This window comes from Dioscorea cayenensis, chromosome 17, assembly GCF_009730915.1.
Source record: "Dioscorea cayenensis subsp. rotundata cultivar TDr96_F1 chromosome 17, TDr96_F1_v2_PseudoChromosome.rev07_lg8_w22 25.fasta, whole genome shotgun sequence".
NCBI classification, from domain to species: domain Eukaryota; kingdom Viridiplantae; phylum Streptophyta; class Magnoliopsida; order Dioscoreales; family Dioscoreaceae; genus Dioscorea; species Dioscorea cayenensis.
Window position 1 is genome coordinate 2,643,013 of NC_052487.1, and position 70,660 is coordinate 2,713,672.

The 70,660-nt window shown below is 32.9% G+C and overlaps 8 protein-coding genes across 14 annotated transcripts; 5 read left to right on the forward strand and 3 right to left on the reverse strand.

Moving 5' to 3' along the window:
* The first annotated feature begins 3,756 nt into the window (after positions 1–3,756).
* On the forward strand, positions 3,757–8,968 carry LOC120280908. Its single transcript, XM_039287881.1, has 10 exons — positions 3,757–4,255; positions 4,350–4,481; positions 5,723–5,911; positions 7,097–7,234; positions 7,321–7,442; positions 7,525–7,657; positions 7,730–7,859; positions 7,979–8,058; positions 8,141–8,275; positions 8,364–8,968. The coding sequence occupies exons 1-10, from the start codon at positions 3,800–3,802 to the stop codon at positions 8,595–8,597; spliced, it is 1,749 nt and encodes a 582-aa protein (XP_039143815.1). The 5' UTR covers positions 3,757–3,799; the 3' UTR covers positions 8,598–8,968.
* A 572-nt stretch (positions 8,969–9,540) lies between these two features.
* On the forward strand, positions 9,541–11,812 carry LOC120280912 (protein MAO HUZI 4, chloroplastic). Its single transcript, XM_039287884.1, has 6 exons — positions 9,541–9,694; positions 10,606–10,834; positions 10,927–11,027; positions 11,122–11,250; positions 11,320–11,408; positions 11,515–11,812. Exons 1-6 carry the CDS (start codon positions 9,647–9,649, stop codon positions 11,651–11,653), a joined length of 735 nt encoding a protein of 244 aa, XP_039143818.1. The 5' UTR covers positions 9,541–9,646; the 3' UTR covers positions 11,654–11,812.
* Positions 11,813–12,277: 465 nt separating this feature from the next.
* Positions 12,278–13,893, forward strand: LOC120280910 (endonuclease 2). Its single transcript, XM_039287882.1, has 8 exons — positions 12,278–12,412; positions 12,507–12,681; positions 12,757–12,917; positions 13,028–13,111; positions 13,196–13,288; positions 13,377–13,444; positions 13,519–13,592; positions 13,694–13,893. The coding sequence occupies exons 1-8, from the start codon at positions 12,302–12,304 to the stop codon at positions 13,789–13,791; spliced, it is 864 nt and encodes a 287-aa protein (XP_039143816.1). The 5' UTR covers positions 12,278–12,301; the 3' UTR covers positions 13,792–13,893.
* A 168-nt stretch (positions 13,894–14,061) lies between these two features.
* Positions 14,062–15,374, reverse strand: LOC120280913 (transcription factor BEE 1-like). The gene is made up of 6 exons (XM_039287885.1): positions 15,126–15,374; positions 14,909–15,028; positions 14,748–14,813; positions 14,606–14,674; positions 14,449–14,526; positions 14,062–14,351 (listed from the first exon to the last, which is right to left on the reverse strand). Exons 1-6 carry the CDS (start codon positions 15,369–15,371, stop codon positions 14,271–14,273), a joined length of 660 nt encoding a protein of 219 aa, XP_039143819.1. The 5' UTR covers positions 15,372–15,374; the 3' UTR covers positions 14,062–14,270.
* Positions 15,375–22,648: 7,274 nt separating this feature from the next.
* Positions 22,649–24,177, forward strand: LOC120280911 (transcription factor MYB62-like). The gene is made up of 2 exons (XM_039287883.1): positions 22,649–22,984; positions 23,135–24,177. The coding sequence occupies exons 1-2, from the start codon at positions 22,855–22,857 to the stop codon at positions 23,797–23,799; spliced, it is 795 nt and encodes a 264-aa protein (XP_039143817.1). The 5' UTR covers positions 22,649–22,854; the 3' UTR covers positions 23,800–24,177.
* Positions 24,178–24,692: 515 nt separating this feature from the next.
* Positions 24,693–29,451, reverse strand: LOC120280867 (mannose-6-phosphate isomerase 2-like). 3 transcript variants are annotated; one of them, XM_039287824.1, is made up of 7 exons: positions 29,036–29,451; positions 28,789–28,956; positions 27,734–27,946; positions 26,371–26,637; positions 25,423–25,762; positions 24,995–25,185; positions 24,693–24,833 (listed from the first exon to the last, which is right to left on the reverse strand). In XM_039287824.1, exons 1-6 carry the CDS (start codon positions 29,336–29,338, stop codon positions 25,139–25,141), a joined length of 1,338 nt encoding a protein of 445 aa, XP_039143758.1. In that variant the 5' UTR covers positions 29,339–29,451; the 3' UTR covers positions 24,693–24,833; positions 24,995–25,138. The 3 variants fall into 3 exon arrangements, with proteins under 3 accessions (XP_039143758.1, XP_039143760.1, XP_039143759.1); XM_039287826.1 differs by having other exon boundaries at positions 24,817–25,132; XM_039287825.1 differs by lacking the exons at positions 24,693–24,833; positions 24,995–25,185 and having other exon boundaries at positions 25,191–25,762.
* A 1,955-nt stretch (positions 29,452–31,406) lies between these two features.
* LOC120279947 (V-type proton ATPase subunit G) lies at positions 31,407–34,289 on the reverse strand. Of its 2 annotated transcripts, none has more exons than XM_039286631.1 (4): positions 34,160–34,289; positions 33,213–33,314; positions 31,836–31,936; positions 31,407–31,744 (listed from the first exon to the last, which is right to left on the reverse strand). In XM_039286631.1, exons 2-4 carry the CDS (start codon positions 33,298–33,300, stop codon positions 31,601–31,603), a joined length of 333 nt encoding a protein of 110 aa, XP_039142565.1. In that variant the 5' UTR covers positions 33,301–33,314; positions 34,160–34,289; the 3' UTR covers positions 31,407–31,600. The 2 variants fall into 2 exon arrangements, with proteins under 2 accessions (XP_039142565.1, XP_039142566.1); XM_039286632.1 differs by having other exon boundaries at positions 33,213–33,307; positions 34,160–34,258.
* Positions 34,290–46,701: 12,412 nt separating this feature from the next.
* Positions 46,702–51,094, forward strand: LOC120280251 (eukaryotic peptide chain release factor GTP-binding subunit-like). 4 transcript variants are annotated; one of them, XR_005542279.1, is made up of 6 exons: positions 46,702–46,767; positions 47,524–48,631; positions 50,113–50,177; positions 50,329–50,490; positions 50,585–50,657; positions 50,724–51,094. XR_005542279.1 is itself a non-coding variant. In XM_039287028.1 (6 exons), the coding sequence occupies exons 3-6, from the start codon at positions 50,169–50,171 to the stop codon at positions 50,819–50,821; spliced, it is 342 nt and encodes a 113-aa protein (XP_039142962.1). In that variant the 5' UTR covers positions 46,702–46,767; positions 47,519–48,631; positions 50,113–50,168; the 3' UTR covers positions 50,822–51,094. The 4 variants fall into 4 exon arrangements, 3 of the variants coding, with proteins under 3 accessions (XP_039142962.1, XP_039142960.1, XP_039142961.1); XM_039287028.1 differs by having other exon boundaries at positions 47,519–48,631; XM_039287027.1 differs by lacking the exons at positions 46,702–46,767; positions 47,524–48,631 and adding an exon at positions 49,009–49,078.
* The last annotated feature ends 19,566 nt before the right edge of the window (positions 51,095–70,660 follow it).

Below are 70,660 nucleotides of genomic sequence, written 5' to 3' on the forward strand. Positions count from 1 at the left end.
AACTTTGATGACCAAAATGATATAACAACAAAGTTAAGTGACTACCTGAAAAATTTTGCCAGTAATGTAGAGATATTTTAGTATTATAAAAAATATAAAAAATATTAAAATAATTAAAAAAGGAATGAAAAAGTATGAGTAAATATTATAGCAAATGTCTAGATATTGATCAGTTTTGTGCAAATAAAATATGATTTTATAAAACATGACCCAACCACCTTTAATTATATATCTCAGCATTGTGAATACTGCAACTTAATTTATTTCCTATCCTTATAGAATATATATATATATAGAGGATGATTCCATTGTGAATACTGCAACTTAATTTATTTCCTATCCTTATAGAATATATATATATATATATATATATATAGAGGATGAATCATCTAAGAGCTCGTTCGTAGATTTGAAATCTACAAACATTGCTATAAACTGTTGAATTTCAATCCAATGATTCAACACTATTTTATGAACAATATTAATGTACTTATGAATAGTAACACAGTGGAAAGTTGGATGCACAGTGATTTGATGTAAACCGTTCAATCTCACTGTAGCATCATATTTGGCATTGTACTTACCTACGAATGTTCGCAGCAGATGTTTTCCCATATATACATATATATATTTAAAATAAAAATAAAAATACCAATAAATTTCATGTAATCATAAACAAAAATAAGAAAAATATTTATCTTCGGCCTTACTCTTCATGTTTGTGTTGGGCTTTTATTTGTATGCCCACGATAAAAATAACTATTTACTTTTTAGACCATAACAAAAATAGCCCTCTATTATTTATTTATTTTTATAAATAAATCACGTCAATGTGATGAGAAATTAATACCTTAATTTATTTGGACCTTCATCCCTCATCCTGTGTGGATGAGATTTGAACTCGTTACCCAACTATTATTATTTTCAATTTTAAAAAAATTTATTAAAAAAAACCCTATGTAATAAAAAATTTAATCATGAATTACAATTTTTTAATGATAGGCATAAAAAAAACTAAATTTTAGATGGTATACAGATAAAAATTTATTATAACATTTTAGTAAAAATTTAGAAACGTAAATAATCCGTTGAAATGGATAAATCTCAAAAGGCAGAATTTATGTTGTATTAAAATTAGGGGTTGTTTGGATTGACTTTTAAAAAAAGTGTTTTTTTTTTTTAATTTTGTAGAAGCACTTTTAAAAAAAAAATACTTTTAGAATAAGTTAAGTGCTTATGCATATTTTTTCGTTTGGATGTATTAGTTTCAGAAACACTTCTGTAGTTGTGAAAATGTTTGTATGTTTATTTAAAAATTACTTTTACAACAAATAATTACTAAAATACCTTTTTATTAGATTGACTGAGGGCATTTTAGTAAATGCACTTAACCAAATAAACTTTATCAAAAACAAACTTTATTTCATAAACCCAATGTTTGGCGAACTTTATAAAATAATCTGTATTTGAGCTTATTCAGAAAAGCCCATCCAAACATAATATAAAACCTCATAAGCACTTAACTTATAAAATAAGTGCTTTTGGGTCAGCTATAAGCTGATCCAAACAACACCTTAAAGATAACATTAATAATATTTTGTCCCACAGAACAATCATTTCCGCATGAAAATTTCACAGTAAAAAAGTTTATCGGGTTTGTCGGATCCGATAAGAGAAAGCGGATGGCAATCGTGTCAGTACTCGGGATCCAATAAGCATCATGCACACTTGGCCATCTACCCTTACAAATGCCCAAGAAACTCCTCTTATTTACATAAAAGCCATTACACCAACCCTACCTCCTAGAAGTCTTAAAAGTCAACCAATATCGTTGACGAATCTTCTTTATTTTTAAATGTAATAAATTTTATTTATTTTTTTAAAATATTTCAATTTCGTTAATTTTCTACCACGCCCAATAACATACAATTAAAATTAAAAATTACTAATATTAGTATAAAAATATTTTTAAAAGGCCATATTTTTTTTAAAGTTTGTTTTTTTTAAAGTTTAATAAAACATAAATCAAAATTTATTTGAATAATTAGATAAATCATTCAATTCGGGTCAACCTCAAACATTAATGACTGAGACTTTTGCTTAAGGTCTCATAATTTTTTACGACTTTTTTTTTAAATTAAAATTTATATTTATAGTGTTATTTTATAATTATTTTATTTATATAACTATATTATTAAAAAATTTTGACATTTTTTTAAAATATAAAAATTATCTTATTTAATTAATTTATAATAATATAAATTGTATAAAATTTATCTTATAATCCAGACAAAGGCCCATACTTTCTTGGGCCCACCACAATCATATTTTTTTAAATAAATTATATTTAAAATTTTTATTTATTATAATTATTTTATTCACATAATCATAATGAAAATCTTGATTTTTCCCCTAAAACATAAAGCTTATCCTTTCTTAATTGATTTATAATAATATTAAAATATATTAATTTTATCTAATCATCTAATTTATGGTCTATAATTTATTATTATTTAATAATTTTAATAAAAATGATTGAAATAAATAAATTTTCTTAAGGTTCATTTTCGCTCACACTGGTCTTACCTCAGTTATATGGAGTAAATTTTTTTAATAAAAAATTCTAATATTAGGGTCTGTTTGGATTGCGGAATAGGAATGAGAAGAGGGGGAATGAGAAGAAGGGAGGAGTGTGAATGAGAATAGGGGAAAAGGGGAGGATAATGATAAAGGTGTTTGGTTGGAGGATTGAGAGTTAGGAATAAAAAAAAGTAGGAGAGAGAAATATTGTATAATTACACCTATGCCCTTTTATACAAATGAGATGATATTTTACAAAACAATGTTTATATTTAATAGTAAATAATTATTATAATTATCATTAAATATTTCTAATATATTTAACTATTTTAATTTATTGTTATTAAATATTTCATCTAATTAATATAACTTAAAATAAATTGTTATTTTAAATAATAAATAATTAGCATGATTTATAATTATTAAGTATTTATAATATATTTAATTATTTATTTTAATTAATTAAAATGAAATATTATAAGTAATTAATATAATGTAACAAATGTTTGTTATATTAATTAATAAATATATAACATGTTTTATTGTTATTTAATATTTTTAATATGTTATTTATTTGTTTAATTGTAATTAACTATTTCAACTAATTAATATAATTTAACAATTATTTATTTATTAAATAAATAAATAAATAACTAATATAAATTTATTATTATATATGAGGGGTATAAAAGTCATTTCATTATCAAGGAGTCAAAATCCACCCAATTTTGGGAGGATTGGAAATGCCCCACATGCATGCTTCTTATTCCCATGCCAACCCACTATTCACTCCTTTCCTTGTTGCCAAACATGGGTTTAAATATCATGAGTGTATGTCATTCCCACTCCCTAGGCATGAATCCATGAACCAAACGTCCCCTTAGTGATTCCAATCCCCACCACATATTCCTTTTGTATTACCAAATCAAGCTATTTTATTTATTTATTTTTAAAAATCCCAAAACTTAAAAAAAAAACCCAAAAACTCAATTAATTTAAAATAAAAAAAAAACAAATGGCGAGATAGTAATTATGTTAATGTGCGAGGGCAAAATGAACAAATAATCAGCCAAGAGAAAAAAAAAACCCCAAATGTTTCCTCAATTTACAGGAATGCCCTTCTCCATTTGCAAACCGTCCAATATTAATATCCTCCATCTTCAAGAACCCTTCTCTCTCTCTCTCTCTCTCTCTCTCTCTCTCCGTCAAACCCTCCGCCATGGATCCCTTCTCCGATCCCTTCATCAGCGGCGCCGGTGACTCCTCATCGTCGGCCACCTCGTCGGCGGACCACGGCTGGCAGAAGGTCTCATACGCGAAGCGCCAGCGTCGCCCGAACCCAGCCCCTGCCGCCGCCGATCACCGACCCAATGGAGTCTCTTCCAATGTCTTCGCCTCCGTTGAGCGATCCGCCTTTGAACGCCGTAAAGCAATCGAGGCGGCTGCGGAGGAATACGATGCCGCACCATCCAGATCGCGCCCTGGACCCGTTGCTGCTGCTGTGGATTCTGATGAGGATGATGATAGTGCTGGGGAGGGTGGGAAGGAGAATAGAGCTGTGGAGGATGAGAAGAAGATCAAGCAGAAGAAGCCGAAGAAACCTAAGGTCTCTGTTGCGGAAGCCGCGTCCAAAATCGATGCTACGAATCTTGCCGTATTCCTTGCTGATGTCTCGGTGAGGCTTTGGTGTTTTGATCTTGATCATGTGGTTCTCTCTTTTGCTTTTTGGTTTTTGTGGAATTTTTAATGGTCGATTGTTTTCGAGGCAGGCTTCGTATGAATCGCAGACGGATATCCAGCTGATGAGATTTGCTGATTATTTTGCGCGAGCATTTGCATCTGTGAGCGCATCAATGTTTCCCACCAAGATGTTCAAGGAATCACCTGTTTCGAAGATCGATGTGAGTATAGATCGAACCCCGATTTATTTGAGTGGATTGATTTGTTATTTTTTTCAAATTTGATTTTGTTCAGCTGCTTTATCAGCTGGATATTTATGCCTTTGGATGTCACTATTGAATTTCAACGAATATGCTGGAATAGTGAAGGACTGGATAGGGGTTGTTATTTTTTATCAAAAGGACTTTATTAACAACTTTGCTCTTATATATATATATATATATATTAAAATGGAAACATATGATTGATAGTGATGATGATGGTGCCCAACTTTGCAAATTGTTCACTAGCAGTTTTGGGAATGATTAATTTCATTATCATCTGTAATCTTTCTTTCAGAATGCATTTATTTTTGTTTATGTTTTGGTCATGGATTTTGCATGTTTGGCTTGATTTGGATGAGGATTGCGATAATTAGCGGTATATCAGATCTGTGCCCAGAGACTTCTCCTTTTTATCTCAATTTGAAAAACACCTGTAGGCTGGTTAGCATTTTGAAACCCCCATTATAAATGTTATCAATGTATATTCATGTCTTTTCATTATAGAATTGTAATTCTTGGATCTAAAACTTGTACTTTTTTAAAATTTCAAAGTTGCTCTGAATCTTTCCAGATGTCTTGTTCAAGTCAAACTCTAGCTAATGTTGATTGCTACATACTGATCTGGAAAAAGGTTATCTTTTCAATAATCTTTACACTGAGAAATCAAACGCAGCTTGATGAACACTTGAGCTTACTCCTTTCCTTGTCTTTTGATGATCATAAAGCACATTTATGCTGGGGCTTTTGATGGCTATAATGGTAAGAAAGAATTGAGGTGAAATGGGTTGTTGTTTTATGTATAATCCTTGTAGACAAGTTGATGTCCTACGACAAACTTTGCATGATAAGTTCTTTCGGAATACCTAGCATTTAACCGGCAACATTTTCCTTTCATGTTTCTTTTCGGTTAATCTCATGTCCACATTGTGATTTTCACTACTGACTTATAAGCTAATGGTGAAAGAAGTATCCTTTTGCATGCCAAGGTTTTTCAGGAATTGCTTCATATAAAACTAAAGCTGCTTTGCTTTTTCATTTTTTACGTACTACTTCTATATTCTTAATTTTTATGTGAAAAATAACATTGGGCATGAAAGTTCCTTCTACCTATAAACTTGTCTTTCAAGTGATTGAGATGACCTAGAAGCATGATTCATTTTATGCTTTGTAAGCTAACCTGTTTTGAATATTTGGAGCAGATTCCCCTGTCCCATATACCTGATGCAGTTTATAAAACCTCGGTGGATTGGATTGCTCAAAAGCCTGTTGAAGCTCTTGGTGGTTTTGTTTTGTGGTGCCTGGATGTCATCTATGCTGATCTGGCAAGTCAATCAGTACCTGCTAAGGGCTCAAAAAAATCTGCGGCACAGCTGCCTTCAAAGGCTCAGGTAACATTTAGCCAGTGTTATTGATTTCATTTTTTCTTGATGACTAGTGGAGTCAAATAGATTAATCTGAACCCTGACTATGTATCACAATCTGATCACTCATGGTTGTTCATTGATGTGCAATAATTCGTTGCTGCTTCTTTCTGATACTCAAAATTTAATTCAGTTGAAGGTACAAATAGTTAATTGGCTTCAAGAAATGTATGAAATGAAAATTCAAATGATGTGAAGGTGGGACATGCCTTTATAACTGCCGAATTAAAACTATTCAAACTCTTTCCTCATTATTTGGTTTTCACTTGCATTTTTTTAGATTATCTATGATAAATCCTCCTACTTTTGGAGATTTTGGCCTTGGCTTTTTCCATCAAAGCATAATGCATATGGAGGTGATTAGTCTGAGGTCTTTAAAAGATCTTTCACTTGCATGTATTACATTTGTTTCCATATGTACCATCCTTCCAAAATATCTAATGTTCATTTTACTTGGATCTGCAGATCTTCCTGATTAATATCATTCTGTGCTTAGATTTGTAACAACCTCTCTTCCCAAAAGTTTTCGGTTTGCTATTTTTGCTAGCACTTCAGGTTAAGGTATCAGACATGCTAACTTATGGTTAGTTTTTTTAAACAATGATGGTATTGGGAAATTGAGGTTCAGGGATGTAAATAGCCATAATTCTGAGACTAGAAAATTTTGTTATAGGTGGCAGGATCTGCAGCTTCTATATCAGTCCCAGATACTGCTCACACTAACAGAGTACTTATATCCAGTCTTGGGCAGTGTTTTGCAAATTTTCTAGTTAATTATAGAAGATTCTTGTGATCTCTGAACGTTTGATCACCTGAAAGATTTTTGATGGCATATAAATGTCGTGTAATATGTATATTGGCTAAAAGTTTAATTGCTTCTGTATGAAGTGTGAGATAGTTGATTTATAATCTGGCAACATTTGTGAAGATATTGACACTTGGCATGAATGCCTTGTAATATTAAAATTGGATCTTAGGCACAGAAAATTGTAACTAAGGCACCGATACATATCATTTAGCTAAACATGAGGTGCGGTGACTGATTTTCATGAGCATTTATGACTTTAATTATTGCAGGGGGAATGCTAATGTTTTCCCTCATTTGCTGAATTTTCTTTTTCTTAATGCTGAAAAGGTATTTACAACTTACAGGTTGCAATTTTTGCGGGACTTGCAATGATAATAAGGAGGAAACCTGATGTACTTGTGAGCATTACTCCAAAATTAAGAGAGAGCACAAAGTATCAAGGACAAGACATGGTTCCTATCATTATATGGAGCGTAGGTCAAGTGAGTGGTTTGCCTTTTTTTCATATCATGCGCAGCTTAACAGAGTATATAGTGACATCCAAACTGATAATGAGTCTTTAATGTAGGCTTCTCAGGGAGATCTTGTTATTGGAATGTATTTGTGTTCACATTTTCTGCTTCCTTCAATATGTGGAAAGTCAAATGTTAATCCACAATTTCGTGACTGGGTTTTGCAATTGGTTGAGAGGTTAGCTCCGGATTGTATTGGTGCCATTGCATTCCTCGTTCTGCAACTCTTATTGCCACTTTCTTATTTGTTTCCTTTATAGGATCCTGTCTGGGCCAAAGGCTAGATCTATCTTACTGAATGGTGCTGTGAGAAAGGGAGAGCGCCTGGTTCCACCTTCCGCGCTTGATTTGCTGATGCAATCTGCATTTCCTGCTCCTTCTGCAAGAGTCAAGGTTGGTTCAATCATGAATGCTCCATTGGAAATTTATTTGTGTTCTTTGCTCTAACATATATTTATTTTGCAGGCTACTGATAGGTTTACTGCTGTTTATCCCACCCTTAAAGAGCTGGCTCTGGCTGGTTCTCCTGGAACTAAAACTACAAAACAAGCATCACAGCAGCTTTTACCTTACACAATTAAAGCGATGCAGGGAGGTATGCATGCATCAGATCGCCATGGGTCTTATTTACTTTGTTGCATGTTTTATTTTGAAATAATCAATTGACATAAGATCTCTGTGATGCCTGGACATCAAATGACACCTACATTGCAGACAATCCTGAATTGACCAAAGAAGCAACTGATGTCTTCTTATGGTGTTTGGCTCAAAATGCGGAATGTTACAAGCAGTGGGTAAGCAGTTCTGTTACATTTGATTTTTCTCGAGTATTTCCTATTTGTCTCCATGGCTATTATTATTAACAACTGTCTTCAGGAAAAACTATATTTGGAGAATATCAGTGAAAGTGTTGCTGTTCTGCGGAAACTTTCTGATGAATGGAAGGTGTACTCGGGGAAACTCTCTCCTTTGGATCATCTGAAGGAAACTCTTAATCACTTGAGAGCCAAGGTAACTTGACTCCCATAAATCACTGTCATTGCTGTGTTATGTCTTTTTACCCATATCTCAACCAGATCACTTGTTATCAATTGTGCAGAATGAAGAGGCCCTATCTGGTTCTTTAGATGCCAGTAGCCAGGCATCTGTCAAAGAGGCTGACAAGTACTGTAACATGATCCTGAGACGGTTAAAGCGCGGGTTTAGCTGTGGAAAGGGTGCGGTGCTTATCTTAACGGTGGCAATTGCGGCTGCCGCATTTGTCAACTGGAATGAACCTCCAGAGATATTATCAAGCATTCTAGAGATGAACTCGAAGTTCTTCCAACCATGAATTACAAGAAAAACACAGTGATTGCTTTCAGGGAAACATGCGAAGTGCATCCCTACAACAACAACAACAACAACAATGATGATGATGATAGTTAGAATCACTGTTTTTGGCACTGAAATTAGTCATCAGACTAGCCTGTGAGAAGTTTTAAAGCCACCAACTTTTACCAGCAACTCCTATCAAGTTTTTCTCCCTTTTTATTTTCTGCAACAAAAATGGTTCTTATTTTTTTGGGCTTTGTTTTTGAAGGTTATTTAAATTTCCTTTTAATGAACATCGAGTTGAAATTGTGGCACATCTACTGCTAATGTTCGTTTGCTGTCGACCATGTTATGATAAATCAAACAAACATGCAGTGTTAAATCCCCAAATCAACCATACCTTTGTTTTTTTTTTTTTTTTAAAGATATTATTATTGGTTACTTTTACACTATTAAATCAAACCAGCCGGATGCACCAAATACAAGCTGGGGTTAAATTATTCGAATTCAGTTATTTATTTAGAGATTTAGAATTTTGTCATAAATTGAAATATAAATCTAACCAGAAGAATGAACAACTGGTCAATATCTGGGAACTAGTGACTGAGCGTACACGCATAGCACTTGGCGTTTGTCGGCAGTAGACGGTCAAAATTGTTGCCTTAAATTGCAAACCTCTCCCACCCTGATTGAGAACTCTCTGTCCCCAGAGCATTAAAACCTCTCAAAGCTCTATCTAATGAAAACATTCCACCTGGGGAAAACACCAGTACTTTTAAATGAAAAAGAAGTCTCATTTCCCCATCCATTAACAACAAGTCATCTTATTAGACTTGTTCTTCTTTACAAATAATACAAAAGCTAGCTAAAAAAGCTTTTCTCAGGCAGACAACTCTCCCATGTGACTAGTGTGAGTGCCCTGTCTTGTTGTCAACCATTCTCTTCAAAGTTTAAATGGGCCACTTAGTTGTGTTGCTTTGTACAGTGTACTCACACAAAAAGCCTTCCTTGTTCATTTCTTGTTACTAGTGCTCACCAGGCTCCTCCACCATCCTTTTCACCACTTCCATGTCTCTTCTCCTTTGCTCTCCCTCTTCCTCCAGGATCTCTCTTCAGGTACTCTCCTTCCTTATCTCTCTTTCTTCCTCTGTAAACATATACTGTTGAAGCATTATTACTTGGGACAGTTAGTGTTGGTTTTGTTCAGTGGATAATGGAAGGAGTTTCTTTCATTTTGAGTTTTGTTGCTTCTGGGCCTGTTTTTGGGATTTGCTTGTAGTTTAGATGGTCTTTTAAAGTAGTTTACTAGCTTCTGGAATATTTCATTTTGAAGGAGTTTCTTGTTTTTCTGTCTGGGAATTCATTGATGTTAAATTCACTTGGAATTTGCTTAATTTGTTCTTTATAGGGGAAAAATCTGGTCTTATATATATATATATATATATGCTTTACTGTGTGCTTGTGATTTCTGTGTGGTTTCATTTGGAGTATTAATGAGAAGTAGATGAAAGCTTTGCTGTGTTGTGGAACCACCAACATGAATAACATAATAGACCATGCTATATGGAATTATCTGGTTATTCTGTTCATATTGATATTCAGAAGTTTGAAGCAAAGTTTAATGTTTAGAACTGATGTTCATCTTCTTGTAGAGCAATCACCAGTTATATGAATTCTTTGTTGAATTTATAGGTGGTTCCATTAATTCAATCACCACCATGAATGACAGAACATGTAAAGATTCCATATGAAGTTATTTGGTTTTCTATGTTCATATTAATATTCAGGAGTTCAAACTGTAGTTTAATAATGCTCAGAAGTCAGAAGTGATGTTTATCTTCATGTAACACTAATTGATATGTAATCTCTTTTGAATCAAAAGGTAGTTCTATTAGTTCAACCATGGCCATGAATAACAGAGTTGTCCACCCTATCCAGAACTACCTGCTCATTCTGTTTATGATATTCTTAATTCTTATGTTTGAAGCAAAGTTTAGTATTTAGAACTGATGTTCATCTTCATGTAGAGAAAACCATCATGGACCGCCAGTCGGCATCAGTCTTTTATCAGCATGGAAGAGCAAAAGGTGCTTGGTTTTAGAAGTACAAACAATGAGTTTATCGGCATGCGAATTGCTGGCTTGGGAAACAAACTCAGAATTCAATGGAATTTTCTTGGTGGATCGAGAGTTATGGTTCATCCGAAAGTTACAAGATTGAACAATCTCCGAAAAGGCCCCATTATTTCAGCTTCATGTGATCTTTCTTATTATCCTTTTTAATCTCTATCAAAAAATTCATTACATTTTTCCTGCTAAACTTTTTCTGAACAAATTACTTAACCACAGGGCTGGCGAGTTCTCAGATAGCTTCTAGTGCCTTCACTTTGGGCACCATTGCCGTTCTTCCATTCTATACTTTGATGGTTTTGGCGCCTAATACTGATTTGGTACGTTAATTCGCATAGATTCCAAGGCTGTCAAAGGATATAAAGTTTTAACTTTTACAGTAATCTGACTGTATTTTTGGTTAATGAAATCCAGACACGAAGAACCATGGAGAGTAGTATGCCTTATGTGCTACTTGGTGTTCTTTATGCATACCTTCTTTACCTTTCGTGGACTCCTGACACTTTACGCGCAATGTTTGCAAGCAAATACTGGCTTCCAGAGGTTTGTATCTTTCGATTTTGAATTTTCATTCATCTATCTTCTTGTTTATGTGCCGATTCTTATGTGCAGTTGCCTGGAATTACAAGAATGTTCTCCAATGAAATGACTGTGTCTTCTGCATGGATTCATTTACTGGCTGTCGATCTCTTCGCTGCGAGGTTGATACTCATAGAATTACAATCCCCATATCCGGCCAGTCTTTAGTGAATTATTAATACTTGAACTGAAACTATGTTCAATTATAATGCAAATTTCGTTTTTCAGGCAGGTGTTTCACGACGGCTTGAAGAACAAAATAGAGACAAGGCATTCAGTTTCGTTGTGCCTGCTTTTCTGTCCCGTTGGCATCGTCACTCATGTGATCACCAAGGTAATAACTCAAATGGCGAAAAGATCACACTGAAGCATGAATCCGTGGATCTATAGACTTTGCAGCAATCTTGTTATTCTTTTTTTTTCTTAAATTTAGACTGTTCTGATTGTTCCGATCTTTATGGTGTATTGTTTTTGTACATTTTCTTCAATTCAATAAATCATCCCAGTTCATTTTTGATACGATGAACTTCAATTCAATTATCCAAATGAATGCTCATCTCACTCAACCACTCAATCTATTTGTAATCTTCATGACAAGATATTTCTGCAATTTCACCAGACTTATAAAATTTGGTGGTAATGTACAACTGTTCCAGTGATTTAGTCATCTTACTATTAATGGTATATTGTGTCTAATATCATGTTTGATAGCTTTAATTCTTGAAGTTAATATTTTCTTGTCATTAATTATCTACTACTGATTTCATTCATAAGATTAACTAATAAATTACAATGTGAAACCAAGATCAACAAATCAACTATACCACTCCGTGACAAATCTTCTTCTTCTTCTGTATGTGTGAAATCAATCCATCTTTTCTCTCTTTCTTCCTCTTTCTTTGCCGTAACGCATGCTCTACTTAATATATGTTACATATATATATATATATATATATATATAAACTTGATTACATATTTCCATTCACAAAGACAACACTAGTTCTTCTCTGCAACAATGTCCAATAAAATTGATATTCTTACTCTCATCCTTCTCTTTCTCGGTCTTCCATCATTCAGCCATGGTTGGGGAGTAGATGGTCATCTCATCACTTGCCAAATAGCTCAGGTTTCTTCCTTTTTTTACCTTAAATTATTAGAGTAACTAATAGTTTCGCATTGATGAGAATATATAATACATGTTCTGTTTTCATCTCTATCAGAATCTCTTAACTGAATCAGCAGCAAATGCAGTAAAACAACTCCTGCCGACCTTCGCCGACGATGATCTTAGTAGCTTATGCTCTTGGGCAGACAAAGTGAAGTTCAAGTATCCCTGGTCATCTCCTCTTCACTACATTGACACTCCTGATCACCTCTGTAACTATAATTATGACAGTGAGTGAGTTTAACATTTAACTTTGTTTTTGTTTTTTACTTTTCTATTTCTTTATATTAATTTTTTATGAGTAGGAGATTGTAAGAATGAGAATGGAGATAAAGGGATGTGTGTTTCTGGAGCTATAAACAACTACACCAATCAACTTTTGGCTTATGGAAGCTCTTTTTCTAGTGCTTATAATCTCACAGAATCACTTCTTTTCCTTTCTCATTTCATTGGTGACATTCATCAGGCATGCTAACTATGCATCCATAAAAAGCACTGTACTTTTTCTATAAAAATAATTATTATTATAAATCTTTTGATTGAGTTGTGATTTGGTACAATGAACAACAACAACAGCCATTGCATGTGGGGTTTACATCAGATAAAGGAGGCAATGCAATTGATGTTCATTGGTACACAAAGAAAGAAGTTCTCCACCATGTAAACCTTTAAAGCCAAATTCATTTGATTATATGAATTTGTTGTGTGTTTGTTTTTATCAGATTTCTGCTGAATTTTCTGCAGGTTTGGGATGATGACATAATTGAGACAGCAGAAGAGAGATTTTATAATTCTGATGTTGAGCAATTTGTCAATGCAATTAGACAAAACATATCGGTAAGAATTTGCAGAAACAATCGATTTTAATTAATAAATTGTAGCCTGATTAATTTTTCTCTTTTAACATTTATATAAAATTCAACAGGGAAGCTGGTCTGATCAAGTGGAGAAATGGCAGAAATGCAGTTACAACAAAACATCCTGCCCTGATGTGTATGCTTCTTTATACTAATTTCTTACTATAAACTTCAAGCAGAAATACGATTTTTTTATCGTTTCATTTATAGGTATGCAACTGAAAGCATCACTGCAGCATGTCAATGGGCTTACAGAAATGCGACCGAAGGATCGGTTTTAGACGGTAAAGAAAGAAAAATTAATCCAAACATCTATTGCCATCAAATTCAGAAAAAAAAAGACAACAGAAATGGTTCTAATATATATATATATATATATATGCAGATGATTATTTTTTATCCAGATTACCAGTTGTTAATCTTCGGTTAGCTGAAGGTGGAGTTAGATTAGCAGCAACACTCAACAGAATATTCAGACAATAGTTTATGAATATAGAACCAATGTTTGTGGGGCCAAAATTTAGCTTTATTCATGCATGTAGTGTCTCCAAGTTGCAAAAATATAATTCCAATACTTTTTTTCAATGGCCAAATCCATGGAATGCCAATGCATTATCAATCATTTCCATTACAAAACATCAATATCATCTACAGAGAAATAATAATAATAATATAAATATAAGATTTATTGTGTCTCTGATAAAATTTCTGCAGGAATTCATCAATCATCAACAAAACTATTTGACTGTTCAATGAATCAAAATCAAAATCAAAATTCATTGCTGGAAACATACAGCTGTATGGATTGGATATATTTTTTTTTCTGCAGAAATTTAATATCATTGGAAACAATAGAATGCATTTATTTTATGCATGAAGGTAGGAAGGCCAACACAAGAACAAGAAGCACACATGTGTCTAGAAGCATGGGAAAAAGAGCAAAAGCATGTGGTCCTTTTGAGTCAAAAAGGCCAATGCTGAATGAAAGGAAAGCTTGTAGTACATCCCCCATGACCTTCTTGAGCTTCATATGCATCATTTACCTGAAAAAACAGCAAAAACAGAACAATAATTCATCATTATATCTTTCAAATAAAATTATATAAATATTTATTTATTTATAACTATTTGGTAAGTGACCTGTTGTGTTGCCATGGCTTCAATGTCTAAATTAAAGTCATAGAAAGAGCTTGCTGCAGAGAGCTTCATTGAGAGAAACTAAACAGAAATTCTAGTGTTAAAAACACAAGTTATTAAAAAAACAAAACAAAATAGTTTCAGTGAATTTTGAGCACACCTCAACTTGATTTTGGAGTGATTGAACATAGTTTATAATCTCATCAAGCATTACTGCCATTCCCATTGCCTGAAATAATTTAATTTCTTCATTAAATTTGATTGATTGATTGATTGATTATGAATTTAATTAAATCTCATACCTTATAGCAACCAGGAACAAGGTCTTGTAAACATCTCATCCTTTCATTTATCTTCTCTCTCCTCACCTGAACCATAATAAAGTATCACTGTTTAGTGAATAAATAATAGTATTATATAAAAGCCTAATTAATTAATTAATTAATTAATTAATAATCATTACTCTTTCAGCTAAACTATGGCTGTCAGTGGCTTGGCCTCTCTTAGCTCTCACATGAACAACTTCCTTTGGCTTCTCATCATCCTTTGAATTGCTTCTCCTTCTCTTTTTTTTCACCGAGCACTAAATAATATGGTATCAGAACTATTGTTTTCTCTATATTTATCACAAAATAATAACATAAAATACAAAAAATAATAAACACAACAACATAACATACATTTCTCTCCTTGTGTTTGTCATCGGTGATAGCGGAAGAGTTGCCGGAGAAAGTCTCCGGTAAAGCCTCGGCTTTCCTTTTCTTGTCCTCCTCGTTCTCGGTCGGAAATAATACCGATAAATTATCGATAAATGGTACTGGAGGCAAACTATAATCACTCACATTATCCTTGATCTCATCAAAATGGTGCATGAGCTCCATGGTTGAGTCCATGTCAATGAAGGAAAAGGATGAATCTGTTGACATGAATATGTGCTCAAATGTGAGTGAGTGGAAGAGCATGGACAATGTTTATAGTGAGAGTACCACAAATTCATCAATGTGAGAGCTAATAGGAGAAGGACACGTGGCAATTCAAGGTTCTTGATTCATGTGGGGCCTGGTCTCAGATTATATCCAATGGGTTTGGATTCATTCCAAATAGTTATGGTCTAATTGGCCTTGTTGATTGGCCTAGTGGGGTGCTATAGTGAAAAAGAGACAACATGACCCTTGTTAGTCTTTTTGTCTAGTGTTCAGAGAATGAGCTTTTTGTTTATTTTCTTTTATTATTATTTTTCTTTGGATGAATCTAGCACATCTTTGCTTATGATTGTCTAATATTAATTGATTAAAAAAAAATATGGATGTGAAGATGTTGGTGTTTTTTTTTAATGTTATACAATCTTTAATAATATCATGTGGATAAATAAACATTTTTTTTCTTTTGTTTTTGTTGTTTAAGTTATAGAAGTTAATTTGGGATGACTTTATTATGCATGAAAATTATTGTATTTTTTCTTTTATTTAAAGAGTGGTTTTATTAAAAAAAACGCGAAGATTATTAAAAAATAGTTTATTACATTCAAATAATTTTGGTAGAATCAAACTAAAATTATATACAATTTAAAACAAAATATAATAATTGATTTTTTAGACAATTTAAATAAGAACACGAACTTTGTTTTAAATTTCGTTTATCCATGAACAAATACAATATTATTAAAATTTTTACTCATTTAATTTTTTTAAAACCCTTTTATCTACTCCAAAATTGGACAAAGTTTTTTTAAAATTTTCATTTCTTTCATTTGTTGGAAATGGCATTTCCTACTTCTTTGTCACTCAAGTAAGAAAAATTATTTCTATTATAAGTTAAATTAGTAGATGAAATTCAAGAGTGCCAATAAATATGAATGGAAATGGTAAAAAGGTTTGGTAAGCATTTATTCCCATAAATTGAAAACTTGTGGTCACAAAATGATTTTACAATGATAGTTTTAAAAAGCCTTAGTAGTAAATGTTGATTTTAATGCAAATCGGTATGTTTCTCATCAAATTTCTTTCTTTTCACCGGCATTTCTTTTGAATTTCATATTTGACTTCTTGATTTACATCCTATAGATTTTACATGAAATGCATGCCTGATTTTGAGCATAAGATAAATGTAACTTATTGTATATATCTTGTTTTTATTTATTTATTTATCTTAAAAAGCTAGTACTTGTTTCATTTTTAATTCTATGTCTTGCAAAATTTAATTATTAAAAATGAGAATTAGGTTTGATTGGTTTATGCAAAATGAATGAAGAATTGGAAACAATTTGATGACATGCATTTATTATTTATTTATTTTTTTTTTGGTTAGGTTTGAACTTGGAAAAATGATGATCTATCCTACTTGGGTGTTGGGAAAAAAACATTTCTAATTACTAATGAATTTGAAATCAAAGGACGGATTTCTAAATTGTGTGTGTGTGTGTGTGTGTGTGTGTGTGTGTGTGTGTTTTAACATTTTATTTTATTATAATTTAAGAGCTTTTAAGTATAGAGGGTATTTAAAAAATAATCATGTGTGTACATGATACAATAGTTGAAATTTTCTGTATGCTAATGCTAATAATAATAATAATAATAATAATAATAATAATAATAATAATAATAATAATAATATAATGTTTGAATCTCATATCTGACTTCTTGATTTACATATTATATTATTATGAATTTAACATTAAATACATGACTAATTTTGAGCATAACATAAATGTAACTTGTCCTATATATCTTATTTTAAATTTATTTATTTAAAAATCTTGTACTTGCTTGGTTCCCATATCAATGTCTTGAAAACTTTAATTATTAGAAATGAGACTTAAGTTTGATTGCATTAATTTATTTGATGATCTATCTATGTGTTTTTTAATTTTATTGTATTACACTTTAAAAGCTTTTAAATAGTATCAAAGGCATTAAAAAAATAAATCATGTGTGTTATGTGCGTGATACAATGATCTAAATTTCATATCACGCCATTGAATCATCACTTTCAAGCTCTCTCTTACTTTTCATCATTTGCTAATGTTTACTGTATATATATACACATATATTTATAAAAAAAAATCTAGTACTTAACTCATTCTAAATTCAATATCTTGAAAATTTCAATTAGAAAAAAAAAATGAGAACTAAGTTTGATTGTTTTATGCAAAATAAGTGAAGAATTGAAAACAATTAAATGACATGCAGTTATTATACCCATTTTGTTAAATTTAGACTTGAAAAATGATAATCTATCATACTTAGAAAATAATATTTTTAATAACTAATGAACTTGAAATAAGAGTGATTTTTAAATGTGTGTGTTTTAATTTATTTTATTACAATTTAAGTACTTTTAAATATTATAGAGAGTATTTGAAAAATAAACATGTTGTGTATATATATATTCAATGGTTGAAATTCTCTGTTTTTATTATATTGAGTAAAAAATCGAAAATAAAAGCTAAAGCCTTTTTCATTTCATAAGTTGAAAAAAATATAGGATATTATTTGAAAAATAAAAGTTCCATAAAAATAGCCCTATCATTTTGATATATACAATTATAAGAATAATATTGAGTAAATTTTAAATTTTCAAAAATTTTCTTTCAGAAACAAATCAAATTATTTTTGTTAATGGCATATTGGTGAATATGGAGACAAAAAAAAAAAAAAATTTAGAAGCAAAATGTGAATCAAATTTTGTTACACATATAAATTCAATGCATAGATAGAGATATGCAAATATTAGGCCTTCCAAAAAAGATTATTAGACTTTAACAAATCATCTTCTTCCAAATCTATTTACTTTTAAATTTTGAAAGAATATAAATACTTTATTGCCGGTATATAAAAAGATATGAATAGAAATATATCATAAATATGTTCACATTGACTAGTTGTATATCTTTTCATTAGTAATAATAATCCTAAGCATTATTCAAACCAACCCAACCAACCATTTGAAATAAATATGTGATTATCATTGATTAAAAATATATGTAATATTCTCAATCTCAATTAATACTTAATTTGATATATATATATATATATATATAAAGAGAGCTTGTTTTAAAAAGAATAAATATAAAATATCATCCTAGGACTATCCTAAGCAGTTGTGCATTAAGGTGTTATATAAAATACATCTTCTAGAAAAGGTTTATTGATTGGATTACGTAAAGTTAATAACCACATCTAACAAGAATCTCACTATGATTAAGAACACTAATTAAATGGTTAATGCTTAATTGAAAGTTGAAAAAGGGAAGTCTATAAGACCTTATGATTAGGAGTTAGAAACAAATTAAAAAGAAGTAAGTCCATGTTTTCAAATGAGAAACATCAACTTCCATTTATGTTATCTTTTCAAGAAGAGATCATTAATCAAAAGGGATAACTTTTTTTTTTCTCTCTAATGGCCGGTGGTCTCGTTTACCAAATTGATGGTTTGGATTACATAAATAATTAATATGCTCTTTTCACCCATCTCTCTCTTTCTCTCTTTATATCTCTCTCTAAATAATTAACATAACATTACTCATTGCAATTCAATGGCTTTAATTCATGACTTTTTTGTAACATGAAAGTTGATGCCATTCACATTCTATTATTTAATTACGATACCAATCATATTCACTAGTAGTTTTCTTTACATGCATTAATCTATGAATCATAAACTAATTTAAAAATTCAACTTAGATTTATAAAGTTTGATAGTTTTACCTACTCTTTGAAACACCCCTACTTTTATTTGGTTAGCTGTGATCAAGACTGATTCAAGTGCCTTAAGAGGATATTTACCGGAACTAATATGATTGATTTGCAAGATATTCTCTTCATTCTTTTTCATAAAGTTTATGAAATTTAGTTCATTTTAAATTATAGTTAATGGTCATTTTTTTAATTCTATATATCTCTATTATATATTTGGACATGGGAGGTTTTTCTCATCCTACTCCTCATGAATGAAATAATTCAAGGTGTAGATGCCTCACAAAAAGCTATCTTATTGGCACCAATTTTTATATATATACATATACATAACTAACCCAAGAGGCGTTTTTGTTGTTTTCTATACAAACAAATGATCTTTGTTAGGGGAAAGCCCCTAAACCCCTTCAAAGTCATAGTACATATATCATTTATTTTAATTTTTTTTTTAAGATTTTGATCTATTAGTTTTTTGGAGCGAGTTACTAAAAGCCTTATGAGTACATAAAAATTTAAACTCGAAAACACATGCTTAAGTAATTTAAGCTCTATCACAAGAGTTAACTAAAATTAGGGTAAATTAAGTCTTATATATGTCAAAACTTATTTGATAATACTAATTAACTCATGATAATTTTTTTTTTAATTTATACCATATTAAAATTTATGTATGTATGTATTTATGAATGTATGTATGGATAAATTTTTTCACTTTGATCTTAAAATAGGAAATTATATAATTTCATAACATTGTATGCATCAAATTAACATCAAAAGAAGTCTAACTTTAGAAGCATTCATCATATATAATGATCACATTTTGTGTAATAGTCAATATATATCTCATGACCTAGGATTAATACAACCCTATATATTATAGCTTTAGACTTGAAAACAAATGAGAAGAAACTAATGAAAAAAGAAAATAAAGATTAGAGAGTGATGGGCACTATCATCTTCAATCTTTCTTAATAGTCATGGATCCGAGGAGGCTTGTCTCTTTCCAATTGATTTGAGCACTTGCTTTGGAAATTAAACAACTAAGTGATTGATGTCACACCTACCAATAAATTGAAATCCTAGCAAACTTTCATCCTACACGCATCAAACCATTGCTAACCATCTCAATGTGTTTTTATACATTTTAGTTATATATATATATATATATATAGATATATATATATATATATATATATAACACTTCCTAAATTTCATTGATTCATATTTTATTTAATTTTATTGAGTATAAGTATTATTCCTCATTTCATATAGTTAGTCTCCACTTTTAAAAGTACATTGAATATAAGACTAATTAATATTTTATTTAAATTGAATGAACATAATCATTCTCTCATTTCATATAATTAATTAATTATGCTACGGTTAGTCTCCGTTTTTTAAAGTACATTGAATATAGAATTGATTAAAATAACTTGATTCGTTCATTATGTTTGGAGTGTGTTATTTTGCCGTTAAAAAACATATGCAAATATTTTATATCATTATTTCAATATAAAAATAAAAGAACATTAACCGTTTTTCTTGTATTTTTAATTAATTATTATAGCTATATTCTTTAGTACTTTTATAAGGTTTTATCTTAATTATATATATATATATATATATTAAATTTCTTATAAAAAAATTCAAACATATATATCTTGCTTTATATCTATATATCTAGTTGCATGAATCATAAGCCTTGGACTTTGGAGAAGTACATCAAAGCTTGAGAGGAACAACTAAACAAGTGATTGCCAACCATGTGTGTGTTCTTCTTTTTCAAACAACTATTAAAGAGCACTCCATAAGTTTATCCATTCTCACGCATGCATTAATTTCCAATCAATTTAAAAAAATAAACAAATTAAACAGTTTCATATGATTATCAAGTGCTTCTCAAAATTAAAGTTAGAATCTATCAATCACTAATAAAAATTAACTATGCATGTGTATGATTTGATTTCAAAACTATTGATAAATTATATATAATTTTTGAGATTCCCTTGTGAGCTTATCAAGGACATCATCTAAATTATTTGAACACGTGCAACAAAGACTTCCACTTTATATTCTTGCTAATTTAAACTTTTTTTTTCAATAAAAAAATAATTAAAGAAAATAAAGAAAAAGACATCCACTATCTTAAGTGTTGACAAGTCTTCAATATCAATAAGAACATATCATCTAACTATGACTTTGTTTGGAGCAAAGATATAGTTTCCAAATAGGAGACCATTTCTAGCTAGACACTATTTAATTGAAGTGGATGATTATAAAATTATTAAAAATGATCAAAATTATTGTGGGGAATAAAATATTTTAATTAATTGGTTTGTAGTTAATTAATATAATATCATGGTCAAAGATTGAAGCACAAAGCGTGGTTTATCCATGGACTATATATGGTTCTTTTCCATTCATCCTATATTATTGTCTTTGGAAATCTATTATTTTATTAGATTATGTATCTATTATTGTAGGTGAAAATATTTATAATAATCACAAGTGAATACCGTATATTACCATCCAATATTTTAGGCATGTTACATTATAATATTAAATATTTAATATTTTTAGCTACAATTATCATCCATAAATCAATCATTAATTAAATAAAGTTTGATTTATTTAATATAAAACTACATATGCTATTAAAGATAATTATTGTGAAGTTAATATGATTTGGTTAAATATATTTTTTTTTAAACTACTATTATTCTCAATATTTTGAGATTTTTTTTTAAAATTTAGATCAAACCCTCAACCTTTGATCATAGTTCGTAGTGCAGGCTTTAAGCACATACCACTAAAGAGGTTTGTGTCTAGAAATACCTTGGGCTCCTCTCTTTGGATCATTTAGATTTATGTAAATTATTATTTAATAAAAATAAAAAAAAATTTTGTTACACTTTTATTTAAATTTTATTTTAATTAGATCTGTCCTACATGAAAAAAAAAAATGAAATACCAATTCTTTTATTACATGATGATATTTTTGAGCAAAATTAAACTTTTTCAATGTTTGCATAAACCATTAAATAATCCTTACTTCAGCATATATATATATATATATATATATAGATTAAAAGAAAGAAGGAAACTAAGTTTTGTTTTGTTGGTGTTGGCATTTCATGAGACAATATGACATGCATAAGCTTATTTTTTCCAACTCTTACTAACAACCTTTCAATTTCTTTAATACCATATTTTTATCTATATATATATATCATATATATATATATATGTATATATATCTAGATAGGAAAAAAGAGAAAGAGAGAGATTAGCAAAATGATATATCTTGGCCAGTCAAACACGCTTCAAGCAAAACCAAAAGAGAATCTAGAAAAATCATGTTACATAAAGCCTACAAACAAGCATGAATGAACCAATCCCCATACAACTCCCCCTTTCTTTCTTTACCCCTAACCCTAACCCTAATCAACCCCCCCTATAACTATAAATATATAAAACTGACACCGGTGCCCTTCCTAGCTCACCACTTTGAAAAAAAATTCCTTTCTTGAAACATGTCTCTAGGGTTTACCTCCCAAACCCTAGTTTTCAAACCCCATCATATTCATCCCCCACTCCTTTCTCTTTCTCTTTCTCCATCTCCATCTCTCTCTCTCTCTCTCTGTCTATATATATATATATATATATACCCACCAAACCTTCATCTCCCTCCCCACCTACACAACCACCAAACTCCATGTCTGATAACCAGGGCGCCATGGTGGACCTCCGCAGAGGTCCTTGGACTCTTGAAGAAGACTCTCTCCTTGTCCACTACATTGCTCTTCATGGTGAAGGCCGTTGGAATCTCCTTGCTCGCTCTTCCGGTATATATATATATATATATATATTTTTATATTTACATATATGCATGCATGCATGCATACATATATATGATGATGATGATGATGATGATGATGATGATGTAGTTTATATATATATATATATTTATGTGTGTATTAATTTGTTATTGATAGGGTTGAAGAGGACTGGAAAGAGTTGTAGACTGAGATGGTTGAACTACTTGAAGCCAGATGTTAAACGTGGGAATCTAAGTCCTGAAGAACAATTCTTGATACTTGAACTTCATTCAAGGTGGGGAAACAGATGGTCTAGGATTGCACAACATCTTCCTGGAAGGACTGATAATGAAATCAAGAATTATTGGAGAACTAGAGTTCAGAAACAAGCTAGACAGATGAAGATAGATTCAAATAGTTCTTTGTTTGCTGATGCTGTTCGGTGTTTTTGGATGCCAAGGTTGCTTGAAAAGATGCAAGCTTCTTCTTATTCTTCTTCTACTTCTTCAACTACTACTGTTACTAATAATAGTAATACTAGTTGTTCTTCTTATTCAATGGTTAATGGATGTCTTCCTTTAAGCTGTGGAAGTTCTAATAATGAGAAGAAAAATCATGAGGTGGTGGTGGTGAATCAAAGTGGGTCAGAGTTGATGTTCAATAACTCACTGACAAGTTCAGGGATGATGAATGAGATGCCAAGTAGCAATAGTTCATTAATGGATGATGATGAGCTTGGTCCATTGTTGATGGAGAACTCTTTGATGGAGAATGATGAGTCATGGGCCATGGATGAGTTTTGGCATGCTAGAAATGTGCATGAGTGGGGTGGTGGAATGTAGAATTTTTTTTTTTTTGTATTTTTATTTTTCTATGTTTAGTAGTTGTTTGAGTGTGTTGAGGGTGTTCATGTTTGTTGTTTTGTTTCCTCTTGTGGATGGTTGTAGTGTTCTCTTTGAAAGCAATTGCATGGTGTAGTCATTTCACTTAAAAATGTGATGGTTTTTGTTTTCTTTTTCCCAAAATGAAGAATCTTGCACTTGTTCATTTAATGACACGTGTAAAAAGAAAGGACAAGTTAAAGATTGAAGCTGTTTGTACATATGTATGAATTATATGTTTACACATGAAATTCAACAATCTCGTCTGGAAGGCATAATTAAGTAAACATTAGTTAGAGTATCACAACAAGTGTCATTCATGTGAGGGAAAGTCACTGTGGAACTAGACTTCCTTCTACGGAAGTGACCCCACAGTTAAGTGGATAGCATCACAAGTATGACATAAAAATGGCCTGGTGATTGAGATAAATGGCGTGAGTGAGGGATCAGGAACTAGATGATGATGCCATCTTTTCTGTTTGTTTTATTTTTATTTATTTATTTTTTTTAGAACAATCTAATCAGATAGAGAGAGAAGATGTGATTGATCACATGGCTTCAGGGTTCTGTTCTACCTTGGGATTATTGTTATGGGTTGGATGAATAGGATAAATATATAAATAAATAAATAACATCAAATAATTGACATTTATTTATTATTGTTTTTATTTTTCTATTAGAGCTTTGGGAGGAGTGATACTGTGCATGATTGGGATATGGCTATTCTTGGAAGCAACACAAAGCTTCTCAAATTGATCCTTTCTACATGTCCTCTAATGATTATCTCTTTTTTTTTAATAGACTAAAAGAGTAACTTAAACATCGTCCAGGTTGCAATTCAAATAGTACTATTTTGATGTTGATGCAAAACTCACAAGTAGATAAAAATTTCTAAGTAAATCACTGTCACTCACTATTGCACTTCAGCATTCCAGCTTAGAAGAACATCATGCTATCAGTTCATAATCCCCAACTAATATCCATGCTTATTTGACCTTTTGAGGAGAACAAATCAATTGGGACACCATTAGATTACTTATCATATTGATTAAAGAAATGATTTTCAACTCTTCAACATGGTAGCTCTTATATAGACTTTCTCATAACCAGCCAGAAAACACATTGAGAAAAAAAAATGTAGGGGAAGAATAAGTACCAGAAAAGAGAAGCAGATGATTAAATGGTGAACAGCCGTCTCATCCGCCGCATTTCCTACTGACTGGATCACACACACACACCTTGCAAATTCAACTGAAGGATGATTTGATTCCATGACTTTATTGCAAATCTGTCTCTAATCTCAGTCATAAATTTCAACAAAAATGAGGATAGTTTCAAACATTATATCTGTAGAATTGAAATTATTGGCATAAATTAATTATATAAACAACACATTCTATCCCACTCTTTACATGTAATCAAAGACTTGTTTGGGTTTGAATATATTTAATGATACACGACTATTGGGAGTAAACAAGGACTATAATACAAGCTTAAATATGCATTTAAACTGAGTGCAGTAAAGTGAAGCTAGTACATGTTAATGAGAGATGCTGGTGTTGCGGTGAATTGAAGGATCCATACCTTCCGATTTGGCAGGCACAAAGTTGAATAATCTGCTGTTTACCCCGGCTCGATACACTTGAGTTTCTCCGGTACCACCAGATGTCAGTTTAATTTCATTTTTGGCAGGCACAAAGTATACGTCGCCGACTGTGATCTTATCTTCATCAGTTGCACAACACATCTGAATACTCCCCTCTCCAGTCACCACAACAAAAATGGAGGGACCCAAAACAGCAGGGCATGAAACAGACTCACCCGGAGAAAGAGAAATGTGGTCAACCTCAAATTCATCAAAGGGAGGAATGTACCTCGATACATTATTATTCAAAGGAGTCCCCAGCAAAATCTCAGGATAACCCTGCATAATCAATAATGGGAGTCATTATCATTGTGGCATATCAATAGGATAAACAGCTAATCAATGATTGCATAAGCATACATTTGATATAATGTTGAAGTAGCTTAATTTTGCTATCTCATTCAAAATCCAACTTCTAGCTTCAAATTTAAATTCAATCTGATCCATTAAAAAATAAATCATATTCCTTTACTATTTTGGGCATATAATGCGGGTTAAAGAGTTCATGTGGATGTTAACAAAGCAATTGGTGTAAATTCAATAAGCCTACATGGTTGAACTTAATGTCCTACATGTTTCTTCAAGCCAGGCATTAGCAAGTTCTTGCTTTGAAATTAACATAAATCCAAGCATAAAGATTTCTCAATCTTGTATCAATGAAATAGCTAAACTAACCAATCAACATTAATATTCTTTTAATAGACTCAATATCACATATACTGGCAGCAAACATGGAAAAAATGTTGCAGATACCTCCATTAACAGTATGAGAGCACAGAGGGGCATGGTCTAAAAAATCATACTAAAATGTTCAACAATGGCATTGATAAAAAGCAAGAAACATGAAATGCAGTAAAGCAAGCTTATGAAGATTTTTAAATACTAGCCTGCTTGTATGCAAGCATGGAGCAAAGAGTCTGAACATCTTTATATTTTGGAGTCAGCCCAGCACGTACTACATTGTCTGATGTTGCCATACATTCAACACATTCACCAGAGATATAAGCATGGGGTTCATTAGCCCCTATGTGCAAAGCTTCACCAGGGATGAGTTTCACAAAATTGAAAAAGAAGGATGATATAACACCAATATCATTCGGATACTGCTGCTCCAATTGTAGTGCCAGTTCTTCTTTCTCAGTTAACATTCTAACCTAATTAAAGGAGAATAGTATCAATTCTGTTCTTTCAAAAAACCATCACAAATCCTTAGTAAGAAGTATGAACCTAAGAATTCTTTACCTCAAAAACTCACGGAATCATTATTCATGACTATCATGATTGAAAGATCCAAAACTGAAAAAAGAGCTGTCTAAATCAGCTGCGGTTACCTACATTAAGCACCAAAAGGGGCGGGGCTGTGCTAGCTATGTTGGTCTGAGCTACATAATAGCAAACATCTGCCACTTCTTTACAACATTAGGGCCTTAAAAAATTAAGCAGCAACAAGCCGGTAGATATGCTTATATAAATAGATAGCTTATAATGCTTCAACCTCAAAACCAACAAGTAAGCAGATCATTATTTGAATGGAGAAAAATGGGACTGTTCACACAATTATGGCTCTTATGAAAAACCAGTCAGAAATTTAGTTTATTATTATTTAGTCCTGGTTGCAATAAAAATTAGTACAAAATCAAGTTATGCTTTACAATTGGTATTCATTTGTCTTCAAAATATGCAATGCTTGACCAACAACCAAGTGGTCTATTGGTATATGGTCCCCGTTAGAACTTTTCATAAGTAATGAGAGTTCAAATCATGAGTGAGAGCATATTTTGGAGGGTGTGAGTAATCATTGTGTGTGGATTGTTACAGTGCCCACATATACGTAGGCCTTACCCTCACTTGCTCCGCCGAGACTTGCGCATGAGCCACTCATCTTGGCCAAAAAAAATAAAAAAATAAAAACATACAATGCTTGTAATTCTTCTATATCTTGTGCCATGCTTATGTTTACATACGGTGGATCAGAATTGTTGGGCCAATGTTGATTGTTTATTAAACTTGACAAGTTGAGTATTGCATTTCACAATTTTCTAGACCCCAAGAGGTTTTTTATTTACAGAAAAAACTTAATGTGCTTAATATGCATGTGCTTTCCTTCTAGCTCGACAGGTTTTGATTGTCCGCATAGCAACAAAACTTTGATGACGTGTAACTGTGACAATTTCAATTTGAACACAAAAGTAATAATACCTCGTAACAAAAAATATTCAAAATACCATAAGATCTAGAAATCCAAATTACCTTACTTTCTATATTCAAACGATGTTTGAGTTTAGATACAGACTTGGAAACTGCTTCCTCACTTGTTGACATAAGCTTTGTGTATATTGACTGCAGGACAACTTTTGTTTCATCATAAGGATCTGTTTCTTTGATACTCATATACTTGCCTATGTGCTCATCACCAATCATATCTCTTATCTCAGGTACACTAGTAAGAACATCCTTAAGCTCCTGCATGCGGTCACCACTACAGAATATGAACAACACAGTGATGTAAATAAGCATAATTTCATGATATGTATTTTCCCCTTTCATTGTCCAAGATACTTCACTAGTACAATTACTGTGTTTTATTAGCATACACAACTAGGTTTCTGATTCAGGGAAGTACAAGTCATTAAAAGCATTGTATGGAAAAGAAGTACTCACAAAGTGGAGAAAAATATCACCTTAATGAAACAATGTAGTAACCTGAATCCATAGGGAAAAAAAAAATAATGCCTTTTCCTTTCTCAAGCAAGCAGACTATTGGATCATGAATTTGATACAGAAAATAAAAAATGCATTAGTAAAAGTTTCCAATCCTAGCCAGCAATTTTCATTTGGAACAAAAGCTATGACCAACAACTAACAGTCTCTTTGGAATCAAAATATTAATAGTTTTATAGTAAACTAAGATAATTTTATTATATAATGAAGCTCTAAAAGTTGCTTTTACATGAGAATTATTAAACAAATTTGTATGGACCATTCCAATCTACTTCAAGAGTTGAGTGTCACTAAAAAAACACTAAAAAAAAATCTCCAAGAGGCAAAACTCTACAAAGTACCATTCTTTTTTTGCATCCACACCCAGACTCCTAAGTTTCACATAATCCTCCACCATAAATCTTGAACACTCAATCCAAGTGATTAATACAAAAAATTCTTCAAAAAATCAATCCAGCAGGTAACCAGTTAACTTACTTCACAGAGAAGAACAGAAGGAAACCATGAACTAAGAACCAAAACAAGTAAAACATCTACAAGATTATTTTGAAAGATTATGCTAAAGTTTGGAAAAGAAGACAAACCTCAATGCCAACGAAACCGCAGAGAGCCTTGAACTCTGTGAGAGCGATCGCCATTTCCGGCTTGTGATTCGAATCCTTATAAACACTGGGATTCATCTCATGCAGCACCTTCGCCAACTCCTTATCGGGGTGCGCTTGTATCGACAGCGCCTTAGCAACCGATAAAACCTAAGCCCCAAAACCCCCCACACTCATCAAAATCAAGCAAACAAAGAACCACTCAAATGGAAAAAAAAAAACATCACACCTTGAACAAGAAGGGGAGATCGCCATGCCACTTCTCAGAAACCTTGTCGCCGAGGACAGCGCTGGGGTTTTCAAGAATCCAGGACTTCAAAAGCACCGGCCGAGAGTCAGAGGAACCCAGAGACAGCAAAGAGGAAGGGCCAGAAGGATGAGTGCCGATCCAGAACTCAGCGTAGGGTTTCTCGGGATCTATGGGGTTGTTCCGGGAGAACAGGACTGCGACGGTGGATTCCTCCCCTGTGCGTCCCCAGTTGTAGTTCTGGACTGAGCACCGGAGGCGCTGCGGCTTAGGGATGTCCTCCATCGATGAAGCTCAACAATGGAGATGCAACGAAACCCTAGAAAAGGAGAGAAAGAGATGGAGAGAAGCAGTGAGAGCGCGAGAGAGAGAGAGACGAAGAAGAGCGTTCGGTTTTGAAGAAGAGAAAAAGCGGTGACTCGGTGACGAAGAGAGAGAGACAAATGAAAACAACCAGGCGTAGCCACGGCTTGGAAGCTTGGCTCGGCGCGGCTCTCGTTTAGTTGTGGCGCGAGCGGAGCCGAGTCGAGTTGAAGGGAGTGGGAGTAGTTATTGAAACGTAAATGAAACGGCGTTCTTTGTCCGTTTTTAGAAGGGTGGTCATTTATAGATAAGGGCTCGGATTATGTGAATATTACCAAAGGGCCATTAAATGGACGGTGGGAATTGAATGGGCCTTTGAATGGACGGTGTGGATTGATGGAATTTGTACTCGGGCAACTTGCGCGCGTGGTGTTGCACGTGTGGATGCTTCGCGAGTGCTGATGATGGATGGGTTGATGTTTAACATTTTATTTATTTATTTATTTTTATTAATTTTATTTGATTCATTATTATGTAACCGGAAGTGATTTTAAAAGTCACTGGTTGTTTGTGTCTTTATCAAAGATGCAAATAAACTCACACAGAACGAGAACACGTGTTGTTGAGTCTATGCACTCACTCCACACTTAATGTATATTTCAGTTCATATTTACCAAAAAATTTAACAGCTCACACAGGATGCAAACACAAGTTGTAGAAATTGTGCACTCACTTCACACTTATGCAAGTTTTAAAACACGTGTTATTGAGTTTGCTCACTCACTTACCTCACACTTATGTACATTGCAACTCACATTTACCAAAGAAGCAGATCAACTCACATGAACACATGCTGTTGAGATTGCACACGTACTCCACACTTATGCACATTTCAGAATATGTGTTATTGAGTTTGCAGACTCACTCCACACTTATACAAGTTTTTGAATACTTGTTGTTGAGCTTGCTCACTCACTCCACACTTATGCACGTTTCAGAACGCGTGTTGTTGAGTTTGCGAACTCATTCCACACTTATGCACATTTTAGCTCACATTTACCAAAGAGGCAGATCAACTCACACATGATGCAAACATGTGTTGTTGAGATTGCACACTCACTTTATACTTATGCAAGTTCAAAACACATGTTATTAAGATTGCACACTTACTCCACACTTATACACGTTTCAGAACACGTGTTGTTGAGTTTGGGCACTCACTCCACATTTATATAAAAGTTTCAAAACAAGTGTTGTTGAGCTTGGCACTCATTTCATACTTATGCATTGTTTCAGCTCACACTTACCATAAAACTAGATCAGGTCACATAGGATAAGAACACATGTTGTTGAGATTGCTCACTCACTCCATAATTATGCACTTTTCAGAACAAGTATTGTTGAGTTTGCGTGCTCATTCCATACTTATGCAAGTTTTAGAACACGTATTGTTAAGTTTGTACACTCACTCCACACTGAAAAATATATGTTGAGATTACGCACTTACTTCACACTTATACACGTTTCAACTCACACTTACCAAAGAGGCACATCAACTCACATAGGATGAACAAATTTTTGAGCTTGCCCATTCATTCCACAATAATGCATGTTCTTAAAGTAATTTATCCTAATTTGTTTAAAAAATAATAATAATAATTTTAGAAGGGCTTCTGTTTTAGCCATTATCCACTCTTATGAAGTGTATAAATAATTTTCTCATCATTTAATATAATTTAAGGTCTGGCTTTGTGCTCGCATTTGGAAACATCAAAAATATTCAAAGATCTAAATCTTCCGCTCATTCAATCCAGATATTCAAATTGAGACAAGAAGAAGCTTCTGTCAGCCTTTGCAGTCTCCTCTGAATTAATTAATTAAGAATATCTATATAATTATCTAGCATGAATCCTAATGAATTATAGTATTCGGGTCTTGTGACCTTGGATCCGATAACTAGCTCTACGATTAACAACATCCAATGATGAACAATTTTGTAAATAAGATATATATATATATATATATATATAATTAACCTCCACAGTAAAGAGGAGATGAATGTACAACTCATAAGAACAATGATTCAAACATGCAAATTAAACAAAACAACATCCTCATGAACAAGGATTGACTTGGCTTATTGAAGGTACACATTCTCCATAAGTTCGGTTCGGATTGAATAGACCAAATGATCGGTTTTTAACATGTTTCCGTCCGAATAAAGAACGACAAACACGATGAAACCTAGACTTTAACGGAAGTAACATGCCTCAGAAGCATATGGGCAACCTCATGTGATATCTTCCCGGCTTCAGACTTAAGACGATCGATCTTAGCTTCTGTTTCTTGTTCGAGCCGCTTGACATTTGATCCAGAGTCCCCGGCACTCTGTTGGATTGAAAAAAAAGGCATGCAAATTTTAAGCAAGTTTGTCTATGAAGCCAAGAATCATGACATTGTTCAGTGGGTTGGTGTTTACCTGCGCAACCTTCTTCTGGAACTCAGCTTCCATTTTCGCACGAAATTCTGCAACCTCCTTGTCTGCCTCGTCTTTTGCCTGCTTTAATCGCGCCATTTTTGCTGTAAATGAACAAGAGTTTGTTATGAGACCAATAGATACATCGAAACCATTTCTTTGGATGATCCGTAAGTATTTTAATTTTAAACAAACTCATGCTACAAATATTTTCTGTAATTTTGATAAAGATGATGTAAATAAAACAGTATGTCATATGTTTCTGAAAACACTGTAAAGGCAACCATATCACATTGGATTGCAAGTTCCGGGGCATAAGATAAATCATCAAAAGTAATATTAATTAAGTCAGTTTCCAACTAGAATATTGTGCATATATCGCGAAATAAGAGAAATGGACAGAAGGCATCTTAAAACCTTTGTTCGAAGACATTGAAAGATGATTATTCTTGATTCTTAAATGAAGGATGCTGAACACCAAAGTTCATTATCATAATGTCAGCATTTAATTGACTAAGGTACATAGTTAACATTGAAGGGATACTAATAAATATGGGGGAGTTGAGAGAAGGGAAGTGGCGCCAGCATTTCGACACCTGCATAAATTCTCTAATGCAAACACACATTATCAATCTACAGTATTAGGGAAAAATTGCATAATGTCCACAAACAAGTACGATTATACATGGACAAGCTTCAAGATACATCACTGACATTTTAACAAATATGCCTTAATAGTTAGCCAGGAAATATCCTCCGAGAAAAATGCATAAAACTAAATCACCGCAATTTCATCACAATCAAGTAGTAAAGATGAAAAAATTATCTAACATTATGCTTATGTAGCACCATCCCTTAGAAGAAAATTCATACTCCAAGGCAAACTAAAATTACATGGTGTAACTTCTACATAAGACTACCGATAAGGCAGCCAATTTGTTATGCAAAAACCAGCAATTATGAAGTTACAAGTATCATAATCACTGCCAGCCACATAAGAAGTCATCATATATGCCATTCTCTATCCAATATATTATTGCATCACATTAGAGTACACACCCATTATCAACTGACAAACCTTGCAAAATAGTTCAAAGCTCAAAGTAATTTAAGATATCCTGCATTTCAGCAAAACTTGAAAATCATGCAAAACCATCTCAAAACATTTTTGAGCAGTTGGAAGAGTAACATCTTTAATGTAAATTGAGACTGAACTGGCTTTTTAATCTCAAAAGTCAAGAATGATCTCTATTTGAAAATTGACAATTGAAAGGTCTATCCTCTCAAAAAAAAAAAAAAACCAGGGAAAGCAAATACTCATTGGTCATCCATTCTTCAAATGGAAAAAGAAAAGAGTTAAAAAGGAGAGGGTTAACTAACCATTCCTAGCTGCATTAACGATGTGCTGAGCTTCTTGCTCAGCAGCCAACAACTGTTGAATTCCACCTTGACGCCTGTTGGAATCCATATTTAACCTGAAACCTGGAAATGTAAAATTAGTGCAACTCATGAATTCCACCTTGACTCTAACAATTGTACGTCAAATAAATAAATGACCCCATGGTTGTGAGATCAACAAAACATTGTTAATATACAAGAAACTCATGAATTTAAAGTTGAATCTAAGCTTGCAGCCAAAACTTGCAACCACATCATTCAAGTGACTTCAGGCAATCAAATGATGTGGCTTCAGGCAATCAACAACATAATAAAAGAGTGAAACACGGAAAAACTAGAAATGATTATATAACTTAAATTTCAGCGATTTCAATACATAAGAACAAAAAGATTTATCTTAAATTTAAAATAGTGAGTGATATCCATTGCATAGAGTGAAAAACTGTAATAAGAAAACTTTCCTCTTCTAAAATCATGAACTAATATCACCATCAAATAGTCTTAAATAACAAACAACTTCCACTCCATAATCAACATAACTTAAAAGCCGCAGCAACAAAAAGTCACAAACTTTATCAAACCCAAACGCTGTAAAAATGATTAGATTGTAGCAAGCATTCACAAAAACACAAACTCCCAAATAGCAATCGGACAAAAAAAAAAAAGATCTTTTGGATCAAAAAGGATGTCAAAAACTAAGATCTAAGCAATCAAAGATTTCAAAAGCTAAAATTTTTCAGATAGATCCATAAAGGAAGATCCGATACAAAAGAAAAGTCACATATTCACAGATCAAACTCCAATACCAAAGATCTATCAAATTAACAAGAATTGGAGATCTAGCAAAGTCCAGTGGAATTAGACCACGATTATTCACAATAAAATTGAAGAAAAACACAGAAATTCAGCGAGAAATCCAGAGGCGATACCTGCGGAGATGAGTCCACAACGAGAGACTCAGATGAGACTCTTCTTCTTCTCCCTCTCTCTCTCTCTCTCTCTCTCTCTCGGTGGTTCTCTGGGTGTAATATTTGGGAAGCTAACGAGTCGGGCCCAACGGACCTATGAACACAGCCCAGGCCCAAACCAAACTACAAAATTAGTGAAATTGGTTGCCCTTTACAAAAACAATATTTTTTTCACAAAAAAAAAACTTTTTTATTTTAAAATAAATTGATAAAAAAATATAAAAAAACCAAATTTATATTATTAAAATAATAAAAATTATTTTAAAAAAAATATACTCACTGCACTACCTAAGTTATACCATATGTCACTTGATGCAAGTTTTTGAGAAATTTTTGTGGGTAGTGCAGTGAGTATTTTTTTTCAAAAAATAATTTTTGATCATAGAGGAACATTAATTCGGTTCTCAAAACAAGAAAAATGCCAGGAATGCAGTACAACTTAAAAGTTCATACAATCCTTAACCAAAATGCCAAGAAAAAAATTAATCATCTTATTAAAAAAAGAAAAAAAAAATTAATAATCTATGCTAATGCATTCCTAGTATTTTTCTTGTTGTGAGAACTGAGTTCATGTTGCTCTATGATCAAAAAAATTTTGATTCCTTTTTGTATGCTTTAATCACTCTTATATGTGACTAATTAAATAAAAACTGAATTTCAAGTGAAACTGTTGTTTTTGTTGTTCATCGAGTTGGATTGCCAAGAGTTTGCTTAATAATGTAATTCAGATTGGTGTGGAGTCTCAGGGTTTTTACATGATGTATTACTTTTAGTGTTCTTTCTCAAGAGTACTTCTTTGTGTTTTCTGCTTGCAATTGAAACCTTCTGATCACATTCAAAGGTACCATTTTTCTAGTTAATTGTGATTTGTTTTTGAAGCACAGGTTAACTATCTTTTTAGCATAAATTAGCGCATGACTTGTGCTGTCTTGTGGATTTTTTTTTTTTTTACAAGAAGAACAGATAGTCCAAAGGCCTTGATAAATCGTCAGGGACGTGCACAAGCCTCGGTGGAGCAAGTGGGGGCGGGGCCACGCACACATGGGTGTTGGGACCATCCGCACACAACCACAGCTCATATCTCACAGAAATATGCCCTCAACCGAGAATCCAGTTTGGGGCATAGATGTTGCATGCCGATGCCACCTTCTCAGAATTACTTAATAACCTCAACTTTATGCATATCAACAGAGGAAAAAGTAGATTGGAGATATATTTTTGGTATAATCACCAAAATAGTCTCTGTACTTTTCTCTCTCTTCCCTTTTGGCCCCTCTACTCAGAAATGATCCCGACTAGTCCCTCTACTTTTGAAAATGTGCCCACTTAGTTAAAAATGCTCCCAACCAGTCCCTCTACTTTTAAAAATGTGCCCACTGACCAAAAAGAAAGAGAGAGAAAAGTAGAAGGACCAACTAGGGTATTATACCTATATTCTTCTGATGTTCAACATTCTTTAGCAATATGTTATTCTTTGAGAGCAAAGCGTCTTTAATTTTTATTAGTCAATTTTAAAGAAAGTAACTACATATTATGCAATCTCTTATTTTATTAGTATAGATGATTAATTAATCTTCTTTTTGTTGCATTGCAGGCAAAATGTGAGTATACATAATCAGCTGGTAGCTGTTCATTTTTGGATAACCAAAGCATTGATATTTGCCAAGAGACAATTAACATGCATTGTTAGTTTTCAGTATTTTGTTTGTTTCTTTTGCTGGTGTCTAGGTTTGTTTTGGAGCCTAAATCCCTTTTGATGAATGAACAAGAACAAAAGTTCAAGGACAATGAAAGCACTATAACCTCATTGCAGGTCTGTCCATTCACCCTCTGAATATTATGCTCAAGTAGACTTCAAAGGAGTACCCCATTTTTAAGGAGCTCAAGAGCTTTTTATTCAATAGAAAACAGAAACAGAAATGAAATAAAAACAAAAAGAGCAACACTGAAAGAACAACAACTACACAAGGCTAAAAATAAACAGAGAAGACCAAGAGAGATTAAACACTAATCCCATTTGACAAAAGACTCTTCATAATCCATCCAGGGAGATCCCGCCCTTGATTGTACAAAGTAAGCTCATGAAGACTTGCACCATGGGTTGCTAAGTTGAAAGCTATCTTAGCCCAATTAATTGGAATAATATGCATTGAGGCCAACGCATGAAATGAGAGTGATGATGTTGCCAATGACAGGATTCAATCTCCAGATATGATGAGAATGACCATTCTTGATGGCGGAGTACTTTGAGAAGCAGATGGCAGAAGTAGAGAATAACTTAGGGCTTGTTCGGTTAGCTTGTAGAAAAAGTGCTTTTGTTTTAATTTATAGAAGTATTTTTTTTACAAGTGTTTTTTTTGAATAAGTTAAGTACTTTTCAATATTTTTATGTTTGGATAGGTTAATAAAAAAGTATTTTTGTATGTATGAAATTGTTTAGATGTGAATTTTCTAAAAGGCTTTTAGAGGTGGCAAATTACTAAAATAGACATTCATTTTGTTTTTATTGAGTTACTATTATACATTCAATTAATGATGACGAAAACATTAGTGATAATAATAATAATAACTTAATGTGATATTATTATAATTTTAATAATAATAATAATAATATTATTATTATTATTAATTAAAATTAGATGTAGGATGAGAGATGGAGAAGAAAGTTAGGAGTGAGTGTATTAATTTATGAATTTGTTGAGGGTATAATAGTAATTAGATAATTTTTAAAATAGCTTCTCTAAAGTGTTTTTTTGAGAAGCACCACTTCTTGAGTAGCTTCTAAAAAACTGAATTTTTAGCTAATTACCTAAAAACCAATACAAACATGAATTTAAAAATCAAGTGCTTAATTTATAAAAAAAAAAATACTTATGTGCTTTAAAAAAGCCAATCCAAACATGGCCTTAAATAGAATTGTTACAACAAGATCCAAGTCTTGCTCCACAGATTATGTCAATGTCCATATTTGGGAGTTATGTAATATCACTTGCTGGTAAAGCCTTAACTCTCAAGTCTGATGTGATGAATATTATGCCCTTATTAGTATCATTTGAATATTATGCCATTATATATATATATATAAATATATATATAATTCCATTGGATCAAGTAAGCTATGTTAAGCAACCAAATTAAGTTAATTGTAATTTGGGTTTATATTTTGGTTATGTCATAAATAATTTTTATTTTATTATAAAAATTATTAGTGCCTTGTTCAAAATTTTAGCTCGGTTATAAATAGAATTTTGTTATTTTTTTTAATATTTAATTATATTTATTTTAGCAATTAAATTATTATTTTTAAGTATTTAATCATATTGTTTTAGAATTAAAATATGCTTGATTGGTAAATCAGTGATTTGTGGTTATAGAGATGTTAATAAATGATGTATTTTATTTAATGATTAAAATATTATTTATTAGTGAAAACTTTTATCATAGACATATTTATTTTATGACAACTCCTTTTATTACTAAATTAATAAAATTTTAATAATGGAATAAAAACAATCTAATGCATAAGTAAAATAAATATAATTTTAACAAAATACTCATGGATTAACAAATAACTCTTCACAATTAGGAAGTTCACTCAAATTAGGTTTGAATTTGAATATTTTTTTTATTAATGATATGAGTGTTTTCTATTTTTATTTACATTTGTGATTCAAATATAGAATTTATGTATCTTGATCTTGATTTCTTGATAGATTTCCCTGTTTTGTGTAGCTCTTTAGTGACATCGGCACTATAACAAAAGCCATCTCTGCAGATAAAATGCTCGTAGGTTTTTGAGTTTTTAATTATCTTGGTCCTCATTCATGTTGAATCTGAACTTCACTAAAAAGCTCTTGATAGTGGTGGTGATAGTGGGAGATTTATTGGTTTTTTTCTTGCAGTGAGCGATCCATGGTTTAAAAATAAATGGAGTAAAATTAATATAAATTTGCATCATTTTCGTTTTGTTTTTATTTGTTCTTGAATTGCGATCGGTATGATTCCTTCGAATCTGTAATTGTAATCCATCTCACGCTATGATTCATGAGGTTGATCTTTGTTGTTTCTCAATCGATGCATTGGATACCTTTTCTTTTTTTAGGGCATCATTTTCGTTTTGTTTCTATTTGTTCTTGAATTGTGATCGGTATGATTCCTTCGAATCTGTAATTTTAATCCATCTCACGCTATGATTCATGAGGTTGATCTTTGTTGTTTCTCAATAGATGCATTGGATACCTTTTCTTTTTCTAGGGCATCATTTTCGTTTTGTTTCTATTTGTTCTTGAATTGCGATCGGTATGATTCCTTCGAATCTGTAATTGTAATCCATCTCACGCTATGATTCATGAGGTTGATCTTTTGTTGTTTCTCAATCGATGCATTGGATACCTTTTTCTTTTTCTAGGGCATCATTTTCGCTTTTTGTTTCTATTTGTTCTTGAATTGCGATCGGTATGATTCCTTCGAATCAGTAATTGTAATCCATCTCACGCTATGATTCATGAGGTTGATCTTTTGTTGTTTCTCAATCGATGCATTGGATACCTTTTCTTTTTCTAGGGCATCATTTTCGTTTTGTTTCTATTTGTTCTTGAATTGCGATCGGTATGATTCCTTCGAATCTGTAATTGTAATCCATCTCACGCTATGATTCATGAGGTTGATCTTTGTTGTTTCTCAATCTATGCATTGGATACCTTTTCTTTTTCTAGGGCATCATTTTTCGCTTTTGTTTCTATTTGTTCTTGAATTGCGATCGGTATCGATTCCTTCGAATCTGTAATTGTAATCCATCTCACGCTATGATTCATGAGGTTGATCTTTGTTGTTTCTCAATCGATGCATTGGATACCTTTTCTTTTTCTAGGGCATCATTTTTCGCTTTTGTTTCTATTTGTTCTTGAATTGCGATCGGTATGATTCCTTCGAATCTGTAATTTTAATCCATCTCACGCTATGATTCATGAGGTTGATCTTTGTTGTTTCTCAATCGATGCATTGGATACCCTTTCTTTTTCAAGGGCATCATTTTCGTTTTGTTTCTATTTGTTCTTGAATTGCGATCGGTATGATTCTTTCGAATCTGTAATTGTAATCCATCTCACGCTATGATTCATGAGGTTGATCTTTGTTGTTTCTCAATAGATGCATTGGATACCTTTTCTTTTTCTAGGGCATCATTTTCGTTTTGTTTCTATTTGTTCTTGAATTGCGATCGGTATGATTCCTTCGAATCTGTAATTGTAATCCATCTCATGCTATGATTCATGAGGTTGATCTTTGTTGTTTCTCAATCGATGCATTGGATACCTTTTCTTTTTCTAGGGCATCATTTTCGTTTTGTTTCTATTTGTTCTTGAATTGCGATCGGTATGATTCCTTCGAATCTGTAATTGTAATCCATCTCACGCTATGATTCATGAGGTTTATCTTTGTTGTTTCTCAATCGATGCATTGGATACCTTTTCTTTTTCTAGGGCATCATTTCTTTTGTTTCTATTTGTTCTTGAATTGCGATCGGTATGATTCCTTCGAATCTGTAATTGTAATCCATCTCACGCTATGATTCATGAGGTTGATCTTTGTTGTTTCTCAATCGATGCATTGGATACCTTTTCTTTTTCTAGGGCATCATTTTCGTTTTGTTTCTATTTGTTCTTGAATTGCGATCGGTATGATTCCTTCGAATCTGTAATTTTAATCCATCTCACGCTATGATTCATGAGGTTGATCTTTGTTGTTTCTCAATCGATGCATTGGATACCTTTTCTTTTTCTAGGGCATCATTTTCGTTTTGTTTCTATTTGTTCTTGAATTGATTTGACTTGTTGTGCTACGCTAGTCAATCGATGCATTGGATTGTGGTTTCCTTTTCTTTGTTGTTTCTATTTTTTCTTGAATTACTACTGGAAATATGCTTCTCTGCAAGGTGGGTGTTGTTGGTGAGCTTAATTTTTATCCACAAAACTAGCTGCAAATTAGTATTGATCATGTATCTAAACAAATTAACACAGGGTGTATCATTTCTGTATGTCTTCAATACTGAATACAAAACTAAGTTTATTTATTTATTCTTGATGGATTTTTCCATCATTATAGATAGCAATCATTTTAAGTTTGATTTGAATAACAACTGAACAAAAGTACAGAACACACATCTTAGGATAATATGATGCGTGAGACATAATATGGACATCTGTGTCAGTGCCTTGTACTGTGTTTTGTAATTATCTCTATGAAGAGATGGTATACCGTTACCTCTCCACAAAGACTTGATGGTAAGACATGTATGATAAGACATACATGTCTGATATGCATGATACAAGTCTGTAATGAAGACTTGTATCATGCACATTTACTTTGTTGAACTAGCTATTGGCTTGATCCAGCAATGCTTCTTGTACATGGAAGAACTGAAAGTTTTGACATTCAATGAAGATTTTCAAACAAGGCCTTGGTGGTCCCTGACATCCAATATAAAAATTACCTTTTGGGTCAGTCTAGTTGCTTTGCATTTGCTGAACCCTTTTACAGATTACCCCTAGATTTTCTTCTCTTCTCCTTATTTGTGTTGATATGAGCTGATGTTTCCTTGTTAAGAAAATATTGACTTTAAATAATTTTCATTCTTGTTTTATATCATCATTTAGCTAATTTGACTGAATTACTTGTAGTGGACTTCTGTCATGTTGCCTTACAAGTTCAAAGCCAGATCATTAGAAGTAAATTCACAGGTGGCGGTCAATGCATCGCCAATGACAGCTGGAGAAGTGGATGGAGACGTGGACGGCCAGGATAAATTACAAGAAAACAATCCAACGGTGCTAGGAGTATGGAACGGGAAACGAAGGCAGAGGAGAGCAAATACTCGTCTTCGGGATTATTTTTGGGGATAAAAGGGAGCTGGAGAAACAGAGGAGGAGATATCGGAGAAGAAGACTGAAGGCCGTTCTCAGAGGAGATCGGAGAGGAATTCGGTGGAGGTTCTCTGCTGGGTTTGTTTACCTTACAGTTTGTTGATTGTTCTTGTTTGGAGTTGATGTTGTTCGATGTTTTCTTTAGAACTGTTAATCAGTCTATGTGTTGATTGTTGATAAATGGAAATCCTAGATCTGAGTATATTCTACTGAATTGCTTGAATGTATTTCAGAGATTAGGATCTTTGGATTTCTGAGTAATATTGAGATAAACTCTGGTGAAATAGCTCTGATTTAGGGCTTGATTTCTCTGTGAATGTTCTGAATTTACTTGGGAATTTGAATTTGGAGCTAGATCTCATTGATCTAAGCAGGGATCATTACATTTTGGTGCTTTCGTTCTTGAACTCTAAGCATGGCTGAACATACTCGTATCAAAGATCTAACTGCTAAATTGGAAACAGTCATGGCTGTTTTAGATCAGAAAGAAGAAAAGGATAGGGCTAAGGATGAACGTATGTCTATGATTGAACAATCTCTTGCCTCGATTGCTAAGTGTATGGAATCTTTACAATCGCATCAGTCTGTGGGCTCTTCTTCACAACAGTTACAATCTGTAGATCATTCTGGATCCATGATTGAGGTGAAATCACAAGCAAATTCTCATTGGAGATCGGCTAAAATGGACTTATCTCGGTTTGATGGTAGCAATGCTCTTCAGTGGATATTCCAGGCAGAGCAATTTTTTGACTATTATGATATTTCAGATGCTTATAGATTGAAAGTGGCAGCCATACACTTCGATGGTCCTGTCGTTCCATGGTTTCAAATGTTGCAAAAATCAGGAGCTGTATCTTCTTGGTATGCTTTGGCAAAAGCAATTGAATCTACTTATGGTCCATCTGTTTTTGAAAGCCCACGATATGCATTATTCAAATTGCTGCAGGAGAATTCAAAGAATCGACTATTATCATACATTCACAAGCTTGGCTAACAGAGTAGAAGGATTATCTAATGAGGCATTATTGGATTGCTTTATTAGTGGGTTGAAAAAGGAATTACAACGGGAAGTTATTCCTTGGCAACCTGATTCAATTACAAAGGCAGTCACTCTAGCCAAATTGTTTGAAGATAAATATGGTTTTGTTGAGAGGCTAGTTAGATCTAAATCTACTTACAATCCCTGATATTTTTGTGGCTTTTCGAAAACAACCATTGGCATTGCCGCCCTCTGAAATTTGCGTGAAAAGTGCCAGCATTACCAGGACCATCTAATACTGCTCCACACTTCAAGAAAATGTCATATGTTGAGTTACAGGAGAGACGAGCAAAGGGGTTATGTTACAATTGTGATGAGAAGTTCTCTCCTCAAAGACAAATGTCATAATCGAAGACTCGTTGCTTTTTACAATGGGATGAGGAATTGAGGGTATGAATGAGGTTTCGATGAGATTTTTATCGTAATCAACCCAACAGATTCTAGCAGGAGTTTCAATCTCTTTCCTTACATGCTATGGATAGTACCCTGATTTCGGGTACTTTAAGATTTACTGGGTATATAAATGGGCATGCGGTGCAAGTGTTACTTGATGGTGGCAGTGATGATAATTTCTTGCAACCGAGAGTTGCTAATTTTTTACAGTTGCCTATTCTTCCAATTCCATCCTTTAAGGTGTTAGTGGGGAATGGTAATGCATTGCAAGTAGAGGGATTGATTATTGGCTTACAAGTGATCATTCAAAAGACTGTGCTTAATGTTGATGTGTATTTGCTACCTGTGATGGGAGCAGACTTGATCCTGGGTACTTCATGGTTAGCAACACTGGGTCCACACATAACAGATTATAACAAATTGTTCATTCAGTTTGTTTTACAGGATCAGTTAATCACTTTGCAAGGTGACCGCAGTCTAAAACCACAGATGACATCAATTCATCAGTTGCACAGGTTATATTCTACAAAGGCCATTGATTCTTGCTATACTTTGTCAATATCTGATGTGGATTAGCAGAACCATCCAGGTACAAATTTATCAATTCCACAGAACAGCCAGAATTTCCCTCAATTACATTTTTCGGATGAAGTGGCTGAAGATTTGCAGCGAGTGCTATTCAAGTATCATACGGTGTTTGATGTACCTATGGGTTTACCGTCTTCAAGGAAGTGTGATCATGCTATTCCTTAAATTCCTGATGCTACACTAGTGAGAATTAGACCATACAGATATCCTCATTCTCAAAAAAATGAAATTGAGCAGATGGTGAAAGATATGCTTCATGAGGGGATTATTGAACCAAGTACAAGCCCTTTTTCATCATCGGTGTTATTAGTAAAAAAAAAAGATGGGTCTTGGCGCTTTTGCATCGACTATAGAGCCCTTAATGCTATCACTGTTAAGGATGCTTCTCCAATTCCAACGGTAGATGAGCTGCTGGATGAGTTATATGGAGCTAAGTACTTTTCTAAATTGGATTTGAGGTCGGGGTACCATCAAATTTTTGTTGAAAACCGGATGATAGATTTAAAAACCGCCTTTTAGAACACACAGATGGGACACTATCAATGGTTGGTGATGCCATTTGGGCTTTCTAATGCCCCGCTACTTTTTCAAACCTTGATGAATAAAAATTTTTTTCAATTTGCATTCGTAAAAATATGTCCCTAGTGTTTTTTTGACGACATTCTTGTTTACAGTAGATCTTGGGAAGATCATTTGAAACATTTAGAGGTGGTTCTTCAGACTTTACAGGATCATCAGTTATTTGCAAAACTATCAAAGTGTAGTTTTGGTTTGCAAAGCAGGTCAATTATCTGGGTCACATTGTGTCTGTTCAAGGGGTGGCTATGGACAACTCTAAGGTTCAAGCTATATTGAATTGGCCTGTTCCTGGGAATTTAAAACAATTGAGGGGGTTTCTTGGTTTGAGTGGATATTATAGGCGGTTTATTCAACACTATGCTACTTTTAGCAAAGCCATTGACCCGACTTGTCAAGAAGGACAACTTTTCATCGGGATTCTATCACGATGAAGCCTTTTCCGAAATTAAAACAGTCATGACAACCGCCTCCCGTGTTAATACTTCCCGATTTTTTTCACAACCTTTTACATTGAGACTCGATGCTTTCGGCATGTATAGGAGTCAGATCGAGTCAAAAACAGACATCCCATTGCCTATTTTTTTCCAAGAAGATGTCGCTAGAATGCGCTCTCAATCTACCTACATTAGGGAGTTATATGCTTTCGACTGTAAGTCTGCCAAATTTAGACATTATCTAATTGGTCACTGATTTATTATCAAGACGGATCAACGAGCTTTTAAAAACATTTATGCACTCAGGTTATACTGACACTCGAACAACAACGGTGGTTGCCAAAAACTCATCGGGTTTTTGACTTCTCAATTGAGTACAAGCCCCGGTTGTGAAAAATGTGGTAGTCGATGGTTTATCAAGGTGTTTTTCAAATGGCATTTTCTACTTCACATAACGGTGTCTTACAATTGATTCGGACAGCACAGGCTCAAGACACACATTTTCAATAGATCATTCAGGAAATTGTTCAGGGAACTCAAACTTCTAGTGATTATTCTTGGAAATGAATATTTTGTTTTGGCATGACAAAAATTGTCTGTTCCTCCTAATTTTCGACTATAACAAATTCTCCCGATCGAATTCCATTCTTCATTATTGGGAGGTCATGCAGGTCGACTTGAGGACATTTGTTAGATTGGCTCGCCAGCTTTTATCGGGCCTCGGAATGAGAAAGGCAGTAAAGGAATTTGTAAAAGCTTGTGAAATATGTCAGAAAGCTAAGCATAGTAACACTCATCCTGCAGGATTGTTACAGCCCCTCCCTATTCCTCAACAGATATGGGAGGATATAGCTATGGATTTTATTTGTGGGTTGCTTTTGCAAGAGGTTATTCAGTGATATTTGTAGTGGTGGACAGGTTTTCAAAGTATGGACATTTTATTCCTCTTAAGGAGTATTATACAAGTCAATCGGTTGCTCAGGTTTTTATTGCAAACATTGTCAGGTTACATGGAGTTCCTAAATCCATTGTAAGTGATCGAGATAAGGCTTTCACAAGTAAGTTTTGGCAAGCACTTTTTCATCAAATGGGTACAACTTTGGCCATGTCTTCTTCTTATCATCCGGAAACTGATGGCCAAACAGAGAACTTAAACAAGGCAGTTGAGCATTTCTTACGTTGTTTCATAGCAGATAATCCTAAATCTTGGGTTGATCTCCTTCCTTGGGCAGAGTTGTCCTACAATACTGCCTTCCATACAAGTTTGGGAATGACTCCTTTTAAAGCAGTCTATGGACGAGACCCTCCTGTCATGGTACCTTATCAACTTAAATCTGAAGATCCAGTTGCTGTGATGGATCTACTACAACAAAGGGATAAATTGCTACAACAAATGAAAGCAAATTTGTTAAAGGCACAAGCTCGAATGAAAACACTTTGTCGATAAGAAGAGAAGTGAGATATCCTTCAATGTTGGAGATTGGGTGCTTGTAAAACTACGACCCATACAGTGCAACATTCCCTTTTTTTCTCAGAAGAATCACAAACTCAGTATGAGGTACTTTGGTCCATATCAAATTGTGCAACAAGTTGGTAAAGTGGCTTATAAGTTAGACTTGCCAGAGGGAGCTCGTATTCATCCTATTTTTCATGTATCAGTCCTTAAACCTTTCAATGCAGGGGTGCCTGGTAGTATCTTACCTCTTCCTTGCTTAACTGATGAACGAGGTCCTATCATACAGCCTGAATTTCTATTGCAAACAAGAACAATTCTCGTGAATTCTAGACCAATTCAACGGATACTAGTATCTTGGTTGGGATTGCGTTCATCGAAAAATTCTTGGGAAGATCTCGACTTATTCAAGAAACAATATCCACATTTTCATTATGCACCTTGAGGGCAAGGTCTATTTTTGATGGGAGGGCAAATGTCATGTTGCCTTACAAGTTCAAAGCCAGATCATTAGAAGTAAATTCACAGGTGGCGGTCAATGCATCGCCAATGACACTGGAGAAGTGGATGGAGACGTGGACGGCCAAGATAAATTACAAGAAAACAATCCAACGGTGCTAGGAGTATGGAACGGGAAACGAGGCGAGAGGAGAGCAAATACTGCCTTCGGGATTATTTTTTGGGGATAAAAAGGGAGTCGGAGAAACAGAGGAGGAGATATCGGAGAAGAAGATTGAAGGCCGTTCTCAAAGGAGATCGGAGAGGAATTCGGTGGAGGTTCTCTGCTGGGTTTGTTTACCTTTACGCTTTGTTGATTGTTCTTGTTTGGAGTTGATGTTGTTTGATGTTTTCTTTTAGAACTGCTAATCGCCCTATGTGTTGATTGTTGATAAATGGAAATCCTAGATCCGAGTATATTCTACTGAATTGCTTGAATGTATTTCAGAGATTAGGATCTTTGGATTTCTGAGTAATATTGAGATAAACTCTGGTGAAATAGCTCTGATTTAGGGCTTGATTTCTCTGTGAATGTTCTGAATTTACTTGGGAATTTGAATTTGGAGCTAGATCTCATTGATCTAGCAGGGATCATTACAACTTCACCATCATACTTATTCTTAGTGACATTTGAAGAAGGCACAGACCATCGAAGAGAACAAAAGGTATGGTAATTTCTGCTATTATGTGTCCATCTTTCTTGAATGTCTTTATAACAACAACCAAGTGGAAATTCTTTCCATTTTGCTCATGTTTTACTATTTCTTATGAAGTTTTCTTTAACCAAGTATTGGCAGGCTACCATGTCTTATTATTTGCATCACTTTTGTTGACCATTCCATGAATAAGTATATGATGATTACTATAAGGAAAGAGGGTGACATAAATATGGTATATTATAGATTAGTTCAACATAATTATATATTTGCTTTAATAAAAAGACAAACAGTTTAAGTAGCTATGATTGATACTAATTAACATCAAACTGAACATTGAAAGTAGCTATGAACAGCTTGTCATAGGCAACTTTAAAGAGGTATGGATCACTAGGAAGGCCAGCCAGCATTGGGAGTAGCACCAGAAATTACCAGAAATCTTCCTCCTCTCCTCTTCTTTCTCTTTTTCTAGGCACCTCCTCATCGCCATTGATGTGGTCATTCTCCTCCCAACTGGGTTGCCACTTATTGTTGATTTATAAAAATATATACTGTTATTTTTTCATTGTTTTCTCTCCATGCTAATGAAATTCTAGATGGGAGCTGCCACATGTTATGTGATGTTGTCTTGCTAGAGAAAGCCTCTAGATAATAACAGTTAGTATGGACATTCATCTATTTTAGACATCAGGGTATTGGTAGCATAGTTTTCAATGATATGCACATAACAGCATTTTATATTTACCCGGCATGCATGCAGAGCAGTTTGGTTGCCAGCCATATTTCGAAGAAGTGATGAACAGTGAGGACGACCATGACCAGGACTGGTCCTGCGATGAGGAACCCTTATTGTTGGAACAGGGTGTACGGCGGGACTGGTCCTGCCTTCCTCGTCTAGCAGTGAATTTCATATACCGCCAACTTAATGCCATTGACCACACCCAGTTCCGCTCTGTCTGCATGGAATGGCGTGGACACACAAAAAAGCGGGAAAAGATACCTCTTGTGATTTTAGCAGACTTTAATCAAGATGGCACTCTGAAGGGTCTCTCCTTATTCGACATAATCCGGAAGGAAGCCATAGTCTGTTTGCATCGTGCAACCTTCCTCCCTGTTAGGCATGACTACTACCTTGGTGCTTCGCATGGATGGATTTTTACAGGTCAAATCGTGGTGCACGAGGAATGTGATTATCCTTTTGAAAGTCACAGAGTATTGCGAATAAATCTAAATAATCCCATCACAGGCAGTCTCATAATCTTACCTCTACTTGGCCCTGAAACTAAACTTGGGGGGCGTGTTTATCTCTTGGGACGACCAGATGATTTGGAAGTTTATTTGACTGTGATCTACTATGTTGCCAATGAAAAGGGTGCTGACGTGCATTTCATCAGGTATGAAAAGGGTTGGCCAGACGTCCAATGGACTACCTTTAGTCTTGAAGTCAAGCCCTGTGATGTAGTTGCTTGCTTTGAAGGAGCACTTCTATGCCTCCTATGAAGGAGTATTCCATGAGGTGATCTTGGATACTGGCCAACTTGACAGGGATCGGGGCTTTCTAATAGCCGGTTCAGATTCTCGTGTAAGATCCAATTCGGAATTTTTTCTGAGATATTTTCAGAACGTGCAGGGGGATCTCTATTACATATTTGAGCCATTTGGGAAAGAAAGCTCATATCCTTTATTGAAAGTGAATTTGGCAGAATGGGACAGGACCCTCATCAGCCCTCCTTTCTATCTCGTTTTCTTCGAGGTGCGTATTATTGACATCACTACATCTAGCATGGTCCGCAGACGCGCAGAGTTTTGGGGTGACGGAATGCATGGGTGGGAACCGGTTGGGTGGATAACCCCGGCTTTAAACTAGACAAACGTATGACTTTTAACCACACACTATTTTAAATTTTCATGGACGACCTGCTTATGATGGAAATAATTTCTACTTATCTTTGCTGCATTAATTTTTTTTTTTATGTTAATTCTGGTGGAGATAATGTTAGATAATTTGTAGATAAATATTAGTCAATTATTTAAAATTATGAATAGCATTATCAATAATATTAATTATTAAATATAAATATTATTTTAAAAATATAACACACATCTAAATCCAATAAATATCCAATAATCCAACTAGGATATATATTAAGTTCTAATGTAGATGGTTATATATATATATATATATATAGGCATTAAGAGATCTTTACTCTTTGTTATTTATTAGCAAATATCTTCTCTTGCGTTCTTATAATCAAAGTGAGTAGTTAATTCTTTGTTCAAAAGAATAAAGATCTCAACATGGCAACTTCGTTGGTGCAAGGTACACAATTTTATATAATCTTATACAATCTCATATAATCTTATGTTATCCGTCTAAAAATCATACATATGTTTTTAAGAACCAGAGTGTGTTTGACATTAAATCAAATGCCAAGCGTTGAAGGGTTTAACAAGGTTGACCGGGAATAAAATTTTTTTACTAAAAGTTAATTTATATTTTAATTATATATAATAAGAAAATCAAATATTGTGGAAGAAAAAGATCAAATACTATTTGATTTATGCTATAGTTGTAGAGCTTAAAAGGTTCTATTATGCTCAAAGCCTGATAAAGAAGCAAATATCCTATTTTGTTATTTACTATAATGCTCAAAAATCACTATAAAAAATCAAGTACAACTAATTGTTAAAAATATATAAGTTTTTCCTAAGATTATGTTCCAAATTAATTTGTATATTGTTTAAAAATATATAATTGTGTGGATAATAAATTGATATAAATTTCACCCGTACATGTATATCTCTCAATTTTTAGGGCTTAATATATCGATTTACATAAGCATAGATTATTAGATTTTTTTTCCTTTTTTTTAATAAGATGATTAATTTCTTTCTTGGCATTTTGGCTAAGGATTGCATCTTATCTAATCAATTTAATTATTAAACTTTAATAAACAACTTAAAAAAATAAATAATTTGTACCTACCCGGGTTAAGAGCCCGGCCATTTGATTTTGATTTTTTTTCCCCGCTTTTTAAATTGGATCAGACTGTGTGTCTTTTGTGATTTTTGGAACTACCGTTTATCAATTTCCATTGTATGGATATCAAAATGAAATTATGATACCAGCGTTGCAAATTGTATATACATTAATATAAATAATGTAGTAGTACTGTTTATTTATTATTTACGGTTCCTATGGGAGTATACTCTTGTAGGATAGCACTTGTCCTCTTTATCAATTTATATATATTGAAATTATAGTTTAAATTAACATGATTCAGTACCAAACTTTAATGCAAGCGTCATTGGTTTGAGCCATGAACTGACTTGATTGTCATTGATTTTTCTCAGAAAATTCAGGTCGTGAGGTCATTGCTTTTAAGGCAAGGTTGAGGTTACTTGAATCAATGTGCAATGTAAGTGTTGAAGAAAACCTCTAGTTCAGATAGTTCACTCATTTAATGTTTTTTAAACTAACTACATAGTTTCAGTTATGCAAAATCAAGAAAACCTCTAGTTCAGATTAATGAACACTATCTGAAATCACACATTATGTTAACATTACAGCCAGTATGTACTGGTGGTTACCATGCGGAATTGCACACAGATGCAGTTGTCAAGCAATGTGAGATTGTCGATGTTATAGAAATAATTGGCTCGAAGAAAATGACACCATATGAAAGGCCCCTTTATCTTAAGAATGGTGATGTTGTCTTGTGCCGAATTCGGGTATGGTTGCATTTAACAATCTATATTAACTATTATTAACTTCCGATCAATTTTCACTCGTGGCATTGAGTATACTACTAATTTCCATATCTAGGTGAACAACTCAATACGCGTCGAGAATTTCTCTGTTGATCACCACCTTGGGAGGTTCACCATTCATTCTGCAGGTAAAAGAACTTCTTTGTTTAATAATTTCAATATATAATTTATGAGAATTGCCATTCTTTTCACAGGAAAGACAACTGCATTAGGAATATTAGTTGAACTTCCTCCAGTCGGCCGCTTAGCATTTCCGTATCCTGAAAATTATTATCACGGTACACGTCCTTGAATTTTCTAGGCCAATCATCATGCAATTAATAGCGACAATATCACATCCTGCTTGGTATAATTTAATACCAGCTAGGCTATGTGTATATATATATATATAGTTCAGAAGATAAGTATCTAGTTTAGAGTTGCTAAGTCTTTGAAGAAGCATTTAATGGAATTCAATCCCATAGCAGTATCTTATAGAGTTATATATATGGTGTTAGTATCATCTTCTCTGTATCAAAGTCATATAGACATGCCACATGATGTGATGCTTAATTTTCCAAGAGCTATGAGTAATCTCTACAATTTTTATTTATGCTGTCTTTTTAATAGAGTGATTAGCTTCATAGTTTTAGATTGATGCTCCTGCCTCTTTATATATATATATATATTTATTTATGATGTTAATGATGGTGTTTTCTTTCATTGTTTTTTAAATGGTAATATGGATAAGCTATCACATACATTTTATTTATGTCTCAACCATGTATTGAAAAAAACTTGACCTCTTGATTTCGTGGATGTAAAAAAATCATATATAAAATACTCGTGTGTTTCAATCTCTATAGAATATGAATTATAAAGCACTAGTATTTTTATCCGAAAAGCACTTCCACCTCCTGTGTTCCACCGCTTCCATCAAAATATGAAAATATGTATATTTTTTTATAACCTGAGCTGTCACACACCTTTTTTTTAAAATATATATATATATATATATATATATATATATATATATATATATATATATATATATATATATATATATATATATATATATATAAAGGTTTCGTAATTAATCGTGTAGTTGATTTTAGTTTGTTATTAAAAATCCAAGGTTTTTACTGGATAATAAGTAGCTTAGAATTTAGAATCATGTTCGTAATAATTAATAACTTGATGGTCACCACACTGCTTAACCATAACACATATAAATTTTGTTATATAATCATAATGCATGATTGAAAATAAATAATGAAGTATATAAGCATATAATTAAAATTTTTGTAGAATAGTAATGAAGGGGAGGGATTTGAACCAATGACCTTCATTTTTACATTTTAGTATTATACTATTAGACTCTCCAATTATTGATGTTTAATACATGTTATTAACTAAAGCTGTTGTTTTTTAAGCTAATTAATAAAAAGATAATTTGTTAAGTAAATAACTCACCACTGTTTAACAGAGGTTGTTTTTATCTATTAAAAACTTATTTGATAAATTAAATAATAATGATTAATAAAATATCCCTAATTTTATGTTTTTCTTTCCACCCTAAGTTGTCAACCAAGGCTACCAAGCCCACCGTATTTATTTTAATTAAAACTTAGTTAGATACGTTAAAAAATAACTATTTCATTGATTAGTACTTTATATATAATAATAATTTTTTTAAAATAATAATAATTAAAATATTCCAAGTTTCTAATTGAATGAATTTTAATCTCCAATTATGTTACAGACATTTTTTAATTTAAAATTTTTTCGATAGTAGTTTATTTGAATAGATAAATTTTTTTTGTTATAATAAAATTGGATAAATTATAGCTTTATTAAAAATAATTAAAGTTGTTACAATAAAATGAGAAAAAAATATATAGCCAAAAAAAAAAGAAAAAGTTGAAATCAACCCGACCTACTATCCACGGAAAATAAGAAAAGATAAAAGATAGTAAAATAAAAAAATTAATTAACTATACTATGAATTAAAAAAAGAGAAAATTACGGTTTACCTTTCATGAATTTTAAATCTTTTTCAAAAATCCCTCTTTCTCAAAAACCCCTACAAGTTTTAAATACCCTGAACAACTCTTCCATTATTGTTTCACTTGTTTTTTGCCCCCTTTAGGTCACTCGGGCATTGTCCATGTTGTGAAATTTCTTCTTTACCCTTGAAAATAGCGGGAAAAAAGATCCCCAATCACATCATGTCAAACATTTTTTTATACATTTTGAATTCTTTTTTCATTCCTTTCCGTGTTTTCTCAAACAAAGTTTGGAAGACTCATCACTTAGGATTGTTGGAATTTTTAATTCCTCTCCATTTGGTCTGTTCGATTTGAGTTCTGCCGGTTGCCCAATAAGGTGAGAATTTCTTTCTTGCCCTCACTTTGATCATCCTACTAGAGAGAGTAACAATTTTTAAAAATGCAAGTTTATTATGGATAGTTTTTGTGCTATTACCAGATACAATGGGGAGGGACAAGTGCTAGTGTTAGTGGAGATATGTGAGAGATGTGGTCTCGATGTTTCCTGTGTCAGGGTGAAGTTTGTCACACCCGATGGACATAAAACGGTTTGTCCAATAGAAAACGAGGTTGATTTCTAATGCATGTGTCACATGTACTCCCTCTTCAAATGCGCTGTAGTTGATCTAGTGGTTGAGACAGATGACGTGCCGTTATCGCATCCTACTGAAAATGATTTCTTCTCGTTATAAAATTCTTCTCTTTTATGTTTTATATTTACATAATTGTAGAAGTTAATTATTGCTTAATTATCCCAGTTTCCGCTTGAAGGTATATATTTTCATTTAATTATTCTTGTTTCCGATTAAAAATATGTTTCCGCTTAAAACAAAGCAACACCATAAGTTTTTTTTTTGGTTACCCATGTCCCATCCTAGTTTATGTTTAAAGTTATTAAGTTTCCTTTTAAAAATGTTCTTTTCGCCTTAAATTTGTTTGTTTCCGTTTAAAAGTTTATCTTTCCGCTTAAAATTTATAGTTTCCGTTTAAAATATTGATGCTTTTTGCTTAAATTGAAGTTTTGGCAGGAGTTCGGATTCTGCAAGCGTATCCATTCCACCTCATGGCGACCCTGACGGTATGGCATGTCTTCCTTCCTCGTTAGATCAATCTGAGATGTTGTTGTTGGATATCGGACGACGTTTTCTAGGTGTTGACCATTTTAGAGATGCACTTTGAAAATTTGCAATCAAACGAAATTTTGACTTCAAATTCATAAATAACGAAAAACACCGGGTGACTGTAGAATACGATGCCGCTGATTGTCCAGGGCACCTTCATGCATTAAAAGAATATAATAAGAATACTTTCAGAATCAAGACAATGCACCTGGCACACACTTGTGGTGGTGGAATTGGATCGGTGCCACATTAGAAAGTGTCCAAGAAATAGGTAAGCACATGAGTCATTTAAAAGCTTAAAGATTAGTGCTTGTACAAGGCTATCGACATTCAGAATGACATGTTACGGGAATATGGTGTCCACATTCCATGCAAGCAAACTTGGTTGGGTAAAGAGCATGCCTGGGCGATCCTCGACGGTAGCGACATCTCCAGTTACAATTTGTTGCTTTGGTACGTGGATAAGATGGTTGAGATAAACCTCGGCAGCATTGCGATTTTGGAAAGAGACGGTGAGCGTTTTAAATGTGCATTTTTTTCTTTGTGGGTGTATCATGGGATTTAAGGGGGGTGGTAGGATGCTGTTGTTTCTCGATGGTACCCAACTCCTTGGAAAGTATTGGGGCACTTTATTGGGCGTAACAGGCAAAGATGAAAACAATGGTTTTTTCCACGTCACCTTCGATATTGTCGATAATGAAACCGATGCCAATTGGACGTGGTTCACTTCAAAGTTAGGTGATGCATTATACGATGATGGAGATTATGAAGAGATTATTACTTTTATATTGGACAGGTCTAAGGGCCTTGTGAACAGCATTACAAAGGTCTTCCCTTCTTCCTCACATGCATACTGTTTTCGACACTTAGAGGCAATTTTATGAAAACCAATGTTAGACTTGAGAAGGCATTGAAGGAGGAGTGATGGTTCATATACTTTCATATTGCGTGGGCATCCGTGGCTAAAGAATTTGATGATTCCATGAATGAACTGCAGGCCACATCACCCGAAGCCTATCACTGGTTGCTTCATAAATCAGATATGTCACACTAATCAAATTATCTATTCAGAGGTAAATGTTGGGGGCGAGATGTATTTAAATGTCGTAGAGTCATTCATTGCGTGGATCAAAGAAGCTCGATATTTACTGGTGACGAAAATGGTCGACTCCATATGGAATTTGAATATTGATTTTATTTAACGCTTAATATTGGTTGTTATAGTTTAAATATGTTTTTTTTTCTGTTTAACTTCCAGACTTTTCTCTTAATTTGTATTGTTTCCATTTGAAAGTATTTGTTTCCATTTAAAGTTCACTCTCTTAGCTTAATATTAATGGTTATCGTTTGATTCTGTATGTTTCTGTTTAAATTGCAGTATTTTTGCTTACTTTATACGTGCCCTGACATACATAACAAGGTAGAGGAACTTGTTGCGGAAAGCCAAAATCTGCATGTTGGTCGTTATGTTGATGACTTCTATGAAGTGATTAACAAGTGCAGGAACTTCGTAGATCTATTGGGTAAAATTTGTTCATGTCGCATGTGGCAAGTCCATGGTATCCTGTGTAAGCATGCCTGCGCTGCAATAATGCAGCAGACATGAACGTTCATCGATTTATTAGTGGCTACTTCACCGTCGACAATTACAAATTGGCATATAAGGAAGCTATTTTCCCCATACTTGACCATGACAAGCCTACGGACAATAATCGAGAACTGCATTTGCATCTACCTGTCATAAGAAGGAAACCTGGGCATCCAACACAGAAAATGATCGACTCACAAGTGTTCGAGGTCCGTGAGTTGCGTTGTGGTCGCTACCACACGCCCCGTCATAATCGAAGATCTTGCAATGAAACTGTCGTCGACTAAGCATAGTCGACAATTTATATTTATTACAAACAATATTCGTTACAAACAATCGCATAATACTGTAAATTTCACTCATTATTTATAAGAAGAGTTTTTGTAAATTTAAACAGAAATAACAATATTTATGAGCCTATAGTAGATCTTTAAAAGGAGATAATGATATTTAAACATTTTCTTAAACGCAAGCACAATATCTTATATATCTTAAATATATAAGCATTATCTTATACATAAATAATGATAGTTTAATAGAAACATTGGTATTTAAACAGAGACACTGATATTTATACAGAAACATTGATAGTTAAACAAAAATATTGTGTTACGTTACAAATTTAAATTAAATTTACATGACAAAACTTGCTAAGTCCGTGGGAAAGAATGAAAAGAATCTAAATTAGAATAACAAAATTGTGTTACATTACAAAACTTGTTACATGACAAAACTATGTTACATTACAAAACTTGTTACATGACAAAACTATGTTACATTACAAAACTTGTTACATTACAAAACGACAAACAATGTTAATTCTTTTTCCCACCAGTCGACGTATTGCCTTTCTCACTGATGCCGGCTGTGCTCCATTCCATAAGTATGCAGGCAACATACTTTAATCTTAAATAAGGGACGTTTGTTTGTGGTAGCCGTAGCTTTTCATCATCAAATAATTGTTCGATAAATCGCATGACATACATGGCGCAGTTGATATTTCCTCGTTTTTGTCTTAGGGTGCCACTGTCGTGAATTAAGGGGTATGATATCATCGCCCTCTCGCCGAATTCCATATCAACACAATAGTTAAATAGTTGCTGTTGTCAAGATGCATAATTTGAAGTTAGAATCTCAATTGATAAACTACTATTTATCAAACTCAATTTATCAAAGAATTTACCATGTCTTCGGCGTCTTTGTCATACTCCTCACTCTTGCATGAAGTATAATGCCTGTATTCTTGTTTGTTGTTATCCTGAACAACAACATGGAAATGGTAATTCAGGATTATTGGGAGGATAACTATATCAACATCATGCAAGTTACGCACGGCATCTTTGATCATACTGAGAGCCGTCTCACACCTGTCTTCCTGCTTGGACATAAATAATGCCAATGATCGCGTGATGGAGGCACGCTTCTTATACGGATATGGTACTTTCTTCAACAATTTTTGAATTATGCATAAAAATGCGTTCATCATATCTTCTGTGACCATTTCCTTCCCATCCAGCATCGTGAACAGGTTCGCTCGTGTAGTGCTAACATAGTCATTCTTCCATACGACAGTCATGACTTTAAACTTCATATATTTAAACAATAACGAAAATATTTAAATGGAAACTAGTAATGTTAAACGGTAAGTCATATGGTTAAATGATAACATTCATATTTAAACGGAAAATACTTATCTTAAATGGTAACACATATATTTAAATTATAACATAAATATTTCATACTTACGAGTCTGTCCAGTAGTTCAGGAAGATCCTTATTATCTCCTGCTCGAATTTGTAGAGGCGAGTGTATCAGGGATATCTTTTCTTCTTAGGAAGAAAATTCTGCCGCACATCGTCGTATTGTTGGTTGGCAAGGACTATACTGTCAACGCTAGAAGTAATCATTGTTTTTTATTGACGTTTCCTTGCTCTTCATTAGCAATATCTTTGGGTTGATCACCATGTGATGTTGTAGATGGCTGTTGGTGTTTTGTGCTTGGTGCACAACTTATTTCCTGTTTGACCAATGATGTTTCGCCGCAAGTAGGTGGAGCTTCGTGTTGTTGTAGGATTGTGTCTTCCTTCGATGCGGCACTATCGTCTGCTATTTCCACTAAGATAGAGATTCATTGGCAATTGAGTCAACAATCTTGTCAATATTGGCCATGATGACATCATCAATCGGAGACACATCCCTTGAAGGTTGGTCCACTACGGGTGAGTTTCTGTTGGGTCAATATCCTCATACACTACCCTTGTAGCTGGCGGATCAACTGTGGGTGGTGCTGCTATTGTTTTATCCTAAGCCGATGGAGGTAGAGGCACTATTATTTTCTTTCTAGTCGTAAGCCTCTTCAAATGTAATCTTTTTTGGATGGTCATCCCAATTACGTCCTCGTTGTCAAAATCCAAGGGCATCCCAATTACGTCATCGGCAATCGCCGTGGCTACCTTGGTAGCATTCGAGCTATTCCTAATAGTGTCTGTGCCAGATACTTCATTTGTTGGTAGGGACGTAGCATTCGACTGTGACCGTCCTTCCAATGTCTCGACACGAGCAACAAGCCGGGGGAACTCTGTTATTAGAATTTCACACACCTGCAACAGAAGTACATTGACACTATCGGCTATTAACGCTGGGGGGTAGGGGCTTGTTTGGCATCGAGAAATGCTTGCACAGGTTGGGCTGGAAGAAGGGGAACGGCATCGAGTGCGCCTTGAAGAGGTTGGCCTCTCATTTTACCTTCGAGCCAGTGGTGCGGGATCAATAGCATATCCCCGGCGGGTGGCTCGAATAAAGATTTCTTCATCCGTATTCACCACAACTAATTTAAGAAACTAACATTTGTAAACAATATAATCTCAGTGAAATCATTAAACTTAAACAATAACAAATGTTTTTATATAATAAACTCATATATTTAAATGATATCCCATAAACTTAAACAACAAAAAACAACATTAAATACCAAAGCATATTGTTAAACAAAAATTACTATTGTTAAACGATAATGAGTACAATTAAATAGAAACTAGCATCGTTAAACGATAACAATATTCCAGACAATTGTAACACATTGTTCATGATTTATTATCTATTTTCCTTTGAGAGATGACAACATGGTTCCTATCAACGCTTGCTTCCTATAACTATTTTCACCATAACAAAGCATCCATGGGGTCTTGCCAAAACGTAGCTTCTTGCTAGTGCCAGTAAGCTCGTAAAACTAGATGTTTAGTGCAACCGAGCAACCTTTAAGGTACCCCGTGTTGGTCTTCTTTTCAGCTCATCTTGCTTGCACTCGAGCGGCTGCTTGTGGAACGTCCTCCATAAGGCACTTGTGCGTCGCTTGCGCCTATGCGTATCATCCCATGCCAGGTAGGTCATCGACATAATCAGCGATCCAATTTGGAACCGAGCATGAGGAATTTGGGAAGAGGATAGTACCCGTGAGATACACCATAAGGAGTTTGACAAAAATTTTATTTTCTTCCCTCTGCATAACAAGTTGCTCAAGTGTTTTCTTGATGGAGTCTCTGTGTCTTTCGTAAGTTTTTGATAAATACTTCTTTTCAAAAGCTGAGTGTTTTTTCTTCTTCTAAAATATGACTGCGTCTCCATCACATCGCAAACCAAGAATGAGAGCCATATCTTTAGGCTTGAAACTCAACAGGCTTGCCCCGATCCTGAATTTATTAGTGCGGTTATCGTACCTTTCCAATATAGAATCAAGAAGGGCCCTTCCTTAGAATACAGTTTATAGTTTGGTGAAAGCTGCAAATGATGTCCTTCAGATGATCTCCCAGTGTCATCCACTCATGTGAACTTTTAATTCAGGCACAATCTCCACTACCAGTGTCAAGTAGCATCGCCCATTAACTAGGTTGACCGCCATAATCACAAGGCTGTGACAATAACACTACATTAATCAGTACTCAGAACTCTTAAGCGGAAAGCTATGATTTTAAACGGGAAATGCAAATATCAAACGGAAACTTCACTTATTAAATAGAAACTTCACTTCTTAAACAGATATCTTATTTCTTAAATGGAAAACTCTATAGTTAGACTGATATAATAAAAGACTACATACTGCAACCATATCAAATTAAAGTGGAAACATATATTATAAATATTACACAGCATAACAATCGAAAAATCTCTTTCAATCATATACACAGATGGAAATGAAAAACAAAACAAAACCCTAGCTGAGAAATCTCCCCGCAAACTTCAATATCAACCAATAACCACACCATAAAACCGAAAAATCTCTCTTTCTAACATAATAGTTTACAAATCAAATGGGGAAAAAACCCACAAATTGTAAAAACAAAAAAAACTGCACAACATCTTCAAAAGCATCCACCTCGGCTCAATACCTTAGAGTGCAAACATATGAAATACCGAATATTTAACCGGGACTTCTCCTTCGAGACAATGGTGCAATGGAAAACTTTAGTTCTACAGATGATGTCCAGGGAGAGACAACTTTGGAAAGAGAAAAGTTGAACAAGCGAAGAGAAAAAAAATAACCGGCGCCAGTAATTGTTGCAAGGGCCAATTTCATACATAGAATTCAAAATTAACTCTGTTAACCACTGTTACATGCTTTGGGGGTTTGAAAATCATTGTATTTGAAAAGGAAGGGGTGTTTAGGAATACACAAATTTAGGGGGTGTTTGTGTGCATATTGTAAACTTAGGGGGTGTTTTTGGCAATTACCAGTAAAAAAATAAATATGAAAGAAATCCGCAATTTATACCAAAGACACTTTGCTTCAGAAGTACTGGTTTTTCTATTTAAAGTTTGGTTTGTGAGAGTTTTATTATATGGATTTAAAACCCACCAGATTTATAATTTAATTCGTGTCAATCAAGTAAGAATGTTGATGCCTCTCACCGTATAAGTCTGTTTGTTGCCTAAAATATATGTCTGTTTGTTGCAAAAAAATAAAATTAAATAAAAAACCCTCAGTTTATAGGTATTATTAATAGGTGTGGAACATGGTCCCTAAATAATACTAAAGGAGTGTGCGCCTGATAATTTTGACTAAGTTATCTAACTTGAGCACCCACTTACTTTTGGGCACAACTTACATGAAGTAAGATGGGTGTAGTGCATGTAGTTTCCAATGATGTGATGACACAAGTCCCATAAATGAGTCAAAGAAAACTGTAATTAAGTATCCCTGTTTACCAGCTAAACCTCAATCATATTTTACATGTTGTGAGTCCTATTGCGTTTCTTTTGTTCTTTTTTATAAACAAAACCAAATCAAAAGAAGAAAAAACAATTTGAGTTGGATGCACACATATTTTTCATCTTGTACTACCAACCACTCTTCATTGTTTCACAACACAACCATAAGCCTTTGTTAATTTGTTCTATATACTCTTCCTTCTTTCTTTCTCAAGAGCATGATATCACATTGTAAGATCATCGGAAAAACTCATAAATTCATTGAGATGTTCATGAAATCATTCTATTTCGCATAGTCCTCAAATAGTCAAAGTTTTGGGGATGGATTGTTGGGTTGTGGATCACATATCATGTAGGGATATAAAGGACTTATGTGCATAAGTTGTGTAGACGTACACAACTAATGTTTATAATTGTGTGTATCTTATTATATTTAAGTTTTGAATGGACCTAATTATTGTGATCTAATTCAAGTTTGAATATGGTCATAATTATGTAATTTTAAAGTTATAATTCCCTAAACAGTCTCTCTACTTTTCCAAACTTACCATTTTAGTCCCTTTAGTTTGAATTGTAACCCTTTTGGTCTCTTTACAATTTTAATTTAGCCATGTCAATCCCCCTAAACCATCAAAAAGAGAGATTGACATGGCTCAGTTAAATGTAGTAGAGGGACTAAATGGTTACAATTTAAAGTGAGGGACTAAAAGGGTAAATTTAAAAAAGCAGACGGACTGTTTAGAGAATTATACCAATTTTAAATGTGTGGATTTATATATTAATCACACGATGTGTAGAATTCATGGGGCGAAATCGTCAAGTCTATGATGAACAGACTTGTAATTAGCCCCATAAAGATTTCTTAAATATGGTGTGATCCCTAACTGAACATGCAACAATCTGAGATTCAGAATTAGGGTTTTCTAAATTACGGTTCCATCTCCTTCTCTGCTTATAATCATTACCATCAATGGATTCAAGTGCAGGCATGCTTTCGCCAAATTTATGTTGTTCCCAAATAATTTCTAGAATAAGAAGATATTGGTTGTATTAGGAAACTCATCAAGTTTCATCAAGTGGTATCAGAGTGATCTTGTTTTGAAATTGTTTGGGATTTATTTTGATTAGACGTTGAATTTATTGATTAATATGTGTATATATATATGATTTTGTTATGCATGCTTTTGGTTTAGATTTTTCATGTTAATATGATGATGGTCACATATATATATATATATATATATATATATATATATATATATATATATATATATATATATATATATATATATATATTAATCCAAGAGACATCCAAGTGCTGGCTTACGCCTTTATCTATAATTCATCTAAATCCAATAGATTGGAAACCGTGTATGATTGGATTGAATTTCATTGTGATTAAATTTATTTTATAGAATACTCTATTTAGTCTCTCTCTCTCTCTAATATAATTTGTTTCTAGAAAGTCTTTATGAGGACTTATATTTTTTAAATATTAAAATAGAGGGATATTATAGAGACAAATCATATTAGAGGGACCAAAAGGGCAAAATGACTATATTAGAGGGACTAAATAAGGTATTCTACCATTGATTTATACATTGTGCATGCATGTTCTCGAATTTCCATACATGTTTAGATTTATTTTATTTTATTAAGTTAATCTTTATGATTATCAAAATCAAAGCTCTTGAACATAATTAATAATTTATATTACTTTGATTTTGAATTAAGATAATATTCAAATTTTAGTTAAATTATTATGAATTTAACCATGGTGTTAGTACATGCTTATTTTCATGCACACAACACGTCAGCCCAAAGGAAGACTATTGTTTGGTAGAGATTTGTTTGCACATGTGGTAATAAGTTGTTTATAGTTATAAAGTGTCTATTGTGAGTATTTAGTCATCCCAAAAGAAGACTTTATACTTAACTAGATTTTACTATAAAACTTGATTATTGCAACAAGTTAATTACTAATAAATTGAATATCTGTCCAAAGACTAGGTTTAATGTCACACCAATTGACTTGCAGATGGGTTGTTGTTATTTATATGCTTGATTATTATATTTTTTTTGTTATTTAATTGTGAGCTGATTTTTATTGATTGGTCTATATACAACTGATATCATAGTGTTGGCAATGTGTTTGCTACACTCAGTAGCGTTCATGTGCTTAACAGCGCATACTTTAAGACTTGAAAAAACAAGGTGACACTTGTTTTGGGATGTATGGATCTGGACTATGCATTATAAGAACCATGTCATGCACCTCTTACAGATCAAAGCTCACTTGAGGATAGGAGAAGTTTTGAGATGTGGAAACGATCTAATGGCATAGGTTTGATGATCATAAATAATACAATCCTGGAGACTTTTTTGGACACTATGTTTAAGAAAAATGATGTTAGACACTTTCTCAACACCCTTGAGGAACACTTTGTAAGAAGTCACTACAAGAGTTAAGCTTTTTAGTGACAACTTTTTTGTGTCACTCGGTTATTTTGCCACAAACATTAAGTTTTTTGTGTCAAAAAATATAACAAACACTATTGTTTAACTTAATTGTGATAATTTATGTTTTTGTCACTATTATAGTGATAAGTGGCAAAATTTCTTTTGTGTCCAATGTTTGTTACAAAACGCATACAAGATTTTATGTTAAAATTTTTTTGATGAAAATGATATGTAATTGTGACAAGAAATATTGTTATCACTATAATTTTTTTATTTATTATAATGAAAGTGTTCTCCATCACTCAACATATCTTTTTTGTTACAACAATTTTATCACAAAAAATTCAACCATTTAGTGTCCACTAAATATTGCCACAAAAATTAAATTCCTTAACCATGTTATTGTGTTTGTTATGCTAAAAAAGTTAATTGACACAATAGTTTGGAATAGTTGTAACATCTAATTATTTTGTCACTATTACAATTTCAATTGTGACAATTTAGTATCCATCACAATTATACATCTTTTGGATACAAAATTATTCAAATACGTAGTCTATATAGTTGTAAAATTATATTATTAATAAAATATTAAAAACTCTATTTTTTTCCTACCCAATCTCAAAGGATATTTATAGATTTTTTAAGTGATTATAGATAAAATTTAAAAGGTTTTTAAAATTAAAATTAACATGATTTTATCAAACAAAATTATTATTTATAAATACTTCAAAATAAGCTATTAGATACTAAAAAATTTTGTTTTATTAACCCAAAATATTAATCTATTAAAACATTTAAAAGTAACTATGCTTAAATACTAAATCATTATCATCGCATTGGTGAGTTCGCCTAGGCTGCACAGTATCTACAATGCAAATTCTATATATATATATATATATATATATATATATATATATATATATATATATATATATATATATATATATATATATATATATATATATATATAAATCATTTACCAAATAAACAATTATTTTTCACATAAAAATACCAAAAGTAACAAAAAAAATATAAATATAAGTTTGGTTTTCTCCAATCTAGTTTTAATATACTAAGTAAATTATGCTTGTACTACAAAAAAATTACGAGCATCATGTGTAACTAAAAAAATCATTTTGTGGCAAATATGAAGTTTTTTGTAATAAAAAAAATAATTAATACTATTATCTAAGTTAATTGTGGTGATTTTTTCGTCACTAAAACTATTATATTTGTGACGATTTAGAATTTCTCACAATTACATTGTCACTATTAATATACCTATATAGTGTCGTAAATAATATATTGATTTGTTGTGATGAAAGTGTTCTTCGCCAATGGTCTTTTTTTTCTGTTCATATTTTTTGTCACAAAAAATTCAACTATTAACATCTACTAAATATTGTCATAAAAAAATCTAAAGTATATTTAACATATTTTAGGATCAAGTGTGTGTCTATATATATATATATATATATATTTATTTATTTATATAAACGTTTTTTAAAAGAAAATCTATTCAAATTTAAAAAATATTTGTAAAAATATGAGAGAAAAATCGATGTAAAAAATATTCTCCGAATTCAATGTTTTGCAAGTTCTTATTATTTATCCAATCCTCAAAATTGATATTTTAAGGGATTGAAAATAAGTTGGTAATTTAGATTATACCTACGATTTATAGTATTTGAGAAAGATTTTAAAAATTGAAATTAAATAGAGATTTACCAAATCTCACAAAACAAAATATGGATAATATATATATTTTTTTAAAAAAAATAAAATTTAAAAAGATATATATCCTCAATGAATTTAATATATTAAAAGAGTGATGTCTCGAGTAATTATGTGTCTATGGAAATCGATGGCAAGGGTTCGGCTTCATTTGCTCAGAGAATTAAAGTGACTCAACTATCCCTAGATGTAAAGGTGCATGTTATTGATGACCACAAGATTTGCTTATTTTTATTTTTTTTAAATTCTTTTGCTTATTTTATGCAATGGATACGAGATAATTATTATTTTTTATCTTTTTTAATCTTCAAAGTTAGGTTTATTGATTTTTTTTCAATGATGATTGTTTGTTAGTGTTTCTTTTTCGATACTTTGAATCTTAGGTTCACGTTCATCATAGGAATATGTTATTTAGATTTAGATTATGTGATTTTCTTTTTTTATGATTTTTTACCTATTAAAAATCACAAAAGCCAAATGCAACATGGAACTTGTTTCAATTGAGAAGAAATAATGAAATAAAAGTTGTAATTAAATTAGAATTTTTAAATTTTTAAAATTATTTCATTAGATTCTTATTTTTTTTTTGTTATTAAATGTGCAGGTTAAGCATCAAGGAAAGGTAATAACATTAAGGTCCCAACAAAGAGTCAAATTCTAACAAAAGTTGAGGCTGAAAAGTAAAAGAGAAGCTTTTTATAAAAAGATAATTTTATAATTGTATTTTGGATATTAAAATTTTCAATTTTGTATATTCAAAATTTGAATTTTGTATATTTTGATGATATTTATTTATTTATTTTAATATAATATTAAATGCTTTATTTGCATGTGTGACAATATTTTTGCTATTAAAAATTTGTCTTGAAAGAAGTATCTAAAATATAACTTTATATTTATCACAAATAATTAATTATATTAGTGAAAAAACAAGCGTAACATAATTTTTATTTTAGTGGAAATATTATTTTAAATTAATAATTTTAAACACATAACAATATCTCAAAGTAATATCATTGACGAAATATTGGTCACCAATGAAAATATTACTATTGACAAAAACGTTTTATCACTATTGAATTTTTTCAGAGTCAACAATTTTGTTACAATAAAATAGATTATTGTGACAGTTTTTTCGTCACAATTTAGCATTTTTCTTATATCAACAAAATTGACACAACTGAACAAATTATTGTGAGCACTTCGTCACAATTAAAAAATTTTTATATCAACAAAATTGACATAAGTAAAGAAGATTATTGTAGTCACATCGTTTTATCACAAATATTAAATTTGTTAGTGTCATGAAATTGGTCACCAAAATATGGAGTAATTGTGACCATTTATAAAAAAATTGTCACTCTTGTATTAGCATCGGAGGTATTTGTGATGGGAGGTGACGACTTATAAAATTTGCTACTATTACTAATTGTGACTAAAATTATTGTTTTTAGTGATAACTTTTGTTATCATTAAAAATACAATTTGTTATAGTGAGTGGTAAGGCAAAGACGAGTGTTATCCTAAGGAAACTTGTTTCTATGCGGTATAAGGGTGACGGGAATATACGTGAGTACGTTCTTGATATGTTTTATCTAGTTGGGAAATTAAAGTGCTTAAAAATTGAGTTGCGAAAAAATGTTCTGATGCATCCGGTTTTGATTTCCCTTCCTCCTCGATTTAGTCAATTTGAAATGAGCTATAGCTATTAGAAGGACAAGTGAACATTGAATGAGCTCATTTCACATTTGGTACTACAGAAAGATAGAACGAAAAATCATAAAGTTGAGAGTGCGCATTTGGTATCTTCTAACTCTGGCCCTCAAAATAAGAGAAAATACGATAAAACTGCAGCACCAAAATGTATAAGAAGACCGAAGGCCCTGAAAAAGAGCATAATATTATAATTAATGGATGCAATACTGGCCCTCAGTTAGCTTAGGGCATTGCCTTGGAGCCTTGGGTAATTATTCTTCACAATTTTTTTTTTATATTTTATATATTTTCTTGAGGGTGTGGGGGTGTTGGATTTAAGTTGGACTAAGGCCCAATCCCACACTTTAGTTAAAAACCCAAACATGCAGAATGCTTGTGCTTCTTATAAACTTTAATCCCACATTGATTTAAAGTAGAGAGGGGAACTTTCATGCTCTTATATAGCCTTTGTGTGTTGCTACTTTGATTTAAAGTCTACACACTAGTGTGTGGTCCCTTTTTTCCTTTTCGTCTCCTCTCTACTAAAGCCTTGGGTGGTCACTCTTGAGCAATTTTCGAGTTAGAGGAAAGGCTACTTCAGTGTTAACGTAATGCATACGCTTGCCTTGTCCAGGTTAACTGCTTTGAATAATGAGGCAATGGCCATTTGCTTTTTATATGAATATATGATGTATTAAATAATCACCGAAACCGGATGTCCGATGTATGATATAGTATGAGAATCAGTATAAAAATCCCGGGATGAGCGATGTATGAAACGATATAGTGAGCGATGCAGTCGGGGAGAGATTTGAACCCATGACCCCCCTCTTATATTTTGGTGTCATTGGACTATCTGATGGTTGACGTTAACCGTTCCTTTCCTTTTACTTGTTTTGCCTAAAAAATCAGTGTGCTTCAAAATTTTATGAGAAATTTATAATATTTTCTTCCAAATACGGTAATGTATAAATGTGAGTTATTGATTCAAGATACTTAAAAATATAAAGATTCGAAATATTTATATGTAGGCTGGTGATGATATAACTTTAGGTTGTACCTAGAAACTGAAAGATTTGTTGTACGGGAAAAATATAATTTAGAGAATTTTTTTAATAAAATCTTAATTAAAATTCAAAAGATTCTGTTTCTAAAATTTTACATTTATGTATTTATTTATTTTGATTTTATGTGTTTTTTATAACAATAAGATATATTATAAATTCATAATGTTTATAATATTATAACTAAATACACGCACCACTTGTCCTCATCTAGCATAGACTATTGGCTTAGACAAGAACTGGTGCATTTTAATTATGATTATTTTATTTTTAAAAATAAACCATACCAAGAAAAGTTCATAAGACAAGAACTGGTGCATTTTAATTATGATTATTTTATTTTTAAAAATAAACCATACCAAGAAAACTATATGAACTTTTCACATGTCTCGCCATTGGCAGAATAAGAAATAAAATTTAAATATTCTTAAATCAATTTTTTTAAAAAAAATAAAAAATTATATTAACTCTAGTTTGATGGTGTAATAATTAATATTTTAAAAATATAAATCATGTATACCCTTAACTTCTAGTGACAATCCCTATGATAAATAATCAAATAAATAATTAAACAAATTAAATTATGTATAAAACAATAAATAAATAAATCTCTATAATGAAATATAAAAAGTAAATTTGAAAAAGATTGAGTATAAAGATAAAATTCAGCCATTTAAAGAATTTACAAATAATTTAGAGTTAATTTCACCATAGCACTATCTTTGGCTTATGAAGACAGAGGAAGGTAGATTGCATCTATTTATTTATTTATTTATTTTGAAAAAAAATTAGATAAATCACTTCTATTTAAAAAAAAACAAAGACAAATAAGGGGTAGGGAAAAAAAGATTCAAAATGCAAAAGACAAAAAAACACAGATAAGATGTCTACTAGTTGTTGAAATAACAAGAAGTACATGAACATAAAGGACACAAAGGATGACAGCCATGGAAGAAACCCCAGGGCGAAATTGAGCACAAGAGGTAGAAATAAAAATATTCAAAATGCAAAAGACAAAAAAACACAGATAAGATGTCCACTAGTTGTTGAAATAACAAGAAGTACATGAACATAAAGGACACAAAGGATGACAACCCTAGAATAAACCCCAAGGCGAAAGTGCACAAAAGGAGACTAGCTAGTACAATGGGAAAATGTCATCTCGCTAGTGTCCACTAAATCTATTGCCTCTGTTCAATAATCACACTAGAAACCTTTAATCATGCTCTATTTGCCTTTGAAACTTTAGAGAAGTTGTTTGCCACATTTTTTTTCTTGGTATATCAGGGTGGTTGTGTTAGGTACCCTGCGTCTTCATTCCATTTAAAGAACAGCTTCTTTCGACGTTCACTATGCCTAGCACTAGGAGGCTAGCCATAAGAGACCATTTGATTCTCAGCATGGTAGTTTGACAATAGCTTCCGAATGTTTCTCTCAAATTCTAATTCAGATTCATCAGTTGCCGAGTCTTCATTTGCCTAACTACCTTGCAGTTGCTAGCTTTCTACATTTATAAAGAGGCCCTTAAGGGTCTCTCTTGAGTTTTGATGTTCTAAATCTGCTAATTGGTCTTCCTAATTCATAACATCTTGGTATGAGTTTTCTCCTTGCATTTTGAGTACCGTCAACCAGAAGCCTATAACATAACACCATTGGAAACCTAAAGAAAGGCTCAAGGATGATGGATGAGAAGCATCATAAAAACCATCAATAGAAGCATCCAAAGATGCCTCCAGTGTTTGGTCTCCATTTGGGCCATTGTCCAGCCCAATTTCTTCTTATCCCATTAAAGGAGCATTTGATGGCTAATATGCCTATAATTTGCCTAAGATTTGAGGACAAAGAGGTTGGGCTTTTTGAGTAGGCTTGAGCCCCATATCTTGCTCCACCGGGTTTTAGATCTGCCTCCAAGCTTGGGCTCACACTTAGATGGTGTTGTGAGTTAAGTGGGTTTTAGCCAAACCATAGTCCCCTCTTGTGATTGGACCTAATAACGCACCCACCTTGACACATGCTGAATCCTCACACATTTGCATGGTTTTTGAAATAGCAAGGACATAGCTAACATTGTACATGTTAGGTTTCAATCCATTTGGGATTGAACAATAAGTTAGGTTTTGGCCCAATATAAAAATGAAAAAAGAAAAGAAAAAGAAGTTATGTCATTTAATGGAATGTCAAGGGTATAAGAGTAATCTCATGTGAATGTCCTATTTGCGTAAAACTCTCATTCTTGGGATGAGAGAATAAGGAAAGTGAGAAGGACAAGACAATCGAGTGGGAGAAGAAAGAAACCAAGAAAAGGAAGGAGAAGGGGATTAGGGCTAAACTTGGCAAGAAGATCGGAAGGCGATCGACGCTGGATTTCATTTACATTCTTAGGTAGAGAGCATCCTTGCTAGTAAGGTTCCTAATCCTTTGAGTTGATCTCCGTAAATCCTTCTTGATGTCATTGTATCTATCTTGGGAGAAGATGATGTATGCATGTCTAGTTGAGTCTCTCCTTGAACACTCTTGTTTTTGAGTTTGTATTCCTCTAGTTAGCTAAAGAGATCCTTGTAAACTCCATTAATTGACATAGTGGAAGCATTGTAAGAGGCTCTAAGGAGTCCTGTAGTTTTTTCCCTCGATTCAAAGGGTTTCCATACTAAAATTGGTGTCTCATATTATTTACTTGCATATTTGTCATCTTTGTAATCATCAACCCTTTCTAGGGTGCAAAGAGGGGTTGTAATTGCACTCTTAAAGTTTGTATTTGACCTAGGAGGGTCTTGAGCCCATCATATGGAAGTATTCAGGGGGCATATGGAAGGCATATAGAAAATCAGAGAGTTTTGCTTAGGGCATACGAGTTCCATAAGGCCCATATAGAGGCTATATAGGTTTTTTTGAAAGTTTGCACTAAATCATACAAGTGGCATGGCAACCGAATGGAGACCGTATGCATGAACATTAAATTGTTACAGTACCATGAACAGTGATTTGTTGCGGTGCTTTCACATAGTTTTTTATTACAGTGGGGGTAACCCTAACAATACCCCCCCTCCAATCCTCTATTGACATGCCAATATGTTATCCCTAATGTCAAAGGAGAGAGACATCTTGTTGGGAGTCCATTTCAACTGCATTCTGATGAGGAGATACTTCTACCGTCACCGGACCTGTTTCTTTGGTAACCTGTCCTCATCTCTCTTAACATCATCGAAGGGCCAGATCTGTTTCTCATCAAGATCG

Excerpts from the sequence above, each read along its gene's own strand:
- LOC120280908 (XM_039287881.1), top strand. The coding sequence starts at position 3,800 with ATGGATCCCTTCTCCGATCCCTTCATCAGCGGCGCCGGTGACTCCTCA. Across the intron at positions 4,256-4,349 it reads TATTCCTTGCTGATGTCTCG|GCTTCGTATGAATCGCAGAC; the intron begins GTGAGGCTTTGG and ends TTTTCGAGGCAG. Across the intron at positions 8,059-8,140 it reads CGGAATGTTACAAGCAGTGG|GAAAAACTATATTTGGAGAA; the intron begins GTAAGCAGTTCT and ends AACTGTCTTCAG.
- LOC120280912 (XM_039287884.1), top strand. The coding sequence starts at position 9,647 with ATGTCTCTTCTCCTTTGCTCTCCCTCTTCCTCCAGGATCTCTCTTCAG. Across the intron at positions 10,835-10,926 it reads CCCCATTATTTCAGCTTCAT|GGCTGGCGAGTTCTCAGATA; the intron begins GTGATCTTTCTT and ends ACTTAACCACAG. Across the intron at positions 11,028-11,121 it reads TGGCGCCTAATACTGATTTG|ACACGAAGAACCATGGAGAG; the intron begins GTACGTTAATTC and ends AATGAAATCCAG.
- LOC120280910 (XM_039287882.1), top strand. The coding sequence starts at position 12,302 with ATGTCCAATAAAATTGATATTCTTACTCTCATCCTTCTCTTTCTCGGT. Across the intron at positions 12,413-12,506 it reads TCACTTGCCAAATAGCTCAG|AATCTCTTAACTGAATCAGC; the intron begins GTTTCTTCCTTT and ends CATCTCTATCAG. Across the intron at positions 12,682-12,756 it reads CTGTAACTATAATTATGACA|GAGATTGTAAGAATGAGAAT; the intron begins GTGAGTGAGTTT and ends TTTTATGAGTAG.
- LOC120280913 (XM_039287885.1), bottom strand. The coding sequence starts at position 15,371 with ATGTCAACAGATTCATCCTTTTCCTTCATTGACATGGACTCAACCATG. Across the intron at positions 15,029-15,125 it reads ACAAACACAAGGAGAGAAAT|TGCTCGGTGAAAAAAAAGAG; the intron begins GTATGTTATGTT and ends CATATTATTTAG. Across the intron at positions 14,527-14,605 it reads CACTCCAAAATCAAGTTGAG|TTTCTCTCAATGAAGCTCTC; the intron begins GTGTGCTCAAAA and ends ATTTCTGTTTAG.
- LOC120280911 (XM_039287883.1), top strand. The coding sequence starts at position 22,855 with ATGTCTGATAACCAGGGCGCCATGGTGGACCTCCGCAGAGGTCCTTGG. Across the intron at positions 22,985-23,134 it reads TCTCCTTGCTCGCTCTTCCG|GGTTGAAGAGGACTGGAAAG; the intron begins GTATATATATAT and ends TGTTATTGATAG.
- LOC120280867 (XM_039287824.1), bottom strand. The coding sequence starts at position 29,338 with ATGGAGGACATCCCTAAGCCGCAGCGCCTCCGGTGCTCAGTCCAGAAC. Across the intron at positions 27,947-28,788 it reads GCGGTTTCGTTGGCATTGAG|GAGCTTAAGGATGTTCTTAC; the intron begins GTTTGTCTTCTT and ends GACCGCATGCAG. Across the intron at positions 26,638-27,733 it reads GTTTGAATATAGAAAGTAAG|GTTAGAATGTTAACTGAGAA; the intron begins GTAATTTGGATT and ends TCCTTTAATTAG.
- LOC120279947 (XM_039286631.1), bottom strand. The coding sequence starts at position 33,300 with ATGGATTCCAACAGGCGTCAAGGTGGAATTCAACAGTTGTTGGCTGCT. Across the intron at positions 31,937-33,212 it reads CGTTAATGCAGCTAGGAATG|CAAAAATGGCGCGATTAAAG; the intron begins GTTAGTTAACCC and ends GTTCATTTACAG. Across the intron at positions 31,745-31,835 it reads TCCAGAAGAAGGTTGCGCAG|AGTGCCGGGGACTCTGGATC; the intron begins GTAAACACCAAC and ends TCAATCCAACAG.
- LOC120280251 (XM_039287026.1), top strand. The coding sequence starts at position 47,554 with ATGAACAGTGAGGACGACCATGACCAGGACTGGTCCTGCGATGAGGAA.